Source organism: Pelmatolapia mariae, linkage group LG3_W (genome assembly GCF_036321145.2).
Source record: "Pelmatolapia mariae isolate MD_Pm_ZW linkage group LG3_W, Pm_UMD_F_2, whole genome shotgun sequence".
Taxonomy (NCBI): Eukaryota; Metazoa; Chordata; class Actinopteri; order Cichliformes; family Cichlidae; genus Pelmatolapia; species Pelmatolapia mariae.
The window spans coordinates 61,365,519-61,426,466 of NC_086229.1; the positions used below are offsets into that span (position 1 = coordinate 61,365,519).

At 40.5% G+C, this 60,948-nt stretch overlaps 3 protein-coding genes across 3 annotated transcripts; 1 reads left to right on the forward strand and 2 right to left on the reverse strand.

Annotated features, from left to right (window-relative positions):
* Window positions 1-11,838: 11,838 nt before the first annotated feature.
* LOC134617634 (lysozyme C-like) lies at window positions 11,839-13,774 on the reverse strand. The gene is made up of 4 exons (XM_063462958.1): window positions 13,645-13,774; window positions 12,365-12,523; window positions 12,042-12,117; window positions 11,839-11,963 (listed from the first exon to the last, which is right to left on the reverse strand). Exons 1-4 carry the CDS (start codon window positions 13,772-13,774, stop codon window positions 11,897-11,899), a joined length of 432 nt encoding a protein of 143 aa, XP_063319028.1. The 3' UTR covers window positions 11,839-11,896.
* Window positions 13,775-32,017: 18,243 nt separating this feature from the next.
* On the forward strand, window positions 32,018-54,208 carry LOC134624707 (NLR family CARD domain-containing protein 3-like). Its single transcript, XM_063469728.1, is given in 10 exon segments — window positions 32,018-32,275; window positions 34,130-34,145; window positions 34,652-34,728; window positions 34,882-35,086; window positions 35,234-37,034; window positions 40,503-40,676; window positions 41,409-41,582; window positions 42,368-42,541; window positions 53,442-53,488; window positions 53,664-54,208. Coding segments are annotated over 10 exon segments (3,471 nt in total).
* A 100-nt stretch (window positions 54,209-54,308) lies between these two features.
* On the reverse strand, window positions 54,309-60,514 carry LOC134646992 (uncharacterized). Its single transcript, XM_065470025.1, has 4 exons — window positions 60,433-60,514; window positions 59,638-60,003; window positions 59,299-59,399; window positions 54,309-54,530 (listed from the first exon to the last, which is right to left on the reverse strand). The coding sequence occupies exons 1-4, from the start codon at window positions 60,512-60,514 to the stop codon at window positions 54,309-54,311; spliced, it is 771 nt and encodes a 256-aa protein (XP_065326097.1).
* Window positions 60,515-60,948: the final 434 nt, after the last annotated feature.

Below are 60,948 nucleotides of genomic sequence, written 5' to 3' on the forward strand. Positions count from 1 at the left end.
TGTGTGGCTCTTCAGGGACAAACACAGATGAATGATAGACCCTGTGGAGATTCTTACCCTTTCCTGTGTTACAATGGTAGGAAAAAAAGATTTGTTGCCCTAGTTATCCTATAATTTTATGAGATTTATTATGTGAGTATTTTAAAATTCACCATTTTCATCTTTTACAGCCCAAAATTCAAGTTACATCTTAGTGATGGAGAACCAAACATGGTCAGCGGCTCAGTCGTACTGCAGGACATACCACACAGACCTGACCAGTATAAGAAGCACAGAGGAGAAATCCAACATCACGCTCACTTTGAATGGATCAGGTGTTCAGTATGTGTGGATTGGCCTCTACAGGGATCCCTGGGCCTTCTGGTCTGACAACACCACCTCCACATTCACTAACTGGGGGCCTTCTGACCCTAATAACCTCGATTCACTTCAGTTCTGTGGAGCATTGGATTTAATGACAGGGGAATGGGTTGATAACAATTGTGGCAGAAGATATTATTTTTTCTGTTTCACAGGTGAGGTCCAGAATGCAAACACTGTAACATCCTGTCTTCATGTAAAACACTAATGTTTGTGTTTTTATATGTGGTTAATTTTTAGCAGGGAGAAAGCAAACAGTGGTGAAAATGAAGCTTCAGTCAGAGGCAGACATGCACAGCACAGAGATCCAGCAGCAGGTTTCACAGCAGGTCAGCAGTTCAGTCACTAACACAAACTTGGCACAAGTACAAACTATGCTTCATGTTTTTCATCATCTGCACATTTTGTCCAGCTGTCCATTTTGTTTTGCAGCATCGCTTTCAACACTTTAGACACTGTCCCTCTCTGGACGTCACTGCACAGGCTTTGTCTGTGTGCAGTTTATTAGGATCCATAGTTCTGTTGCATTCTGACAGCATCCTCTGCTGACTTACACATATGGAAATGAAAAAAAAAAGCAGCTGTAGTGGAAACAGGAAGGTTGAGAAAAAGTGAGCTGACTGTTGTTGGGACGTATGTTATACGCAGGTTGCAGCTATGCTTTATAGTAGAATTGTGTTTAATATATAGCTTTTTATCAATGATAGTAAAAGGTTCAATCCCAATGTTCCTGCTCAGACATGAAGGCTGTCCCAGAGTGAAACTGGAGGAGCCTGAGGACTCTCAACAATTCTCTTGAATATTTTTTGTGAGTCTGTATGTCTGCAGATAAACCCACAGTTTATAGTGCTGTGATGTTAACCACAGCTGAACCAGAGCAAGTGTAACCCTGGTAAGATTTACAGCAATCAGAAGTACAGGGTTCTTTGAATGCATCGTACTTCTCGTCTGATAGTTTAATTTCCGGGCTTGCCCTGAAGGCATCACCTGCAGCTCGGTGCGCGTGAAGGTGTGGTGTAGAGGAACAGAGACGGCAAGGAAAAACTCCATGCTGCCGCGAAGCACGGTTTTCCAGTTGAAAGAGAGAAAAGAGGTTCCATTAACATTTGTGAGAGAGCTGCCGTTAGCGGTGAACCACAGACGGGTACCTACCTCGAAGGAGTCGGAGTGTTTCTTCGAACTTTATGAACTATTCTGACTGTTTTTTTTTTTTTTTTTGTTGAGGAACAATTCCATGTGTGCTGCATGAGGAGCTGCCATCGCAGATCTAGGACTCTGTTGCTGCTGTGGAGGCTTCCTGTGTGTCAGGGCGCGACTCATTGATGCCTGCCCTACCAGGAGGGCGGTAGGAAAACAAAACAAAACAAAAGGAGGTCCACCTGAGAGACACTTTATCATTTCTTTTGCCACTTTCTTCTGCGCCTGGAACTCAGGTTGTTTTTTGTTCTCAAACCCAAATAAACTGGTAACTAAATGAAACTGACATTATAAAAACTGACGGTTGACAACCAGTAAAAGTCTAGTGGTACCACATTTTCTTTTCTTTTCCCTTTTCTTTGGGGTGTTGAAATATTGTGTTTTCTTTCTTTTCTTACATCTGTTTTGATTGTTTCAAGTATTGTTGTGATGCAATTGAGACGGTTACTACATTTGAAGGTATCCCTACTGTAGCCGGATGGGCTACTCGCCTTTTTTTTCTCTCTCTCGCTCGCTCGCTCTACTGCTCTCGCTCTCTCCTGCGCTCACTCTTACTGCAAAACTAGGTCAATTGGGAACCCACCTGCATATTGATTGCAGGCTGGCACCAGGTATAAAGCTAAGCCGGTGCTTCTTTGGATTATTCCTCCCATGCATTCAGCGCAAAGCAGCAGTAAATGCTGGCACTCTGCGACGGACTGATCAGCAAGAGTAGATCATATGACAGCCACAGCGCGGCAGTTTATTTTATTCCGGCGTTGCGGAGAGAGGTGCTCCTGTGATCCCCACCAGTGAGAGTATAGCGCCTCCGGTCCTGGGGGTTTGATTGCTGCATTCATCTCTCCGTGGCAAATCGCCCCAACCTAAATCGGAAGAGTGAAACTCCTTCCCAGCCGCTGTTGTGAGGGCTCCTCCTCAGTGGAGCCTGCTGTCTTGTCTTGTCTGGTTTTGAATTGTTTTATTGTGTCTTATGTGGTTGTATTAAGTAGGCCTACCATTTCCTGGTTCGCCTGGTTTTATTTTATTTTATTTCTGGATTGTTGCGTGTGCCCACGCTTCTGTGATCGGGCTGAAGCAATTCTTTGCACGAGTGTCATGCCGGGGATTTTAAATTGCCCCCGTTGCTGGTCTTAGCCTGTGGGGAGCCAGACCAGCTCGCGATTGAGGCTGGGACAATTACTACCAGTACGAGTGGACCCGTGGGGCACAAGCCTTCCAGTGTGTGTGTGTGTGTGTGTGTGTGTGTGTGGTTTCTTTTATTAAAGCTATTAAAGTGTGTTTTAGTTCTTTTTATCATCTGTAGCGAGCCTGACGCTCAGTGTCCTTTTATTCTTTTAACATATTTTTCTGTGTTTTCTTTTAGTGAACGGAGGACGTACCAGTGGCCCTAGGACCTCAGGTGGTGGGTCGTTTTCACACTTTCTTTTGTACAGCACCAGGTGGGCTGCAGTGATTTTCGTTTTGTGTGATTTTCTTTTGGGTCCACGGCTGCTGGTAAGTCCCAGTTCCACGATTGTTTTATTTTCATGTTAAGACACTGTCAACAATGACGCTACATTTTGGTTTCTAATATTTTATTTATTTTTATTATAAATAAACTGTTTTAATATTGGAGCCAACCTGCCTCGGAGTGCATCCTTGAATCTGTGCGGCCTCTTTTTATTCCTTTTATCTATTTTTCTTAAATATATGTCCTAGGGGTGAAAATCCCCTAGGTGGCGTTGTCATTTTATTTCCTTTTATCTACCCCCGCCGACCACTTGGTCACACTACATTGAGGATAAGTAAAGGGAACTGATCCAAAGAGAAAAAAAAAAAAAAAAATATATATATATATATATATATATATATATATATATATATATATATATATATATATATATATATATATATATATATATATATATATATATATATATATATATATAAATATATATATATAAATAAAAAAAAAAAAGCAAACCTTGTTTCACAAACCTGTGGTTGTGCGTGTTATGTGGGTTGGAAGTCTCATTGCTCTTACAGAGTTGCTACCACCAATCTCCTTCCCAAACCTAGATTCAGATATTGCACTTGGGCGAGCTGTATAGATCTTCTCTTTATAGATAGAGGGACACACGTCCAGGTTACACAAGCATGAAAGCACAGGAGAAAAACTAAGCTTAAATATGCACGGAAGAAGAAAAATCTCTTAAATCTGATGGTTGACTTGGGATTGGGCCAAATGCCACACCTGTAGGAAAATAAACTTTAAAAGATTACAAGTAAATGGACCAGTTCTTATACAGCGCTTTTCTACTCTGTCTGAGCACTCAAAGCACTTTACACAACTAATTCATTCACCCAATCACACTGGCACTTGTAAGTTTTTAAGTGCTGAGTATCTAAACATTCATACACATTCACACTCCAATGGATGCATCGGAGAGCAACATGGGGTTAGTATCTTGCCCAAGGATATTTGGCATGCAGGCTGGAGCAGCCTGGGATCGAGCCACCAACCTTCTGGTTAGTGGCTGACCTGCTCTGCCACCCGCGCTACAGTCACGCCAAGTGCATTGCTGTACATGACTGAGAATCAGTAAAATCAGATAAGGAGCTCAAACTGTTCTTTTTTTTAAACTTTGAATCTTTTTATTTAATAGTTCACATAAGAGAAGATAAATGACAGAAAATTGCAGAAACATGTTATTGATACACTTTGGCATGTTGCAATGACATAATGTTTTTACTCACAGACTAACACATTAAAGCTGTCCCCATTTCAAATTCTTGACTTTGAGGAAGATGATCTCTGCACTGTTCCAACAAATAGTAATGTCAAAGTATCTTACTGTATATTTTACAGTTTTGTACTGTTCTCATTAACGTTAAATCACTGTAATGTAATGAAACATAATTTTCATGATTATTAAATGTATCTGTCTGTACATATGCATATTTAGATTGTTAAAATACATTCACAAATGTATCATGGTTTCACAAATATCTGTTCCTTATTTGAAAGCTTGAACTGTTGAATTCAAATGTAATGCTACGATAAAGTATATAACATGATCCCTATGAGCTTGTGTTACATCACATAAGTATTATTATCATTGCTTGTTAGGGTGATCGTGGCTCAAGAGCTGGTAGTTCGCCTTGTGATCAGAAGGGTGCCGTTTCGAGCCACGGCTTGGGCACTCTCCGTCGGTGTTTCCGTGGTCGAGAATCTTTACCTACTGGCGATGGCCAGATGGCAGCCTCGCCTCTATCAGTCTGTCCCAGGGCATGCAATCCATTATAATTTAAACCAACTGTTAACCGTATATTTCTGGACATGTACGTATTATGATTCATATTGCCACATTCATTGACCTTGTTTATAGGTAATTTCATTGTTTGATCACGTTACAATGTTCCTAATTTAATGTCTAAAAGCACTTGGAAAAGGCAGAATCCCATGTAACATTAGCGCAACAAACTATTTTCATTACTGAAAATGACCGTATTTTTATGGGACAGTTATTTTCTGTTATTGTATGGTCGTATCTTGCTGCCCCAGCTGCCGGAATATTACCGTTTTTTAAGATGTTTTTTTTTTCCTATTTATAGATGATTTCACTGTTTAATGACATTAACATGTTCCTAATTTAATGTTTAGCGGCACTTGAAAAAGGCGACATCCCATGTCAAATTAGCACAACTAATTGTATTATCATTACTGGAAATAACCGTATTTTTATGCAGGAGTTATATCACCATTTTTTCAAGATGCTTTTTCTAACAGTGTGGACAGCTGACAAGAGCTGACTAAACAACAACAGCTGGATATAAGTTAACATCATGCTATCATCAGTCATGACAGAAGCTAATATTTCTGTCCCAACATCGTTTAAACAGTAACAGCTTTACTCCAATATAAGCTAAAGTTTACACCGTAACTTTAAGCTAGCACCATAAAGACGGTAAAACACGTAATAATATCCACAAATGCTTCTTAAAGCTGTTATATTAGCACCTGGTGTATTACTAACATAACCACCTGTAAACACTGCTGTATCCACCGGATTGCAGAGTGGATTCTGGAGTCTTCCACGCTCCTGTTAGTAATCCTCCATCTGGATGGATGATAACTGTAATATCTAGGACTAAGGAACCACGGAGACCATGTTTAACTCAGTTACTTCTTTATTGAGAGGAACGGGGCATGCGCCCCACAGACTGAAAACTCTCCAACAACTGTTGCCCCCTGGTGGACAAATCCCTGCCACAACATAACAATAACTTGCTTCACCCCCAGGAACCATACCCCTCCCTCTTTGATCCCCAGATCTCTTCCCCGTCCAAGTACAGAGGAACGCAGGGCTGCAGAATGAAAGGTTCCATGTTGTCTGCGCATAGAAATGTGTACGCCACCCTCTCTGTTTTTATTCTCCTCCCTCCGCAGACCACCTCCCTCTAATGAAGAAAACTTTTTTTTTCACAACAGGTGTCACGCTTATGGATCATATTACACACTTCCGGAGTACTTCCGGTGGGGGTCAAAAGGTCAAGGCTAGGGTCATCAATCAAATTTGAGACACAAGCCGGGGTGTTATTTTTTTCTCCTTACTTGGGAAAAGACCCCAGTCGTCAGAAGGGAGAGAGGCTTGCAGAGAACGTGGTTATGAAACTGATGGAGTCGTTTTTGGATGATGGGAGAAATGTCACAACGGACAATTTCTTTACTTCACTGTTACTGTCGCACAAACTGCTGCAGCACAAAACAATGTCACTGGGCACGGTGAATAGTGAACGGTGAACAGAGGCAGGCTGCTGAAGATGCTCCAGCTGCTGTGCCAGGGACTGTAAAGACAACGCAGTGCCAGGTGCAAGAGAGCTGCAACAGGAATCGCAGCAGGTTTACCTGTGCAACATGTCAGAAATTCACCTGTGCCAAATGCAGGGATGATGAACACTGGGTTTGCAAACACTGTAAAGTTTGATACACTTTGAAATAAAACAGACTTGTGTACCCATATATTGTGAATGTGTTTCTTTTGTATGTAGGTTGTAACACAGAGGTTTGGCCTGTCTTGGATCTGAGTAAACACACACACACACACACACACACACACACACACACTGTCTGTCTGTCTGTATGTATGTATAAAATGTAGTGACAAGGATTGACAAGAACTAATATTGCATATGAGACATATTGCACATAGAAACTACCATGGTGTATTGTACGCTGCAGGTAAGGAAGGAAAGTAGCCTTGCAGGAAAGGAAAGACCTGAATCTCTCATGGTTGGGGGTTGGGGGAGGGGTTGGAGTGTTTGCACAAAAAAAGCAGGAGAACAATGGAGCTGAAGACCTGTGAAAATCTCAGCGGGGTGCCAAGAGCTGTTGGGGTCGGGGGAATTTACGCAAATTCACCTCTCTTTTGAGAGATTTACCATGTTTGCCACATTGTTGAGCTTCATTTCACTCATTTTACAGCATTGAGTTAGTTGAGATCCAGGACAGATAATATAAGAATCATTTTGGGATGTTTTAAGGGTGAAATGGCTGCAGGATCATTAAAACATTAATATTGTTTCCCCAGTTATAACAAGTTCAAACTCTACTCTACTTTGCTAGACCCTCCCCTGCACAGTTACCACTGGTTTCATCTTTGTGGAGCAAAATGGGCGATAAACAAACGAGAGAAAAGCCGATCAGCTGATCACTGATCAGTTTCATGATTTTATTAGCAGAGGGTGGGGAAAGGGGGGCTAGAGAAGAAGAAGCACCTGGAATGTCAGGAAGTCAGTGACAGGTAAACCCACAGGAAGTTTTTCTGAGGCTATCGGCTACAGGATGATGCAAACTATTTCTACGAATATGTAAAACGATCAACGATCAGAAGACAACCAGTTACGTTAAACAAAATTGTTATTTAGGTTCAATACGAAAAGTTTGATGAAAAATCTCAAACTCCTGAGCATTTGTGTTGAGGTTGATCCGTTGAGGTTGAGGTCACTGAGATTCAAACTCGTCTGATATTTTTAGTAGATGCACCTATAGTATATATTTGAAAATCAGCCTATTGTGGCTGAGGGATAAAAAGTAAATGGGAGTTAGGCACCAGAGTGGTGTATGAAGGACGTTCATAACAGTCTGGTGAGGTTAAGGTTACTTTTAAAATGTATTGTTACGAAATCAGTTCTACCCCGGTTCTTTTTCATTCCTCGGGCCTCCAGAGATGCACCCAGTAGTCATTTTTACAAAAACTTTATTCATCTTCATCTTTACTCATTCTTTATTCTTCATTTAAGCATGCACTTCTAGAAGGGAAGATGAGGCCGGTGTCCCTCTGCAAAATCTTCTCCCCTTTGTTAGTCACAGCCAGCTTTATAGAAGCGGCTGCATCATAAATCCCCCCATCGTGTGCTGCAAACTCTGTGTCTGTGTCTATGTGCACGAGCACCTGAGTGCCTGTGTGTGCACGTACCCGTATGCCTATGTGAGTGCACGTGAGTGAGTGTGCATATAGGTGTGGGAGTATATCAGTTAAAACACTGTGGGTGTGTGTCTCTTCCTAGGGGCCATAAATACCATCTCCCCTCCAGACCACAGTTATCCAGTTACAAATCTACTTCTAAGCTCATGACACAATCAGGCCTTTATTACATCCAGGGCAGTGTCTCTACAATAATTCTACATTATATCTAACACATTTCTAAACTCTAAAATAAGCTAAACATTCCTACAGTATTTAACTACAGATTACGGAATCATCTTCAATGACATCCTGCAAATTCTTGATTGTTTTCTGCATCAATTGTTGTTGCTGTTCTTAAATACTGAAATGGCACATAACCCAGGTAGCTACCACAACTCAAACTATTGCTATTCGGATCTGTCCAAATATCAATAGTATTGACACAACACTAGGTTTATTATTGAATCAATACTAGAGCGATAGCGTCGATACTTTAGTTTGTTTCTCTTTCACAAGTTCAGCTACTTTACACCTGCAATTTAAAACATTGCAAAAATAATGTGTATTGGAAGGAAATTCTCTACTCAACACCAACATAAATATATGAAAGACATAGAAAGGCAAAAAAATGCTCAGGTAGCTCATATAGTATGAAAGTAAATGTGTCATGACTAATGTTTGATCTGCAGCATTAGCTATGGTTAAAGTGTTATTAATCATCACATTTGTTACTTTAACAGGCCATAGTTTATCAACTAGAACCTTTTTGCTTTCAAATGAAGTTTCTTACATTAATTACAATTAGACATGAACCTACCCTGATCATAATTTTAACCCAAATTGCAGCTGAACCAGTGAATTCAAGAGGCATAGAACTAAATTTAACCCAGAAAGCAATATTCTTGCATGTCTAAAATGTGTTATTATTAGAATTTTTTTATTTCCAACACAAAAATATACAGGTAGGTTTTATGTAAAGTGAAGCTAGAAATTTTTCTAACCCCAAACACATCATCTTAGTGGATATGAAGTCATTAAGCTCTTTTATGTAAGACCAGGCAGTCTGACAGGCTGACACCATAGTAGCCGTCCCTTCCACTATCCTTCAACTTGGCTACAGCTAACCAGAAGCAATAGCAATAAACTCTTCATGATGATGTCTCTGCTCTTTTGAATTTTTCCAGAGCTGTTGCTGAATTTCCTACTTTTTAACTGACTATGTTCAGATAAGATGACCTGAACAGAGTTACGTAAAAAAAAAAACCTAACACGCAATGATGGGTTCATGGTTACCAAACCCAGACAGGCAAACAAAGCAGATTGATTGGATGGACTCTAAAGTTTTGCAAAGTTTAGTTTTTTGCAAAGCTTTATTATTTACTTTTCATCAGAAGACCATAGTTTATCAAATTACGAAACTAGCACAGGCCAATAAGCCAACTGAGAAAATATTTATGAGGTTATAGATCAGTTTAGCAGTACTATGGTTTTCTCAAATTTGTATTTATTTATTTTATTTTATTTTTGCTCTCAGACAACCCGTGACCTGTTATCCTTCAGAAATCATGCAGGTTTGAGGTGTTTAGAATGAATGTATTTTTTAGACCTGTAGGCTGTCCATCTATATTTTTACTGTGCAACTGTTATCCTTTTAAGAGCCTACTGATAACATTTTCTGCATGACACAAACTGTTAAGTCATCACTGGTCATCCTACCCATTTGAGAACCCATTTTTAACTGTGCCAGTTATAATAATCGCTGCGATCATTTTCTTTTTCTCTGATTGTAAGGACTTATACAACAAAATCACATATTTTAATTCCACAGGTTAAGGTTGGGGTCGTAACTGATGATAACTTTGAGAGTGAATGTCATGGTCCTTCAGTCTGCGTCTCCATGGTGCCTCTCCACCATTTCTTTCTCTCCCCTCCCCCCCTACACCTTTCTCTGTTTATATGCTTGTTGCTCTGTGTGTGGGTGTTAAGACTTCATGTGTGTTTAGACCCCGATGATTACAGTTAACATTTTAGTCAGCATGTGTCATAATAAGACAAGATTCATTTTCTTGCACTAAAGTGAATGCTGCACCGATATGCTATGAGAAATGGAAACCAGACTTATAAATGTCCATCTATTGGTTAATCTATATCCTCTACCTAACCAGTAAATGAATCTGCAACTCGCCACTAATGCCGAACGTGCTAGAATGTAAGATTTTCTGAATAGTGCATTCTTCTTATTTTATTTTAATTTAATTGTTGTTATTGTTCTTGTGACTGCAATTTAAAGTAATCTAGGCAAAGCTGTAAATTTCAAAACAAATAAAATGATCACAAACCAGAAGTGGTTTTCAGACTCGAGGGCCAATAGAATACTGACACAAACATTTCTATCCCCAATGTAGCACATAATGTTTTAAGAGTAGTCATTTGATAATTAGTGAATAATATGCAGCTGCCTCACCTTAAAATGGTAAAAGCAAACTCGCACCTTTTAACTCTAGGCAAGCTGAAAATGTAATATTTGTTTCATTAGATTTCTGAAGTTCTCCTAATCCAAAGACGGTTATGACACACATCACAAACTATTGTTTTGACCCCTAAATTTAATTTTGCTTTTCCTCAAAGTAAAAGGCAAGCATTAGAACCTATGATGATTTAAACCTCACAGGGACTCAGGCCACAAGATGCCCTGAGAGAAAAACCTATTGAGGCGCATTACTGACCACTACAGTTAATGTTGCAACCATTATGCGAGCTGATGATTTAGTCACTGCACCACAAGTAGCTGTTAATTTGAAAGATCCCAAAGTCAGTTGTGTTATAGTTTGACTCCCATTGGGTGAGACAAACCCCTGCAGACAGAGCAGAAGAGATGGATTTATATCCAAACAAAAAGCTAAAGCTCAGGCACTGAAACAAATCCTTGTTATTTCCCCAATCATATATTAATGCTTAGTCAGAATCCCAGACTTGACAGATTTTAAAAGTAAGGGTTTCCCAGTTGAAACACAGATCAATACGTCTGAAGATATGCATTATTGTTACATGGATAACAGTAACCTTACAGTAACATTTCACTGGTAGCATAGTAGAAGTTAATTCTTATCTTGTATTTTCTTAAGCTGACAGTATAATATTCACAGTCAGCGAGGACTCCATAGTAGCCATCTATCCCATTAGCCCTGAGCGTGCAGGCCCATTCACAGTGCTTGAAGTTTTTGGCGTTGGCTGCAGTCAGGAAGAGCAAAACCAACAGGCTCCTCATGATGGTATTTTTGTTTGTCCAAATATGTCTAAAGCTGCTGCTGCTTTCCCCTGTTATTGGCAAAAATGCTCAGCTGAAAATGATGCAGCTGCCCAGGATTGCTTTTGCATCAAAGTGGAAAAGCAAGCAGTATTGAACTTATGGTTAAAAAAATAGAGCTGTACAAACAAAGCATATCGATCCAGCTGAGAAAGTTCCCCAAAGTTTGGAGAAGTTCTACCTAGATAAGAGGACCCAAATACACACAAGGGAAGGGTTAGGTAAGAATAGAAATACAAGCAATCATGAATTTAGAGTTAAAAAAAATACAGCTGAACAAATAAAACACATTGTTTGGGCTGAAATAGATTCCAAAGTTCTGGAAGGTTTCTTGTCTGTTTTTACTTAAGAAAATGTCTAATCAAAGACACAAAGCATGCCATATTTACTGATTTATTTAGAACACACGAGACCACATTTTCTTTCTTCTTTTTTAAATGAGGAATGAAAACCATTGAAAGAGTAGAGATTTTAACTGATTTTAATCATTTGGGTCACCCGATATGTTTTCCTTTAAAAGTAGAAACAGAGGAGGATGGAGACAATTTATTATGTCGATGACACCCTTCTGTTTATGTGTTGATTAAAGACGACATCCGGACAAATAGGGCCTGAGATCCTTGCCCTGACAGCGATTGCGCCAGGCAACCCTAAAACCAGATTCAAAGGTCAGTCCAATGAACACAGAACTATCAGTGTATCCCAATCACATAATGATCTCTTCTTACCAGGCTGTGATGCCTTGTTCCCTAGCAATGCGTTTGGCACAATTGATCGCAGAGGTGACATCATCTGTCAAAAGCACTGTGGCCGAAGGGGGAAAGAAAAAAGCAAATAACAATGGCAAATTAAAAAGGTAACATTGTGGAATAATAAGGACAACATCTGGGAAAAGTGAGTTAAAGTGCTTTTATCAAAAACACTGCAGGTTGAGAAAAGAAAGTAAATAAATCAGTTTTGGAATAAATCAAGAGATGTATTCAGCCACTGAAGATGTAAATTGTTACTTGCAGCATTTTACTGCTGAACATAAACTCAGATCATCACTGACCGTTGCAGTCAATGTTGCATCCATTTGCTGAATTTATGCGACCGTCATTGCACCACCAGCGGCTATTTATCTGAAAGATGCCGAAGTCAGTGGATCCATTAGAGTTACGATTTGTTGCCTTTGTGTTATAGTTTGACTCATGTTTGGTCAGGCAAACCCCTGTAGAAAGAACAGAAGAGATGGAAATGCAGATTACCTGAAAGCCAAAGGTCAAGTGTCCTTTGCACATCCTGAACTAACTACTTCTCACATGCTGACACTTTGTTAGAGACTCTTCACATCATATTTTAATCCTCTGATTTCTTAGGTTCATCTGTGATTAACCCTAATCACAGACAATCAGAGTATGTAATTTTGGTTTTAATCATATTGCTAACTGACATGCATCAAAAATGATTCATTGGTTCAGATCACACAGATGTCAAAAGCAAGAACAAACCACCTTCACCCATGAGCCGCCCCAACTCACTGACTCGCTTACTCTGGAATCTTTTGCACACCATACAAGTGAGCTGTGACACAGACTGCAAGTTTACAGAGTGGAATATTTTGTAATAAAGAAACCTTCCTCTGTCTCAATTCTTGGCTCTACCTGAGCTGTGAGATACATCTATAACGCCGACGTTAACTCTAAAAAGCAGTGGAATACAATTTCACATGAGAATAAAAAAAGGAAATAAATTACATCATGATGGTTAGTGGAGGAAATATTTGTAAAAGGTATTTAAGGATTGATGAAGCTGGTCAGAAAGATGATTTTATGCTCACATTGCTCACATTCAATAACTTTTGCTCATGAAACCATGTACAACTTTTTGCTATGATCATTTAATAAATAAACAAACTTGGATTGCAAAACAGAGACATTTCTCTTCAGGGTCTTACCAAAAACTCAGAAATTGTTACTGTTGTATTTTCATTCAAACTGACTTCATGACAATCAGCACCATACATGACATTAATTGATAGTTCATCGAACTCTTACTGATGCCAGAGAACCACTCTGGGAAAAAGCTACGGTAGCATTTTACCCACCTCCTAAACAAACATAGTTTCAAAAACAAAAAGATTTTTGCTTTTACAGGAGCTCTCTTACATGGTTGGCCTTACAGTTTTTCTGATATATAATCTCTAGTTACTTGTGCCAAATATCCATATAAATGGGTAGAGATGAACCTACTTCTGACTCTTATCCTAGCCAGTTCAATGGGGAACTGCTTATTTTGGTGACCATCCAGAGTTGATCACCTTAGATTGTTTAAGTAAAAGGCTGTACTCACAGTTAGCCAGGCTGACACCACGATAGCCATCCATCCCGTTTTCCTTCAGCTTTTTGGCCCAGTCACAGCGCTCAAAGACTTTAGCACTGGCGACAGTTATCAAAAGCAAGAAAACAAACACACTCCTCATGATGATGTCTGTGCTGTTTCACAGTTGCTGCTGAATCTCCTTATTGCTGAAATAGCTCAGCTGAAAAAGCTGTGACTGTCTGGGTTCAGATCAGAGGATCCAAATGCGGAATAAATGATGGGTTACATAAAAAGGCTGTGTTCATGATTACACAATCCAGAGAGACAAATTAAACACACTGATCGGGATGAAATGTATTCCAAAGTTCGGGAAAGTTAAAAAACAAATAAAACCCATTGATTGCTCCACGGGGCGCACTAATGGCAACTCACTGCGTCAGCAAGAATAGGAAAGGGGTTTATAAGGTGTAGCAGAATTATAACAATGCAATGGCCAGGTATTACATGCTTTTAATTAGGAAACTGATGCCATAGGCCACTTTAAAATCAACAAGTGATGTTAAAAAAAGAAAAAAAAAATGATAAAAACAGGCTCACAGAAAAGGGGGCTCAAGGAATAAGAGGCCAACAGGGTGTGTGCTTTAGCACCACCTGGGGTCTGTCTGTGCATGTGAGGTGATGGTCAACTTGTAATGCTGGCACACTTTGTAAGCAAAATCAAAAAATGTTGTTGGACTTCATCTTTACTCTGTAGGTATAGTGCAACTGAGCTACATCCTTGAAAACAAAAATATGAATGTAGGACTATTGAGGATAGATAGGTGCCTAGTTTATACTTTATGTATTTGGTTTTGGGGTTTAGTGTAAATTTCTAGTAGTAAAGCATAAGCATGGTAAAGATGACCAGACACATTTGTTATTCTCATTAAAAATGAAAATCAGTGTTTGCTTAGAAATCAGTTTTAGATTGCGTTAGCTTTGTTTCTATTTTTGTTAATTTGTGTTATGCCACAAAATGAGCTATATCACTTGTGTTTTGGTCTTACATGGTTTGACCATTTATCAACTGTTTTATGTTGTTTCTATAATTTCTGTTGTGTAATTAGATTGGCATACATTAATGTATTTTATTTTTTTACTTATATTTCAGCACAACTTCATGCCCAGATAATCTAAGGAACTTGAAAAGAAAAACGTCTGAACTTCTCATTTCACCTCTCATCTGAGGAGGTTCCTCAATTCTGAGAACAACTGATGGAGCGTCCCAGATTGAAGCCCTATCGGAGTGTCCCAAACTTTGGTAAAGGCAGAGGGTGATTAGAATCTTTACCTAAACCATATTAGGAAACAGATCCAGGTCAATGTCTCAGCCTCTGTAGCACCTCTCTTTTAAGAGATTTACCATGTTTGCTACATTGTTGAGCTTCATTTCACTCATTTTACAGCATTGAGTTACTTGAGATCTAGGACAGATGATATAAGAATCATTTTGGGATGCTTTAAGGGTGAAATGTCCTGCAGGATAATTAAAACATTAATATTGTTTCCCCAGTTATAGCAAGTTCAAATTTATCTAAAACCTGTTGATCAAAGTTCAGTTACCAAACACACACAGAGACTGGGACGAAACATGTTTCAACATATTTGCTCAAACTGACCCCCACTTAAAATAAACAGCACACTAAATATGATAAACACAAAGTGGCCGCACTCAAATCTGCTGCACTTTCTGCTTAATGGGAATCCATTCTATCTGTGATAAGTATGGTTTATGTTAACTCTTGGTGCTGTGGCACAGAGCAACGGCTGGTCATAAAATCTCAACAGGCCTTTTAGGGCTGGTGGGTAAAAAGGGGATCTTTCATGCCTTATATGACATTCCTCTTTCTGCATACAAAGATTCCTACGAGTGCCACATACTCTACTCTACTCTACTTTGCTAGACCCTGCCCTGCACAGTTACCGCTGGTTTCCTCTTTGTGGAGCAAAGTGGGCAATAAACAAACGAGGGAAAAGCCGATCAGCTGATCACTGATCAGTTTCATGATTTAATTAGCAGGGGGTGGGGAGAGGGGGGCTAGAGAAGAAGAATCCCTGCGATGTCAGGAAATCAGTGACAGGTAAACCCACAGGAAGTTTTTCTGCCTTATCGGCTACAGGATGATGCAATATGTATGTTTCTACCAATACGTAACACGATCAACAATCAGAAGATAACAAGTTACGTTAAACACAATCACTAATTGTGATTTAGGTTCAATACGAAAAGTTTGAGGAAAAATCTCAAAGACGTGCTGTCCTCCTCCACCTAAGTGACTGAACTGGTCAAATTGTCGATATGACATCGAGAGCAGAATGAAGAACATCTCTCTTCTGTGGCTCCTCTGTAAGTACACTGTAATGATTATCTATGAAAATCTGTTGTTTTTTTTTATCACACAACTTCCTGGTTGGTGTGGAATCACGATTTTTTTCAAGGAGACCAAGAAGAACAAAGAGGGTCAACAGGAGTAAGTGTAGAAATTCAGTGCAGATTATAGGTAAATGTGCTCACAGACATCTATGATATGGGAAGCTGCTACAATAAAAGTTAGAATCTTACTTAAGTATTAATAAAAATGTTTTATCATCTACAATGTAAATTTCATGCATTCTTCTGAATCATATCAACGATATTATTGGATTATAATTATTTATTTATGTGTGTATCATTTTGATGTTGCTTGATGTTTGGAATAACCTATATGTTGCTGAGTAACTTTATTTACAATAAAATAAGATCATAAAGTAAATACTAAGTAAGCTTTGCAATAAATGGCAAGGGGCACACATTGTCTAATCTAAACTACAATGGAGCCAAAGAAGAAAACTGCAAAACAAAGAAATATCTTATTGTATTATAAAGTGAGGCAAATTTAAGTCAAGTGCTGTAAATGTACTGTGAGTATCACTGGTGATATTACAAGATTACCAGCACTCTAGCCCAGCACACATGTCTCTGTGTAGGACACAAAAAAAAAAAGTTTCCTCCTCTCTCTGCTCATCAATGCGTAACTCAACCAAATCCATGACGTCTGTGTTCTCCAAAGTCTGGTAGTTTTCTGTTTTCTCTGCTACATCTCACAGATGTAACATTATCTACAGCTACTTTTAGTACCGTTGATTTTCATTTAGACTCTTTTTCTCCGATGGATCTTTCTGAGTTAACTTCAATAATTACTTCCTCTAGTTTCACGTACTGTGCTGCAGTGGTTTGTATCGTATCTATCTAATAGACTCCAGTTTGTACATGTAAATGGAGAGTCCTCTTCACACACTAAGGTCTATTATGGTGTTCCACAGGGTTCAGTGCTAGGACCAATTCTGTTTACATTATACATGCTTCCCCTAGGCAGCATCATTAGAAGACATTACATACATTTTCACTGCTATGCTAATGACACGCAGCTCTATCTATCCATGAAGCCAGATAACACACACCAATCTGCAGCAATGTCTTAAAGACATAAAGACCTGGATGGCCGCTAACTTTCTGTTTCTTAATTCAGATAAAACTGAGGTTATTGTACTCGGCCCTGAAAATCTTAGAAATATGGTGTCTAAGCAGATCCTTACTCTGGATGGCATTACCTTGGCCTCCAGTAATGCTGTGAGGAACCTTGGTGTCATTTTTGAAAAGGACATGTCCTTCAACGCACATCAATCAATCAATCAATCAATCAATCTTTATTTATAAAGCACTTTTCATACAAAGATGTAGCACAGACTGGGGAGCTGACTCAGAGGTTTCTCACACAGGAAACAGCCTCCAGCAGCAGCACAGACAGCAACACACACGGCTACTCACAAGATTTAAAACAAAGTTAAAACCCTCTAAGATTTCTTCATAACCAAATTGAACTCAGTTATTATTAACAATGATGTTCCACTCTCCTGCTGCTCAACCTGTTGTACCTAAGGGCTTCTGGGGGTGGACATAGTAATCAATAATCCAACCATCTTGATCTCAGGGTGGGAATTGTGTTGGATTTACTCACTCACACCTTGGTGGCTGAAATCAGTGTTTAAATGCAAGATCATATAAATGACATGTGCAGTGCATTATTATTATTAGTAGTAGTATTATTAGTATTATTAATAATAATAATACTACTAATACTACTACTACTAATAATAATAATATCCATACATAAATCTTCTTCAGGTTATCTGGGTCCCAGTCGTGGGGGCAGCAACCTAAGCAGAGAAGCTCAGAACTCTTTCTCCAGCCACCTCCTCGTTTGACGTCTGGTTTTGCTGAATCCTGCTGTTGATGGGACGAATTGTGCGTATACAGTTTGGGAAATGAAAAATATGGTAGTGTGCCATTTTAATCCTGCGGCATTTGTTTGATTTTATTTCTCATTTCTCATGTGTATGTAACAGAATCAAAAGGGAGAAGATTCCCTTTAATCAGCTGCAACACAAGCTCAGTTGTGTAAGTATTGGAAAGTGTGGTATCCACACAAACCTCTGAATCTCAGCTAAAAGCACATTTAAACCATTTGTACGACCACCAAACACAGCGAAAACAACAAACAGTTAAAAGTGCTGTTGTTGTTCCATTAAATGCCCATAAACAAACAAAAGGAGCCTCGTTAACACAGAGTCATGGCCAACCAAGGAAGCAATACTTTTTCTAAAAGCTGAGATCTCACAGATTACAAAACTTCAATTTTCTTGACACTCCAACAAAAATTCACCAAACCAGCTGCAAACGCAGTTAACTTTATTCTCTTGGCTCAAATGATTAAAAAGAGGTATCAGTCATGCAAATGCAAATCATTTCTGCTGTTCAATACCTAAGACATTTTAACAGATGGTGCTAAAATGTCCCAAATGGCAAAATGCCTGGCTATCTATTTATTAAAAGTGATGTCAATTTCCACTGTTTCACTTCAGCAGCATCGATATTTGCACAGACAATGTTCATATGTTGATTCCTGGATTTCTGGACTTAAATGTGAAGCAAATCATATTTTCAAAGTGGTTATAAATGAAATAAACAAAACCAAAAATAAATTAGATGAGGAAAAAACTAAGAAACTAAAATGTCCCAGCCTCAGTAACTTTGACACAGTAATATCTGCTGTAATATTTACACCTCTGATGAACTCTCACAAGTGTTACCTTTAGTTTGATACCAAGATTGTTTACACAGAGTTTGTAACTGCAGAGAAATACTCCATTCATTTTGGACATGTGACTTTCGAGCAGGAAGCTCAGAAAGCCCCTTGGTGCTCCTGAGCCTGAGCAGTCAGACGGCATATTTGTAAATCAGTAGATGAAGGTGTGGCGCTCTCACAGTGTTCAGGTGTTATGTTACACCTCCTTCCAGGGAGCAGCTCACCTGTGTGTCCGTGTTTAGTGTCCAGGTGTGGAGTGGAGCTTGTTGTTCGCGTGTGTGTTTGAAGAAACGGTAAGTTTGCTTTGGTTCCTTCTTTAACACTTTGACTGTTTTTCTGCTCTGTGATGTTTGGACCTGATGTTCAGCTATTATATCAAGACAAACTTTAAATCACTCTTGTGTTTGAAGACAAATCCACATGAGTGTAGATTATTGATTGGCCGGAATCAAACAGTTTTAATGAACATTCATTCATGTGACAGCTTCAGCTGCTGCTTACAAATCTGATAACATGGAGAATTTGGTCCCACACTGACGGGCACTGACGAGGAAGATGCTTGCCTTCTAAATCATATGACCATGACTATTTACAGTAAAACTGATGCGATCAGTTTAGCTGCAGGGCAGGTGTGACACAACTATGCTGCAATGCCTCATTTTTCAGGTGTGAGTCAGTGTGAGAGAGAAAATGATGTGTTTGTTCATTAGGTCAGAGTTTTGAGAAGCTGCAGTTAAAATAAAGAAGATTTGTTTTCGTTAAACTGACATTTTTTGTGCTTCAGCTGGAGACACTTTTGTTTTGAAAGTCTTTGGAGTATTTTCTGTTTCTGAAACATGAGTAGTTGGAGTAAATATGATCAGGAATGCTTCTACCCTCCTTTGTCTCTTATTTACATCCTCTGTTTGTGAAAATCTCCCTCCTCTCCTTGCCGCCACTTTTTCCTTCAGAAGTGAAGCGCTGACTTGTTCAAGATAGCAGCTCATTTCTTTTTAAATACAACATACAACAAATTTGGACTCAAATACTTGTCATTAACCAAGCACAATGTGTAAGTTCTACCTTGTGGTACTTTATGTAACAGTGATATCTGCAGTAAGCAGGACTGAGCGTAAAGGGGGCATGGGGTGTTCTTGACTGTATTTATTTCAAGTGTTTAGCTACATTATTTTTAGGGCTGTGAAAGTTAATGCATTAACACAGGTTAATCCTTCATTATGATTAATGCAATTAAAATTTAAAATGCAATTAACCCATCTGGAGCCAGAATGGACAACCTTTGGACAAACTGCTGAAATGTGGGGACGTTTCAGGGATTTTGAGTCATTCTGTGCTCCAATTGGATTAATTGCATTTAAAGTTTCGGTTCAGTTTGGTTGCTCACAGGCGGCAAGAGCTTTCCTTATGAAACACTGCTGTTGGGTCTGCGTTTCCACAGGGCCCGCTAGTTTAGAAACTTATTGTCATTAACGACAGAAACAAGATGAACATCTTTTACTTGCTAGCAAGGTAAGGCTGGTCGGAACCCAAGCTCTTAGAGCTGAACGCTCCTCACTTGTCTCCTAACCAACTTCATCTAAGTGCCTTCCTCACAGCCTTTTATTTCCATAACACAGTTACAAAACAGTTACAGTACACACAAGGATATATAAACAAGGATAGTATTCGGGAAGAAAAAATATTACATATATTTTTTTATTATAGCTCTGGTTTTACATGGCCAAATTTTACACAACTAAAAAACCACGCTCTAGTGTGAACGCTCAAAGCGGCCCGCATGCGCAAAGATGTCACACACAACTCCCTCTGTTTAGACCCAGACAAAACAATATTGTTTGACTGATTGACCTTAATATAAAGACTTCGGACTTTATGTTTCCCCAATCTTTGCATTAAGTTATTTTGTTCTTTACATAATAATGTAGATAACCTAATAATGATCCTTATTGCTGTTTTAGAGGAGCGATGCTTCAAAGGATATTTCAGATTTCTGTCAGAATCTGCAGAAAATACAGTAAAAATAAAATGTTCACGTTTCTCCAACGTTGTCTTCCCAACAGTTTCACCGGATGGCCAGGAATCGTTCGTGATGTCTTATCGGGCGCTGATAATTGGCGTCTGTCGTGCTTTAGTGGCGTAAAAGATGGATTTAATGCGACTTGAGAGTTTAAACTGCAGTCGCTTTCTAAAACATCAGATATGTATCGGATTCAGTACCACATATGAAAGTGACCCAGATCGGATTTGTGCCGTTCACACTGTAATACCATGATTGGATATGGGTCGCATAGGGTCAAAAAAATTTGATTTAATGCACTTTCGCCTGCAGTGTGAACGTAGCCTTACTGACTCACACTACAAAATAGCACAAAATGAATTGTTATGTATTTATTTTAATTTCAATTCAGGTTGGATTTTTTGTTGTTGTTGTGTGCAATGCAGATTTTCTGTGCGTGTACACCGTGTCAGCAGTGCGCGATTGTGCACGCGCACAGCTTAGAGGGAACATTGCTGCTAGGCGTTCCAACACTACCCTGATCAACATCACAACAAAAAGCTTGAATCTTTGCCTTTTGCACACTAACTGTGAAACTCAAAAAAATTATTTTATTTGTTATGTATCATGCACCCAGCTCAGTTTTTAATCTGTTTCAAATATCTTTTATTAGGAGCAAATATCATGGTTGTTACAAATTAACAAAACTTATGCCCCTTTTTTCTCTAAACTAACAAAACAGACAATTAAACAACAACAACAAAAAACAAACAAACAAACAAACAAAAAAAAAAACACAACCGCCCATTATGGGTCCCGATCCCCCGACTGCCAGAAAAGAAAAGTTTATATTTTCCCAAGGTATGTAAGTAAAGGGTGCCAGATTAATTCAAAATCTTTTACATTGTCATTCATAATATATCTTATTTTTTCAAGATAAAGAGTATTTGTAAGTTCTGTAAGCCACATCTTTAATACAGGAATCTCGTTGCCTTTCCAAAGCTGCAGGATCAGTTTCTTTGCAATAATCAATGCATATGACATGAACCTTTTTTGAGAGTGTTGTAAATTTTGTGTTTCTTTGGAGATCCCAAAGATAATTACTATCGGATTTGGCTCAATCTTACTCTTAAAAATATTAGACAAGTAGGTAAAAATGTCACACCAAAAACCCTGAAGCCTTGGACAAAGTGCAAAACAATGTAACAGATTTCCATAATGTATCATGCATTTTTCACAGAGGGGGGAGCAGTCTGGGTACATTTTGTGAAGTCTTTCCCTTGAGTAGTGTAATCTGTGTATAATTTTGTACTGAATTAAACAGTGACGGGAATTAATAAAAGGCGTGTTTATGTTGCGTAAGACCTCCTGCCAAAAATCTTCTGATAGGGGGATCCCAAATTCCTTTACCCACTCCTCTTTAATTGAGAAAGTTGAGGGTATACTCATCTCCTGTATTGAGTTATAGAGTAATGAAATTCTCTGTTCAGACCCCCTTCTATCACTAAGGCATCTATCCAGAAAGTCAGATGGCATGTTTTCAAACTGCGGCAGATATGTACGGATATAGTTTCGTAATTGAAGATATCTAAAAAAGTGGCTATGCGGTAATCCAAATCTATCTTTTAATTGTTGAAATGACATGAAGGTGTCGTTTAAGTATAAGTCTTTTAGTTTACAAATTCCCAATTCCTGCCACACGTAGAAAGCTCTGTCTGCACATGATGGAAGGAAAGAGGGGTTAGCTGTAACAGGTGTACACATTGATAGTGTTTTCAATTTAAAGTGCTTAATTATTTGTCTCCAGATTTGCAAGGTGGTGTGAATCACTGGGTTCGAATTATAATGTGCATTTGTCAAGGGAGTAGGAGAGAGTAATATTCCACCAACACAATAAGGAAGGCAATCCTCCCGCTCCATTTGCAGGCCATGAGGGAGTAGCACTGTATCTTCCAATAGGAGGGAAATTATTCTTAAATTTGGTGCCCAATAGTAATGCATGAAATTGGGTAGTGTAAGTCCTCCAAGGGATCCGTGTTTACATAGGTGGTCTTTTTTTATTCTATGTGTTTTATAGTTCCATATAAACGGCATAATGATGGCGTCCAACTTTTTGAAAAAAGATTTGGGCAAGAAAATTGGAATATTTTGGACCAAATACAAATACTGTGGGAGAAATACCATTCTTATTGAGTTCACTCTCCCTATCAATGAGATAGGGAGTGTCCTCCAATACTGGATGTAAGTTTCTTTACTTAGTTGTTATTGTGATGCCCAAATATGTAATTTTTTCATAAGTTATTTTAAATGGGAGGGATGTAAGCCATTCTTTGTTTTCTAATTTGATGGGCAATATTTCACTTTTTCCCCAGTTGATCTTGTAGCCAGCGAAGGTACTAAATTTGTCAATAACGGAGAGGATTGCTGGAAGGGAAGTTAGGGGTTTTGTTATGTATAGTAAAATGTCGTCAGCATAAAGCGATATAGTATTAGAAGTGTATACTGTGTCATAACCATGTATATCAGTATGAGTTCGAATTGTCTGTGCCAGGGGTTCCAGAGCCAGAGCAAATAATAATGGACTAAGAACACATCCCTGTCTTGTCCCTCTGCTGAGCTTAAACTGAGTTGATAATGTTTGATTTGTAAGAATTCTGGCTGTGGGGTTCTTGTAGAGTAGTTTTATCCAAGAAATGAAATCTTGTCCCAGTTGAAATTTCTCTAAAACTGCAAAGAGATAGGACCACTCCACATGATCAAATGCCTTTTCGGCATCTAAGCTAAGTACAAGTAGGTCCTGTTGCACCTTGGGGGAATAGATTTTATTAAATAAACGTCTGAGATTATTAAAAGAACTCCTATTTGGTATGAAGCCTGTTTGATCTGGATGTACCAGTTTATCTATTACTGTATTAAGTCTACTCGCTAGTATTTTAGCCAGGATTTTTTGATCTGAGTTTAGTAAAGAAATAGGTCTGTATGATCCCACTTCCTCCAAGACTTTACCTTTTTTTGGGAGTACTGTAATAATTGCTTCATTCAATGTTGGTGGTAGGGTGCCCATTTTGTATGCATGGTTGTATAGTTTAGATAGATATGGACCAAGTTTAATCTTGACGTGTTTGTAGAACTCATTCCCTAACCCATCTGGGCCTGGACTCTTGTTATTTTTTAATAAACCAATAGACTTAGTAATTTCTTCAGTTGTAATCTTGGCATTCAAAATATTGCGATTCGCCTGATCTAAAACAGGAAGATCACACTTATCTAAAAAATCCTGCATATCATTAGGCCCTGCAGTGGGATGAGAAGTATAAAGAGATTCATAAAACTGTCTAAAGTTATCATTAATATCTTTATGCGATGTGACCAGGTTTCCATTACGTGATCTAATTTTATGAATCGTTCTGTCATTTTCTAACTTCTTTAGTTGTCGAGCTAACAACTTGTGTGGTTTATCCCCAAATTCAAAATACTTCTGTCTTACAAAAATGAACGTTCTATTAATATTGCTAGTTAATATCTGGTTTAGTTTATATTTTAATGCGCAAATAGTGTTATACTTATCTAAAGAGGGAGCCTTTTCATTGTTAGCGTCCAAGTCATGGATTATTTTTTCTAATTTTAATTGTTCTAGTTTATTATTTTTATTCCGTGAAGCTTGATATGATATTATGGACCCCCTAATATAAGCTTTAAACGTTTCCCATAATATGTCCGGTGAGGTCTCGGCATTATCGTTTATATCGAAGAATAAAGACGTCTGAGAACTTACATACTGTTTAAATTTTAAGTCGTTCAGTAATTGTGGGTCAAATCTCCAATTCCTGTATGCTTTAGTGAGATTACTAAGTGCGAAGGAGCAGGTGACAGGGCAATGATCAGAAATAATAATATTGTGGTAGGTTACATTACGAACTAGGGAAAGCATTTTTCCATCCACCAAAAAATAGTCAATCCTTGAATAACTGTTATGTACAGGAGAATGGAAGTAGTACTCTCTACCTGATGGATTTAAAGTTCTCCACACATCACAGATGTTCATATTGCTCATGTATGTTTTAATAAAGTTGCTACCTTTACACGATGTAGTTTTTTTGGACAGGGATTTATCTAAGTATGGATCTAACTCTAAGTTGAAATCACCTCCAATTATTAAATTACCATTAGGTATATCCGGAATTAAACTGAAAACCTTTCTGTAGAATTCTGGATCATGGTTAGGCCCATAAATGTTCAGTAGGGTAATCGGAGTAGCGTGCAGCTCCCCGGTCACTAATACATATCTACCATTCTTGTCAGCTATGGTGGAAGTATGCTTGAACGGGGTATCTTTCATGATTAATATAGCTACCCCTCTAGTTTTAGCGGAAAATGTTGAATAATACACCTGTTTAATCCATCTACACCTAAGTTTATTGTGAGCCGCATTTTTCAGATGAGTTTCTTGTAAAAAAATAATATCCGCTTTAAGAGATTTCAAGTGTGATAACACTTTGCCTCTCTTAACAGGCTCATTTACACCTTTCACATTCCATGTACAAAAAGTTAAGTCCACATTCTTTACAATTCCATTGTCTTGCATTTGAATAACTTAAGGCAGCTTAATTCTAGTACTTTCCATACTTATGCAGTCAAGATATGGGCCCCAACCCTCACCCCCCACCGCCCTACCCATGTATAACCGTAACAAAATAAGACAAATATGTAAGCGATGCATCCCCTTCCATGCATTCCCAAATAAAAATAAGAACAAAAACGAAAACAAAAAATCTAAAGGGATGCTATAACAAAAACTGAGCTTACCAAAATACTCTATCTCAAAACTTCCGCTATCCAACGTAGCTCCATAACAAATTATAGTCTCTTACATCAAAGTAAATACGTGTCACTGGGCCAGAGGCTGAGCTCTGATTTATCTACCTTATGCCGTCCTTATTAAGATCCAAATTTTTCTTGTGCGTAGCGGCGTGCTTCGTTAGGATCCGTAAAAACCAGCTCCGTACCGTTGTATGTCACCCTAAGTTTAGCAGGGTATAGAAGTCCATATTTGACTCCGGGTTGGTTTCGAAGCAGGTTTCTTGCTGGAGTAAACGCTGCACGTCGTTTTACCACTGCCTGAGGTAGATCGCGGAAAATCTGAACGCGAATATCTCCAAGCTTCAAATTCTTCCTGGTAGAAACTTTTCGTAGTATTTCTTCCATGGTGTGGCAATAATGTATCCTCACGATCAAGTGTCGTGGCGGGGCTTCATCTTCTGGGGTCGCTCGCAGGGCTCTGTGTGCTCGGTCCACCAGCGGGGTTTCATCCAATCAATCAATCAATCAATCAATCAATCAATCAATCAATCAATCAATCAATCAATCAATCTTTATTTATAAAGCACTTTTCATACAGAACAAACTGCAGCACAAAGTGCTTTACATGGTTAAAAGCAGCCCACCCCACCCCACCCTCCCACTCATTCCCCGCACTCTCAGATACACCCCCCCCCCCTCACACACACACACACACACACACACATGTCTGGTTTGCTATCCTCGTGGGGACATCCCATTGACATAATGCTTTCCCTAGCCCCTTACCCTAACCCTAACCATTAAAAATGAATGCCTAACCCTAACCCTTACCCTAAACCTAACCATAACCTAATTGTAACCCTGACAGTAAAACCGCATTTTGAGTGTGAAAATTGCTTTCAACCCCAAGGGGACCTGGATTTTGGTCCCCACGGTGCAGAAAGTCCCCACCAGGATAGTAAAAGTCAGATTTTGGTCCCCACCAGGATAGTACGAACCCGTACACACACACACACACACACACACACACACACACACACACACACAACTAAAGAGTAAAATTGGGCTGGGTACGCATTAGCCAAGTGAGGAAACACTATCACAGGGAGCTGTCTGCACCGGGAGCCGGTCACAGACCGCAGCCTCCAGGCTGGGCACACAGCAGGAGGGAGGCAGAGAAGCCCCCCAGCCAGGCTCAGAGGACCCACAGGGCCCCAGCAGCCACAGTCGATCACAGCCCCGGTGCAGAGAACCCCCTCCGAGGAAACACTGGAGATATGACCTAATAAGAATATAAACAGGATAAAAAGATAAAATAAATAAGAATGGTATATAATATAAATATATGTATAACAGAGTAAGAAGATAAAAAAAATGAATAAGAATGCAATCAATAGATATTAGGTAAAACTAAATTATTGATATAAATAGAATAACAGGATAGAATAAATAAGCATAAAATAAATAAGCGTTAGTTAAAAGCTAAGTTAAAAAGGTGGGTCTTGAGCCTGTTTTTAAAAACATGAACATTCTCTGCGGCCCTGAGCTCCTCCGGCAGGCTGTTCCACAGTCGAGGACCATACCACTGAAAAGCTGCCTCTCCGTGAGTATGTGTGCTGACTTTAGGGACTATCAAAAGGCCAGTACCAGAGGACCTCAGGGTCCGCGAGGGTTCATATGGTAAAAGTAGATCTGAAAGATAAGAAGGCCCAAGACCATTAAGACATTTAAAAACCAATAAAAGAACTTTAAAATCGATCCTGAAACACACGGGGAGCCAGTGCAGCGATTGTAAAACCGGTGTAATGTGGGCCCGCCCTCTGGTCTTCATCAGCACACGAGCTGCAGAGTTTTGCAAAAGTTGCAAAGGTGAAATATTCTTTTTGGGGAGACCAGAGAGCAGGGCATTACAGTAATCAATGCGACTGGTAATAAAAGCATGCATCAGCATCTCCGTGTTGGCCCGAGAGAGAATAGGGCGGACTCTGGCTATATTTTTTAGATGATAAAATCCAATTTTGGTTACATGTTTAATATGTGGGATAAAACCAAGCTCAGAGTCAAGAATAACACCCAGGTTTTTCACTCGTAGTGAAGGGCATAGTGAAAATGCCTGTAATTTAGACAAGAGTTTCTCTCTCTGAGCCTCAGGACCGATGATTAAAACTTCAGTTTTGTCCTGGTTAAGCTGTAAAACGTTTTCTGCCATCCAAGATTTTATATCTAGAATACAGTTAAAAAGGGCATCCATTGGTCTGGTGTCATCAGGAGACACGGAGATGTACAGCTGCGTGTCATCAGCGTAACTGTGGAAGTTCACTCCATGCCTCCTGATGACGCCGCCAAGAGGGAGCATATACAAATTAAAAAGTACAGGGCCTAAATCCGACCCTTGGGGCACACCCCATACTCACCATAAAAGTTCTGTCTGAGAGATAGGAAGTGAACCAGTTGTGTACAGCACCAGAGAGGCCCACCATGTGTTTCAATCTGTTTAAAAGTATAGCGTGGTCTACTGTATCAAAGGCTGCGCTTAGATCCAGTAGCACCAGGACTGAGAGCTTTTGGGAGTCCCAGTTACATCTAAGATCATTTAAAACCTTTAGGAGAGCGGTCTCTGTGCTGTGGTTCACCGGAAATCCAGACTGAAATATTTCTAGGATCTGTTTATCATTCAGAAAATCATTAATCTGAGTAAAAACAAGTTTTTCTAAAATTTTACTTAAAAATGGTAAGTTGGATACAGGTCTGTAGTTATTAAAATCATTGCAATCCAAATTGCTCTTCTTCAGAAGGGGCCTCACCACCGCCGTTTTAAAGGCAGCAGGGAAGACACCCAACTGAAGAGAGCAATTCATCATGTATAAAAGCTCAGCTTCAAAAAATCCATAAAGTGTTTTAAAAAGTGGAGAGGGGATTGGATCTAAAAGACATGTGGTGGGTCTCACTGTGGAGAAAACTTTCTTAAGGTTCTCAGCATTAACCAGGACAAAGCTGTCCAGTGTCTCCTCAGGTACAGTCGAGCCCTCAGATGTGTTTAAAATCATGTCACGAGAAGATAAAATATCACATCTGATGGTGTTGATTTTTCCCCTGAAGTGGTCTGCAAACTGCTCACAGAGTGAGTCTGTGGGGGGTCTTTGGGAGCTGTTAAAATCAGGGTTAAATAATTGATCTATGGTGGAGAAGAGGACCTTGGGATTATTTTTGTTATTACTGATTATTTTGGCGAAGTATGAATTTCTTGAATTCCTTAGTGTATTATTGTAAATTTTAAGTTGCTTGCAAAGTATTTGATAGTTGATTTCATTTTTATTTTTCCTCCATCTCCTTTCTGCTGCCCTGCAATTTCTTTTGAGTTTTTTGACTTCTTCGTTTCTCCAGGGTGATACACGTTTTACGTTAATCTTTTTGGTGGTGAGTGGAGCAACGGAGTCAAGGCTTTTCTTCAGTTTGAGGTTAAAATGATTAAAAATAAAATCACAGGGTGCAGGTAAAATCACAGGAGGGCATTCGTCTAAAACCCTGGTAAAATTTGCAGCCACTTCAGAGGTTAGATAGCGCCTCCTCACAGTTCACACCGAGGTCTCCCGCTGAATAAAACCGGTGATGTTAAAAAACACACAGTAGTGGTCAGAGACAGCCAAGTCAACAACAGAGGACACACTGGTGGACAGCTCATGGGTGATGACCAGGTCCAGAGTGTGTCCTCTGTTGTGAGTCGGCTGCGTGACGTGCTGGGTAAAATCCATACAGTGAAGAATGTTTAAGAATTCTTTTGATGTAGGGTCAGAAGGATTATCTATGTGCAGGTTAAAATCACCGGTTAGAATTATCATTTTATATTTTGAATGTATGTTTGTTAAAAATTCTGAGAATTCCTTGATAAAAGCAGCACTGTCTTTAGGTGGTCTATAAATTGTGACAGATAAAACTGGAGGGCTGCTAAAAACAATAGCGTGGAATTCGAAAGTGGTAAAATGATCAAATAGAATTTGTTTGGTGGTGAGTGTGTTGTTGGTTAAAGATGCAGTCCCACCACCTCTCTTACCACTTCTAAAGGAAAAAGAGAAATTAAAATCTGGTGGGGAGGCCTCAGTGAGAACAACTGGTGCATCCGAACCCAGCCATGTTTCAGTTAAAAATAAACAATCAAGTTTATTATCTAAAATTAAATCATTAATAATAAAAGTCTTATTCAACAAAGAGCGGACATTTAAAAGTGCCATACTAATTGAGACTGGTGGATTTTTGACAGTAGAGTTCAATGAAGTCTGAGATTTTTGAAGAGGCCGGAGGTTATTAATGTTTTTGGAGTTACTGGATTTATGATAATTGTGTTGCTCTCTGTTTGTGATTATGACGGGTATTGTGTTGACTGTGGGAGAGAGAGGTCCGAGTCCAGAGTTTTGTGTATTACTGTTAAAAGTGGAACAAATATAGGAGCTGGGACCAGGGGGACATCAGTCAGTGGAGGACAGATCAGCGGGTAGTGTCGGTTTGGGGTAATGACAGGGCCATGTGCGGGAGTGCTGTATGCCAAATACCAAATTGGCGGACAGCAAACGGCGTCCCCAGGCGTTGAGGTGGAGCCCGTCTGCCCCCAAAAGATGTCTCCTCTCCCAGAAGGCATCAAAATTGTTAATAAAACCCACGCCGTGGGAGACACAGGCGGAGGAGAGCCAAGTGTTAAGGCTGAGCAGCCGGCTAAAACGGCCTATCCCTCTGCCGCAGGTGGGGGTGGGCCTGGAGATAAAAGCACTCACCTGCAACTGACCAAGGAGGCTGAAGAGTTTGAGGAAGTCCAGCTTCAGCAGCTCAGATTGCTGTTTGGGAATGTCATTGGTGCCGATGTGGATGATGAGCCGGTTGGCCTGTGGGTGGGACGCCAGGATGTTGGGAATTCTGTCCACGATGTCGACAACGGTGGCTCCCGGGAACGACAGCGTGAGCGCCCCCCTCATCCGCACGTTCCTGACGATGGAATCTCCGAGGACCAGCGTGGAGAGAGGAGATGCCACCGGGGACTGCTGGCCATCTGAGACGCCTGCGCCACGGCACTGGGGGTGTTCAGATGGAGATGCACCAGCCGGACCGCGTGAGTGACTCCCAGGTAGCCGCGCTGTGGGTCCTCTTCTCCGAGGAGCCGGGTTCTCCACGGCGAGTTTGTGCCACAGCGCCGGGCTGCCCGCCACGGCTCCGGGGACGTAGTGGTGGAGATGGTGCAGACTTCAGCGACACAGCGGGGTGGCGAGGGCTGGCGGCCGGAGGAGGAAAGTCCACAGGATCCAGGATACTGAATTTGTTCTCCAGCACTACCGCACCGGAGGGGTGAGGGTGCGAGATCCTCCTGGCCCCTCTGCAGCCACCGCGCGTCCCAACCATGGTCCATGGCGCTGGTTGGAGTGGAGTGGAGCTGACCAGAGCCTTGGGTCTGGCCCCTAGTTGAAACCAGCAGTTCTCGTCCGTGGCAGAAACACCAGCGACACAAGTTTGGAGTCTGGGTTGACTGTTGGCGGGATCTTGGGTCACAACAGCTGAGTGGTGCACTGTGTCGGCTAGCTCAGCGCTAGTAGCGGTGGCTTGAGCTTTGCCAAGGAGGATCGTGTCAAGATCGCGTTCAGCCCCCTGGATTTGATATAGCGTGGATATCCTTTGCTCCAGCTCGATCACTTTTTGGCTCAGGTTGACGCAGCTTTCACAACTGGATGTTGAGGTAAGTGGTGCCATTCCGAAATCTCGTACCGGTGACAGCGTCAACAACGAAAAACTGCCACTTTAGCTTACGTTTAGCTAGTTGTGGCAGTTGTGTCCAGGTCCAATAGATCTTGTAACAGCTTTGCCACAAAATCTCTAACACGTTGTCCATTTTCTCTACCTTCAGGTACCCCGGCTATCCTTATATTGTTCCTCTTTGAACGCCCTTCCAGATCAATGCATTTTTCGGACAATTGTTCCACTTTGTTAGAAAGTTGTTTTACTTTTTCTTCTAATTTCACCACGGAGTTTGAAGTAATTGTCGCTGATTCTGATAGATTTTTCAGCTGGACATTATGGTTTTCCATTACGGTTTTCAATGCTGAGATGGCCTCATCTGGCTCAGTTTTTAATCTGATTTAGTGGTGAGTTCAGATAGAATAATCATACTAGGTGATGTTAACATCCATGTAGATGCTAGAAATGACAGCCTAAACACTGCAATTAATTTATTATTGAAATCAATTGACTTCTGCCAAAATGAGCGAGCCCACCACTTTAATTTAACTATGAGTTTTACACCCGATTCCTTTCCTTACACTAAATCCAAAGGTGAGTTTCCAAACATATCAAATGTGCACTACACAGTGGAGTCACCTGATCTTGACAGTTGATATGCACATGAATGATTTGTGTTTCCTCTGCAGGTGAAGGTAGAAAGTGTGTGAGTAGTGAATTCAGCAGCATGGATCAGTGTGAGGACAGAGAGGAGGGAGGCCCTCCCTCTAAAACTGCTCTGTGTGGGGAACATGAGAAGCAGACCAAAGCTCAGAGGTGAGATGACCACCTCTAACTGTCCATGACTTTTCTCCATGTCACAGCTCAGCACTCACATCACTGCTCCATCATTCTACACAGGAACCAACCTGGACCTCCACCCAGCTGTGTGTCCTTAAAGAGTGACCAGTCTAAAGATCGCCTGATTCATTTTACAGACCAGCAGGTGTCTGCTGCAGAGAGGTGAGCTGTTAGTGACATGAACTGCTTGATGTCAGTTTGGTGTCTGATTTGATGTTGTTTCCTGGTGTCTAAACTGCATCTCAAAGCAGGTCACTGAGTGAGGAATTCCTTTATTCAATAAAAACATCCAACATGTACTCCTAATGCTCATTGGACCATCAATAGTCCTGCACAGTGTAAATCGCTGTGTTTACCTCTGGGTGGCGCTCTGTTTTTACACTACCATCACTAGTTTGGAGTTTATGTATGCTCATGCTCAGCCTGCAAATCAGTTTCTCTTTGGCATGATGAAGGTATTCTAAGTCTTCATCAGCTTCTGTGACTGTAAATGAAAAACACTTCACTAACAGGATCAATGGGAGACCTGAATCTGGGCCGCCACCCAGCTGTATGAACACCGTGTTGAATCATGTCATTAATAGATTTCAACAAAAACAGTCATCAAGAAAGATGTAAGTTAAAGTCACGATTATAATGTCTAAAATTCTGTCAGCATTTTGTATTATGTGATGAGTCCTTGATTAAAGATTTGTGCTTCAATTGTCAGGATCCTTCAGAAACTCAAAACTAAACCTGGACCCAGCTGTGTGTCTTTAGGGAGTGACCGGTCTAGAAGTCAACCCATTAATTTTGAACTCCAGCAGGAATCTGCTGCAGAGAGGTGAGTTGTTAGTAACATGAACTCTTTGAGAACAGATTTGACTCCTTGATGTTGCTGGATATAAACTGCAGTGCAAACATGTCATTCCCTCAATCCCATTTAAACAGTCTCTTAAAAACAAGCCTTTAGTTTCTAAGCTACTGAAAATTGACTTCAGCAAACAGGAAGTGATGCTCGTGCTTATGTTTTATTCCATCAGTCATGCTGTGCTGTATGTTGTAGCACGTTAGAGGAGGTAACACTAACTTTGCTGCACAGATTTTACTTTTACTCATAATACTCAGAGCATCATAATGACTCAAATACTGGTTATTATTTTAACTTTTAAAAAATAAAGTCAATCTCCACTTTTTGCCACATTTCTTAAAATCCATCAAATAAAAATCAAATTGTAATCTGCAAAAAAAAAAAAAAAGGAAAAGCTAAAACGAAAGTTTCCTCTCTTCCATTGTGGCTTTTGAAGATCAGGTCATTTTCTGCTCACTGAACTTTTGACAAAAACAGAAATATGAAGTTTTTTGTTGTAAATGTTTGGAGACTTCCAGCATCCATCTGTCCACACAGACTTTGCTGTTTGACTTGCTGAGTTACGTTAGCTGGTGGCTGCTGCAGAGTCCACTGCAGATAAACAGCTTAAAGTTAGACAAACTTTTAAGGTGGGCAGGAAACTGAGAAAGCTCTAGAGTAAGATGGCCGACGTGCCAAACAGCTGTCAAGGGCAGCATGTGGTAGTAATGACGACCTCTGTAAAGCTGCTTTGTGTATATGAGCTTTAGTTAAAAGAATTTGGGGATTTTAATGTTGTGCATTCAGATCAGAGTCATGTTCAGTTGTTGACCCTTGTAGCTCTAAATGCGGCTCGCCAGCAGCTAATGTAGCTCATAATCACTGTTGTTGTTTGAGTCTGTAACCGTGCAGCTCTGCTTTTGCAGCCTGTGGGGTTTGTGGTACCTGAAGGGTTCAGTTGTACTGATTGTGTTTCAATTTGTGTGCCAGTTTTGATTTCTACTTGGTGTTGTTAGCTGTAGTCGTTCTGAGGCCTACTCCTGCTACAACTGCAGCTCCACATTATTCAGTGTGACACAGTTTCATACTGACCTTAGATGCTGCATCATTTAGGCTCGTATACAACCAGCTGCAAGTTTCTGATCAGGAGGAAATGAGGGTGTGCATAAGGCATTAACAAGCATTGGTCTGACACTGGCATTTTTTTCTAATCTTTATGAAGAAAGACTGAACTAGAGTTGGTTGAATTTCAGATGCTAGATCATGTTCAGATTTCTATCAGACTGCTCTAGGTTGGTTGGGATTTCTCCAACATGTAAGATGATACAGCTTAAGATATAATTACAATCAAACACAAGGATTTAAAATTCAGTGGTATCTAAAACAAACTTGAAGACATTTAAAAAGAACATACTGTCATTAATCATGATATGAATGGTAGGACACTTGAATCTGATTTGTATATTTGATTTTCTGTTCAGAATTTTATTTTCTGAAAGGGAAACTCATACAAGTACAAATGCAAATAAGGTCAGTTGCAGAAATGACTATGCCCACAGCTTCCATCCACAAATTTCAACAACCAACAGATGATCTAGTTCATGTCAAGATGTGTGTGGTTTTTGTTTGTTTGCTTGCTTTTATGGTGGGGGCTTTTTTTGTGGATTAAATCTCCATGGCTCCTCCACAGAGTTGACCAGGAGAGCTCTGAGGTTCCCAGTGGTCAGTCTGCCCAGCAGCATCAAACACACCTGGACTCCATATTTAAGGTCTGTAAATGTACTTTTACATCTATTTTGTTCACAGTCATCTCCATGCTGCTCTTTGTAGTTCAGTGGGTTGTCAGTGTGTCCAACACAGATTTGATGTGTGGCTCCATGATTTCAGTCCAATTGGGTCATTCATAAATTATTCTGTTCCAGCTGCTGGAGGACAACATCATCATTTTTGTGAGAAACGAGCTGCAGAAGATCCAGAAAGTTCTGAGTCCAGATGGCCCAGAATGCTTAGAGAGTCAGAGGGAGGATGATGAACAGAGGAGGAGCAGCAGAGAGGCATTTGTGAAGATCACAGTGGACATTCTGAGGAGAATGAAGCAGGAGGAGCTGGCTGACCATCTGCAGAGAAGTAAAAGGATTTCTCTAAAGATTTAAGCTGCTGGTTATAACATTAACATTAACTAAAATTTCAAGAGATGAAACAACATGTATTTAAAAAGACCATGTTTTGATATGGACTATGTAAAAGATGAAGTGATATTCTTTCTTTATTCAGAAAGCCTTGCTGAAGTTTGTCATTGTAAACTTAAATCTGAGCTGAAGAAGAAGTTCCAGTGTGTGTTTGAGGGGATCGCTAAAGCAGGAAACCCAACCCTTCTGAATCAGATCTACACAGAGCTCTACATCACAGAGGGAGGAACTGCAGAGGTCAATGATGAACATGAGGTCAGACAGATTGAAACAGCATCCAGGAAACCAGACAGACCAGAAAGAACAATCAGACAAGAAGACATCTTTAAAGCCTCACCTGGAAGAGATGAACCAATCAGAACAGTGCTGACAAAGGGAGTGGCTGGCATTGGGAAAACGGTATTAACACAGAAATACACCCTGGACTGGGCTGAAAACAAAGCCAACCAGGACATCCACTTCATATTTCCATTCACTTTCAGAGAGCTGAATGTGCTGAAAGAGGAAAAGTTCAGCTTGGTGGAACTTGTTCATTACTTCTTTACTGAAACCAAAGAAGCAGGAATCTGCAGCTTTGAAGACTTCCAAGTTGTGTTCATCTTTGATGGTCTGGATGAGTGTCGACTTCCTCTGGACTTCCACAAAACTACAATCCTAACTGACCCTAGAAAGTCCACCTCAGTGGATGTGCTGCTGATAAACCTCATCAGGGGGAAACTGCTTCCATCTGCTCATCTCTGGATAACCACACGACCTGCAGCAGCAAATCAGATCCCTCCTGAATGTGTTGGCATGGTGACAGAGGTCAGAGGTTTCACTGACCCACAGAAGGAGGAGTACTTCAGGAAGAGATTCAGAGATGAGGAGCAGGCCAGCAGGATCATCTCCCACATCAAGACATCACGAAGCCTCCACATCATGTGTCACATCCCAGTCTTCTGCTGGATCACTGCTACAGTTCTGGAGGATGTGCTAAAAACCAGAGAGGGAGGACAGCTGCCCAAGACCCTGACTGAGATGTACATCCACTTCCTGGTTGTTCAGGCCAAAGTGAAGAAGGGCAAGTATGATGGAGGAGCTGAGACAGATCCACACTGGAGTCCAGAGAGCAGGAAGATGATTAAGTGTCTGGGAAAACTGGCTTTTGATCAGCTGCAGAAAGGAAACCTGATCTTCTATGAATCAGACCTGACAGAGTGTGGCATCGATATCAGAGCAGCCTCAGTGTACTCAGGAGTGTTCACACAGATCTTTAAAGAGGAGAGAGGACTCTACCAGGACAAGGTGTTCTGCTTTGTCCATCTGAGTGTTCACGAGTTTCTGGCTGCTCTTCATGTCCATCTGACCTTCATCAAATCTGGACTCAATTTGCTGGAAGAACAAACAACCTCCAAGAAGTCTGATTCATTTAGAAAAAAAAGAAATTTTAAATCTTTCTACCGGAGTGCTGTGGACAAGGCCATACAGAGTCCAAATGGACACCTGGATTTGTTCCTCCGCTTCCTCCTGGGTCTTTGTCTTAAGACCAATCAGACTCTCCTACGCGGCCTGCTGACAAAGACAGGAAGTAACTCACGGACCAATCAGAAAACACTCCAGTACATCAAGAAGAAGCTCAGCGAGAAACTGAGTGCAGAGAAGACCATCAATTTGTTCCACTGTCTGAATGAACTGAATGATCGTTCTCTAGTGGAGGAGATCCAACAGTTCCTAAGATCAGGAAGTCTCTCCACAGATGAACTGTCTCCTGCTCAGTGGTCAGCTCTGGTCTTCATCTTACTGTCATCAGAAAAAGATCTGGATGTGTTTGACCTGAAGAAATACTCTGCTTCAGAGGAGACTCTTCTGAGGCTGCTGCCAGTGGTCAAAGCCTCCAACAAAGCTCTGTGAGTCATGTGCTTTGTTTTGTTTTTCCCTTCATCCCTTAAATTAATCTTGAAAAGAAAAAAGAACATCATGTGCAACCTTACCCTTAAAAAGGAATTTAATGATTGTCAACAGTTGCAGACAAATTTCTTTCTTTTTTGGTTTGTTTTTTTGTATGTTTTTCACACTTAAATGTTTTAACTTAAATGCTATATTAGACAAAAATAACTCAAGTAAATACAAATGCATTTTTTAAATTATGATGGCTTTTATTTCCTAATAAAATATATCAAAACCTAGTTGGCCCTATATGCAAAAAGTAATCCAACATGCACTCTTGAAAACTGGCAATGGCGCTTTCACATTACTGTGGAGGAATTTTAAATCAATCTTCTTTGCAGAGTTTTTTTTTTCTTTTTCTTTTTTAAGCCATTAATTGTTTAAGGACACATCCAAATAAAAAGTGAGGTAAGTGACGGAAGTGATGGAAAGGAAAATGCTGTAGTTGACGTCAGACACCAGAGAGTTTGCCGGAAACAAAACAAAATTTTAGCTCAGAATTAAACACTTTCCAAGATTACATCGACCAATGCTTCATAGAGATAGTTATGAAGAAGGGTGAATGATGAAGAACTCCACCAAGTCTCTAACTGAGAATGAAGAAAATGAAAAAAAAAGAGAGACTGTCATAGATATCCAGCCCATAGTATGAGAGACAACCTTGTGTTTTCATGTATCTGCACACCATAGGACAACTGTTAAAAACTGTATTAAGACCCATCTGAAGCTTCCGAAGGACACTGTGGAGAACATCAGCTTTAATTGTCTAGGAACCAGGAAAACTGGTGGCCAGAGACCTGCCCTATTGCAGCGAAATACTGTAACTTTAAACAAGACCAGGTGAGGAGTCACAACAGGGAGCTGAAGGAACAGATTTCAGCATGAGGTGGTGCAGCGGGCTCAAGGGCCAGTACCAAGGAAACTGAGGTCCAGTCCATGTGCAAGTTAAATAAACTGAAACGAAAGAGTCACCTGATCATTGTTTGGGGTCCAAATCATTCACATACAAAGACACACAAGCCACTGTTCTATTGAAATGTAAAATGAATGTTCTCCTATGTGGATATCAGGATTTGTAGAGCAAAATCAGGTAAAAAGATCATTCTAAAGCTTTGGTGCCACAATAGAGAATATTCGGTCTCTTCTAAGGTTCAGCCATGATTTAGGAACTGAGAGCAACAGCTGCTCAGTTGACCGGAGTGAACGAGGGGGGACATAGGGCTTCAGCAGATCGGACAAATATACAGGCTCCACACCAATTAAGGATTTAAAAACCAGTAAAAGGATTTTCAAATAGATTCTAAATTCAACTAGAAGCCAGTCTAAGGAGGCCAGAACCAGAATAATATGCTCAAATTTTGTTTTACCAATTAAAAAACCATGCCGCAGCATTCTCCTCCAGTTCAGACATGACAGAGTGCCCTGGCCAATATAAAAAGGGAATTGCAGTAATCCAAGTGTGAGGTTATAAAAGCATGGATGAGAGTTTCCAAGTCACTTTACTAAACCCTAAGGACTCCAAAGCACTTTACACATTCAGTCATCCACACATTCACACACTGGTGATGGCAAGCTACATTGTAGCCACAGCCACCCTGGGACGCACTGACAGAGGCGAGGCTGCCAGACACTGGCATCACCGGACCCTCTGACCACCACCAGGCAACGGGTGAAGTGTCTTGCCCAAGGACACAACGACTGAGACTGTCGGAGCCAGGGCTCGAACTGGCAACCTTCCGATTACAAGACGAACTGCCAACTCGTACTGCCACGATCGCCCCATGACAGATGTCTGAATCTGTCCACAGGACAACTGTTAGTCGTGTACTGCACAAATCTGGCGAAGAAAAATGGCAAGAGGAAAGCCATTGTTGACAGAAAGACATGAAAGGTCCTGTTTGCAGTTTGCCAGGATCGATGTAGGGGACACAACAAACATGTGGATAAAGAAGGCGCTCTGGTCAGACGAGGCCAAAGTTGAACTTTGGGCCTAAATGCACACCATCCCCACTGTGAAACATGGTGGTGGCAGCATGATGCTTTGGGGATGTTTTTATTCAGCAGGAACAGGAAGCTGGTCAGAGTTGATAGGGAGATTGATGGAGATAAATACAATAAAACCTGTTGTACGCTCTAAAGGACTTGAGACTGGCGAGTAGATTCACTATCAAGCAAGACAATGACCCTAAACAATACAAATGTATCCCTGAATGCAAATGTATTGTTTAGGGTCAGATTTTTTATTTGCTTAAAATTTTGAAAACCTGGTATCATTTTCGTACCACTTCACAATTATGTGCAACTTTGTGTTGGCCTATCAGAAAATCTTAATAAAAAACATAAGTTTGTGGTTTTAAGGTGACAAAATGTGTAAAAGTTCAAGGAGTATAAATATTTTTCAAGTCACTGTATAACATAAAAATGTAGTTACGTTTATGTGAGGGATACATTCCTGACGTTGCTGGATAAACAGACACTCAAGAACGAGATCGCACAGCGCTCTTTGTTGCACTTGCCGCAAGGGAAGTGGCTGCCTCAGAACTACTTCAACTAGCTTCCCTTTGCAGGCTGCTTTTATTGGTTAGACTCATGAATATGCATTTTACAAATACATGTGACATTACTGAGCAGGCATATCTAGACAACATCAGTGTCTGTATTGTGTGGGTATGTGTGTGTGTGTTTGTGGGTGCGTTTGTATGACCTCCTGCCCACAAAAGGGTCAGCTCCCCTCACCGAGTTTATGGCTTTATTCCTGTAACAGTCAAATATACACAAACACAGGGCAGGGCAGGAAGTTAAAGGGCAGGAAGTTAAACATCCTCACTATACCATCCGACAGGCTGGGGAGGGGAACAGAAACAAAGGAATGTTTATGATCATGTTGTTTAGGACAAGGTTCACAACTTGAAGCACAACAATGACAACATTTAATAAAATCACTCCAACAGTTTATTATGTTTAAATTCTATCAGAAAATAAAGAATATTTTAATTAAAATGAACCTCATTATGTAGTACTAAAAAGGAACATTTCAGTTAGAAAGAAATCAAATACATAATTTCTAAGCCTAGAAGTTCTGACAGTCCCTCAGACAGAGAATGATCTGGGTTCTGCACCAGAGTCCAGTATATTAAATAAATGATGACTTTGAACTGTATCTGGTGCAATGATCAAGATCAGATGTTAGATGAAGGAAAGTAAACAGCAGTACATTGTGTCTGTGCGAGCAGGTACTTAACTAGCATCACAAAATATACCAGCTACTTGCTGGTTTCCATTGAGAGCATTATCATCTGAGCAATTTTTCTATTTGTTCCTGACTTAGATTAACTATGAATTGCACTACATAATAGATTTTGTTTGTGTTATTTAGGCTAGACATTAAAATTGTTTGAAGTTTTTTTTTTTATTTGTTTGTTTTCCAGGCTCAGTGAATGTTTCCTCTCAGAGAGAAGCTGTGAAGCTCTGTCCTCAGTCCTCAGCTCCCAGTTGTCTAGTCTGAGAGAGCTGGATGCAAGCAACAACAACCTGCAAGATTCTGGGGTGAAGCTTCTATCTTTTGGACTACAGAGTCCACATTGTACACTGGAAACTCTGAGGTCAGATTAAAGGATAGTTATTTTTCATCAAATTATAATGAAACAATTAAAACTCAGCTAATAAAGGTCAAAATAATCTATTTGGTTTTGTAATTCAGTAATTTGTATTATTTCTCTTTCAAGTAAATTGCCAAATTTCTAATGTGTAAAATTAGATGATCACAATTCTAGCTGCCTCTGAAACAACAATGAATATGGCTAAATGTACTAATTTTTTCACTTAACTATTGGTACATTTTGCATCCAGTCTTTTTGTTTTCTTTATTTTTCAAGACTGGGTGGCTGTTCCCTCTCAGAGAGAAGCTGTGAATATCTGTCCTCGGGTCTTAGCTCTCCGTTCTCTGGGATGAGAGTGCTGGACCTGAATAACAACAACCTCCAGGATTCAGGAGTGAAGCTTCTGTCAGCTGCACTGACAAATCCAAGTTGTATGCTGCAAACTCTGAGGTCAGATCAAAGAATGTTTTATTTTTCATCAAATTATATAATTTGCAGTTTTATAAAGTGCACAGCAAATAATGGTCACCATCAGCCATCTGTTGGTGTAGTTTAGTATTTTTCATGAGTTCTAAATAATTCTAAATTAACACATTTCTGATGTGTTTAAAATAAAGCAGTAATAATTCAAGCCTGCCCTGAAATAATAGTAACTATTGTCAAATCTAATAAGTCGTCATTGCACCACCAATACACTTTAATTTCAGTGTTTTTCTTTATGCATTCATTTTACAGACTGAGTGCTTGTAGCCTCTCAGAGACAAGCTGTGAAGCTCTGTCCTCAGCCCTCAGCTCCCAATCGTCTACTTTGAGAGAGCTGGATGCAAGCAACAACAACCTGCAGGATTCAGGAGTGAAGCTTCTTTCTGTTGGACTACAGAGTCAACATTGTACACTGGAAACTTTGAGGTCAAATCAAGGACTGTTTATTTTTTATCAAATGAAATTATTTACAGTAAAAAAAAATCATAGCTACTAATGATCAGTTTCGTCATTTGTATTTTAGTATTTGTCTTTATTTATTAATAATATTAAATTGCCACAGCTCTGATTTGTTTGAAACGAGGCAATAACAATTCCAGCTAGATATGAAACATTATTATTATTATTATTATTATTATTATTATTATTATTATTATTATTATTATGATAATAAAATTCCCAACTCTATCAATTCACTTTAAACCCATTTTTGGTCTTTTGCTCTTTATTTCTAGACTGAGTGGCTGTAACCTCACAAAGAAAAGCTGTGAAAGTCTGTCTTCAATTCTTAGCTCCCAGCTCTGCAGTCTAAGAAAGCTGGATCTGAGTGATAACAACCTGCAAGACTCAGGAGTGGAGATTCTGTCTGCTGGAGTGAGAAGTCCATACTGTAGACTAGAAACTCTCAGGTCAGGATTAAATCGCTCCCACTCAGTATCATTTAGCATGTATATGACATTACTGAATGAATTACTAACTCTTATAGAATTGTCAGATATTTTAGTTTCCCTTGGTTGGATTATTAGACTCTGAACTGTCTGTAAAGTTTCACCAAGCCAAGCAAAAACAGCAGCGTGCTCCAGCAGATGTAACATCAGCTGCCACGTGACAGGACATTCTGGACATTATGGTTCCCTTAGTTTTAGTCTTCATCTTTCACATCCTTCACTCCATTGAAGTGTTCAAAGATGGATTGTTTTGTGTGTCTGCAGTCTTTCAGGCTGCCTGATCACAGAGGAAGGCTGTACTTCTCTGGCCACAGCTCTGAGCTCCAACCCCTCCTATCTGAGAGAGCTGGACCTGAGCTACAATCATCCAGGAAACTTGGGAATGAAGCAGTTGTCAGTTGGACTGAAGGCTCCACACTGGAGACTGGACACTCTGAGGTATTGAGAGAATGTCTGATAGAGGAGGAAGAGCTGTTAACATTTGCTGTGTCCTTCACTCTTTGTTTGTTTTTATATGGATGTGAAATGAATAATAACACTGAAGAAATATTTTCAGGAACAGAAACACTAATCTATCTGAATGATTAATATCTTAATGTAGGGGAGTTTCCAGGGAGACATTTTTCAACAACAATAACTCTCTTTTGCTCTTCAGACATTCACAATTTGCATAGATATCTGTATGTTTACTAGTTCAGTCATTTTTTAAGAAGAATCATCTTCTGTTTGGCCTGATTCAAATTAGATTAATCTCTCTACAGAAACATGCTGCTGACAAGGTCAGCCTAGCTTCGTAAAATGACTGGAAGCAGGGGAAGTTGTTTACCTAGCTTGACCACAATTGAAAAATGAATCATTTTTAAAGTCTTAATAAAGCTAACTCTAGTAGAACCTAACAAGAACAGCATAATGCTAAGTGATTTAAGTAAATTTAATTAAGATAACTGACTAGTTTGATGACCTTATGCAGGTTTGTGAAACACAGAGTGAGGTAAAGAGTGATGGTGGAGATGGACTACATACACAGGAGACTGATTGTGAAATGCTCTGAATTAAATGCTGAGGATTTAAAAATTAATTCTAGGTGAGGAAGTGATGAAAAGAAGCCTTAAACAGCCAAAAGGAAAAACTACAAAATCAGGAAACACAAGGTGGGAACAAAATTCAACTCAATTTTATTTATATAGCACCAAATCACAACAACAGTTGCCTCAAGGTGCTTTATATTGTAAGGCAGACACTACAATAATACAAAATACAAAACCCAACAAACATATGACCCCCTATGAGCAAGCATAGTGACAGTGACAGTGGGAAGGAAAAACTCCCTTTTAACAGGAAGAAACCTCCAGCAGAACCAGGCTCAGGGAGGGGCGGCCATCTGCTGTGTTGGGGTGAGAGAAAGAAAATAGGATAAAGACATGCTGTGGAAGAGAGACAGAGATTAATAACAGATATGATTCGATGCAGAGAGGTCTATTAACACATAGTGAGTGAGAAAGGGGACTGGAAAGGAAAAACTCAATGCATCATGGGAATCCCCGGCAGCCTACGTCTATTGCAGCATAACTAAGGGAGGATTCAGGGTCACCTGGTCCAGTCCTAACTATATGCTTTAGCAAAGAGGAAAGTTTTAAGCCTAATCTTGAAAGTAGAGATAGTGTCTGTCTCCCGAATCCAAACTGGAAGCTGGTTCCACAGAGGAGGGGCCTGAAAACTGAAGGCTCTCCCTCCCATTCTACTTTTAAATACTCTAGGAACAGCAAGTAGGCCTGCAGAGCGAGAGCGAAGTGCTCTAATAGGGTGATATGGTACTACAAGGTCATTAAGATAAGATGGGGCCTGATTATTTAAGACCTTGTATGTGAGGAGCAGGATTTTGAATTCAATCCAGGATTTAACAGGAAGCCACTGAAGGGAAGCCAGAACAGGAGAAATATGCTCTCTCTTTCTAGTCCCTGTCAGGACTCTTGCTGCAGCATTTTGGATTAACTGAAGACTTTTCAGGGAGTTTTTAGGACATCCTGATAATAACGAATTGGAAGTAATGAATGCATGAACTAGTTTTTCAGCGTCACTCTGAGAGATATTTCTAACTTTAGAGATGTTGCACAAATGGAAGAAAGCAGTCTTACATATTTGTTTAATATGTGCATTGAATAGTGATGTGCGTTATCACTGATTTTCTTTCCGATCCGATACCAAGTAATATTCAGGGTGGTATCGATGATAATGATCCAATACCGATACTTTGTACAAAAACTTATTTTATTTATGTTATGTTGTATCTCAAATTATAGCATCATAATGATTACAGGACATCAGATTACTTGTTCTTATCACTTAATAATGCAGAGTTCATCATATAGAAATAAAAAAAACTGAAGTTGTGCGCTATTTGAACACCTTGCCTGCCTGCAGCACTAAAGGACTCTGTGAGAGATGTCTGTCTCGCCCTAGCAGCACCTGTCCCTGTCCTCCTCTTCAGTTCACCTCAACATAAGCTCGTCATATTCTGTGATATGATTTACTTTGAGGTGTTTGACAAGGTTAGTGATGTTGCCACAACCATACATGCCGGGAGAATCCCGAATTTCAGTGGCCCTCCCGAAAATCTCCCGGAGCCACCATTCTCCCGAATTTCTCACGATTTTAAACCCGGACTACAAAATTGAAAAACCATTTCGCAGAATTCATAGCACGGCACAGCCAATTCCAGTTTCCAACAATGGCGGCAGCGACTTAGTTTTAATATTACTCTTATTTCTCTTTCTGGGTCTTAAAAAAACTTTTAACATATTTTCAGGTGAGAATGTAGCTGTGTAAACCTCAAATATCTGAGCCGATCAACACATCGTCTTCAAACCCCCGCAGTCTTTCACTACTCCGGTTAAACATGTTATATAACTAACTTTGATAACTTAAAAATGTTATTGTTTGGCTTTTTCAGTGTTTTATTTGTTCGTGAGTGAATCGGTTTGGCTGAGATTAAAGTTATTAGATTAGATTAAATACAATTTAACTTTATAAATCCGTCGGGAGGGTTCCTCCGGAGGTTTTTTACACAGCTGAATAAACGTTAAACAGAAAACTAATTAAACAAAGTGTGAGACGGTCGAGAATTAACGTCAGCGCCTGGTTATATTTTAGATAGCAAGGAGCAGACGGTAGAGTTTCACTCCACCGAGGGAGCTCGTGACGTACTACCCGCCTTTCTTTAGACCGCGAAGGCCAGGTCCTCAGTAGGAAGCAGCCTCTGAATTTGGACACCCCCGCTGTTTCCGGGCCGGCCAATAATAATGGTGACATTTAACGTATTTTATCCCATAAATAAACCGTGTAAAATGTATTTATAGAATCAATATTTCAGGATCAATCTGCACATCACTAGCATTGAAAGACATATCCTGGTAAAAAATGACTCCAAGGTTCCTCACAGCATTACTGGAGGCCAAGGTAATGCCATCCAGAGTAAGAATCTGGTTAGATACCATATTTCTAAGATTTTCGGGGCCGAGTACAATAACCTCAGTTTTATCTGAATTAAGGAGCAGAAAGTTAGTGGCCATCCAGGTCTTTATGTCTTTAAGACATTCCTGCAGTTTAACTAATTGGTGTGTGTTACCTGGCTTCATGGATAGATAGAGCTGGGTGCCATCAGCATATCAGTGAACATTTATTCTATGTCTTCTAATGATGCTGCCTAGGGGAAGCATGTATAATGTAAATAGAATTGGTCCTAGCACTGAACCCTGTGGAACACCATAATTGACCTTAGTGTGTGAAGAGGACTCTCCATTTACATGTACACCATGAAGTCTATTAGATAAATATGATACAAACCACTGCAGCACAGTACCTGTAATACCTACAGCGTGCTCTAATCGCTCTAATAGGATATTATGATCAACAGTATCGAACGCTGCACTGAGGTCATGCAGGACAAGCACAGAGATGAGTCCACTGTCAGAGGCCATAAGAAAATCATTTGTAACCTTCACTAAAGCTGTTTCTGTGCTGTGATGAGCTCTGAAACCTGAATGAAACTCTTCAAATAAGCCATTCCTCTGCAGATGATCTCTTAGCTGTTTGACAACTACTCTTTCAAGGATTTTTGATATGAAAGGAAGGTTGGAGATTGGCCTAAAATTAGCTAAGACTGCTGGGTCTAGAGATTTTTTAAGTAAAGGTTTAACTACAACCAGCTTGAAGGCCTGTGGTACATAGCCAATTATTAGACATAGGTTGATCATATTTAAGATTGAAGCATTAATTCATAGCAGGACTTCTTTGAGCAGTTTGTAGGAATCAGTGTTGGGAAGGTTACTTTAAAAATGTATTCCACTACTGAATGCATGCCCCCAAATGTCTTTTGCAATGTATTCCGTTACATTGCTTAATGAGAGTAACATATTCTGAATACTTTGGATTACTTAATATATTATCATGCTTTTTACAACTACGTGAATGTACTATTGCTGTGTTATTAATAACTATCAGTGAAGGTAATATTCATTTGTGTTACGACCCCCTCTGCTAGGCGTCAGGGGAGGAGTAGCATACACAGGCCCCGAACACAAAACTGAGTAAAGAAAGGTTTTAATTACAAACTTTAAACAGAAAACCGACAGGGCTGTTCAACAGACCGCTGGGCAAACAATTACTATATAAAGACAAAAGAAAAGACAAGAGTAAAAGCTAAAGGTTAACTAAGGCAAGCTGGCGGCACACAAAATAAATGCTAAGAGTAAACTAAGGCGAGCCAGCATCACAAAATTCTACTCACAGCCAGCTAGCAGCTCAAAGCTCTAGTCAGGCTAAGTTCAAGCATGCACCAAGGTTTAACAAAGTTCAGAAATATGAACAAGTTCAACAAAGTTTGACGAGAGAGGCACGAAGGGCAAACTGCATGTTCAGTCCTAAGCAGCAGCCACTGAGGGAAGGACCTCCAGCCTTTTGTATTCCCCGGTAAATGCAGGCAGCTGTGTCATTGGTCCGTTGTATTCAAGGCTCCTGCAGCAGCCAATGGTGTGAGTGGTCTGGCACACTCTGATCTGCATGAAGTTGAGGCGGGCACAGATCCGGGGCCAGCCAATCCCCTGTGAGTCCTGGAACACTGATTTCCATGGAGGAAGGCGGGGCCACCTGAGGCCAGAGGCCGTAACACCCCTCCCCTTAAAATACCAACTCTGTTGGGCAGAAGCAGACACTACAGAGTGTGAACAAAAAACAAAAAACAAACACAGCAACACATGTTTACAACCAGGACAGACCATCAGCTAAAACATTTTCAGACCCCTTTTTGTGGTGAATGCTTAAGTTGTATTCCTGCAACAACAGAGCCCAGCGCATAAGGCGCTGGTTATGATTAAACATGCGAGCCAGGAACACGAGTGGGTTGTGGTCTGTGTACACAACAAGAGGTAACATGCTGGACCCCAGGTATACGTGAAAGTGCTGAAGAGCCAACAACAAAGCCAGGGTCTCCTTTTCAATGGTGGAGTAGTTTAACTGATTTTTATTGAACTTGCGGGAAAAGTAACAAACGGGGTGGTCCAAACCCTGCAAGTCTGCTTGCAACAGCACTGCCCCAGCCCCGACAGCACTAGCATCAACCTCAAGTTTGAATGGTCGCGTCAAATCAGGTGCAGTTAACACAGAAGTGTGGCATAGGAGGGATTTTGTACTTTCAAGGTACCCAAGTATAAATACATAAGTGAGTAAAATAAGTAAGACAAGTACTTTATCACTTACACTGAGGTGTCTTTTGGGAGAAGCCTTATCATAAGTGCGTTTCATTTTTCTTTGTGAAACGGCAATGAGCTGCTCAGCCGGAGCATTGGCCTGACCCCAGTCCACACTTCCTGCACCAGGTGGGTACCACTGACGCATTAGAACATCATGTTCTACAAAATAGACTTGTTGCCCTTTATTGACTTGCTCAGCACTTACCGTATGTTTGAAACAGCTCTGCAGTGTTTCATCAGCTAATTGAGCTGCTGACAGTTGATCTCCAGTCAAAGGTAGCGAAGAGACCTTTGGAAATTGATCAGGCTCCTCAAGTTTCACTGAGTCCGGGGGTGACAGAACATTGTTTCTGTTAGTTGGCACATCATTCTCCTCTGAAAATGAGGACATCAACAACACCGAATCAGAGAGGTCAACATCAGTACCTTTACGAGCTTGTGCTCGAGTAATCGCACAGGCTGGATACAGCCCAGGGTGCATGGAAACATAAGAGGTTTTCTGATTTAGGGGGTTGTCTAAAACCTCCAGACGAGGGAGCACTAACCCTCCTGCAACATCATTGCCCAACAAAATGGCCACACCCTCTATTGGCAAGGCCGGGCAAACAGCAACAGGGAAAAATCCTGTTACAAGTTTTGATTTTATAAAAACTCTGTGAACAGGTCTGGGAGCGCAACCCATCTCTATCCCCCGTAGAACAGAATTAAAACCACATTCACTTTCAGCAGAAAAAGGTAAAACACTCGAGAGGATGACAGTTTGAGAACCTCCAGTGTCCCTTAAAATACGCACAGGTTTTAAATCAGATGGATTGCCTGTTAGCGATACTGAGCCATCAAAAATGAATGGTTCGAAACAGGGGTCCGGCACCTTACCAGGGACCTCATGACGGGCCCCAGCTGATACAAAACCCACCCCTTTGGGTTGCTGAGCATTTGACGTTTTGCGTTTTAAGGCTAAACAGTCCGCAATCACATGTCCAGTTTTATGACAGTAAAAACATTCACGGTTTTCCCTGGAACCAGACACTTTAGCCGTGTGGGGCTGTTGCACAGTGCTAACCCGTGGCTTCTCACTGCCAGTAAACGAGGCTTTATGAGTGAGCACGAACTCATCAGCAAGAACCGCAGCAGATGCGAGTGACGTCACTTTCTGTTCATTTAAATATAGCACAATACGCTCAGGAATGCATTTCTTAAAATCCTCTAACAAAACTAATTCGCGCAGAGCGTCATAGTCACTCGCTTTTGAAGCAACACACCACTTGTCAAAGAGAATCCCCTTTTCTCTAGCAAACTCCACATAAGTTTGGGTTGGCATTTTCTTTTGCTGGCGAAACCTCTGCCTATAGGCTTCGGGGACTGACTCATATGCTTGCAAAACAGCTGTTTTAACACACGAGTAATCTAAACTGTCCTGTAAAGAAAGCGCAGCCACCACCTCTTGGGCTTTGCCGGACAGTTTGCATTGTAACAAAAGAGGCCAAATATCACTAGGCCACTGCAACGCCCCAGCGATACGTTTAAATGCTGCAAAGTATGTATCAACCTCAGTTTCTCTAAAAGTGGGCACTAAAGAAATGCACTTATCGATTTTAAAAGCAGAAGCGGACGAGGAGATGGGACTGGAATTGCCAGCAGAGACAGATGAGGCTTGAGACTGAGACTCCAGCTCAAGCTTTCGGAGTCTAACGGCTTTGTCTGCCTCTATCTCCAGCCTTCTTATTTCGAGCTGAACCCGCCTGTTCTGAGCCTTCTCCTCAGCCTCCAATTGGAGACGTGCCAGCCGCACCTTTAGCCGAGCTCCTTCTCTGCCTTCTGAACTCCCAGAGGAGAGTGGATCATAGCGAGGAAGCGTGCGCGGCGTTTTCCCCCGCTCATCCCCCTCACCATCCCCACAAGAACCATTTTGGCCTTCTTCAACTACGGCAGCTTGGCTTGGCACACCAGAGACCACAGGCAAAACAGGCACTTGAAGCACACCAGCTCCCACCAATTTGTCCACCACCAAAGCTTTTAAATCATGCTTACGAAGGGTTTTTGAAACCTGCAGCTGAAAGTGATCCACAATTTGCAGCAAATCAATCTTGCGACAACTATCAATAATCTCAATAGATGGGGCATCTATGAAGTGCTGTAAACAGAACACAGCCGACATAGCGCCTAAAGTGATAGAGATACTCTAAAACAAACACTTCCCCTTTTTTCTTTCTCTCTCTCTTTTTTTTTTAACCCCCCTCCCAGGAACAAAGACCCCCCTATGAGGGAGATCCTGGACGAGCCCCCACTACGACCCCCTCTGCTAGGCGTCAGGGGAGGAGTAGCATACACAGGCCCCGAACACAAAACTGAGTAAAGAAAGGTTTTAATTACAAACTTTAAACAGAAAACCGACAGGGCTGTTCAACAGACCGCTGGGCAAACAATTACTATATAAAGACAAAAGAAAAGACAAGAGTAAAAGCTAAAGGTTAACTAAGGCAAGCTGGCGGCACACAAAATAAATGCTAAGAGTAAACTAAGGCGAGCCAGCATCACAAAATTCTACTCACAGCCAGCTAGCAGCTCAAAGCTCTAGTCAGGCTAAGTTCAAGCATGCACCAAGGTTTAACAAAGTTCAGAAATATGAACAAGTTCAACAAAGGTTGACGAGAGAGGCACGAAGGGCAAACCGCATGTTCAGTCCTAAGCAGCAGCCACTGAGTGAAGGACCTCCAGCCTTTTGTATTCCCCGGTAAATGCAGGCAGCTGTGTCATTGGTCCGTTGTATTCAAGGCTCCTGCAGCAGCCAATGGTGTGAGTGGTCTGGCACACTCTGATCTGCATGAAGTTGAGGCGGGCACAGATCCGGGGCCAGCCAATCCCCTGTGAGTCCTGGAACACTGATTTCCATGGAGGAAGGCGGGGCCACCTGAGGCCAGAGGCCGTAACAATTTGCAATTCACAAAGTAATACCACCTGATTTTTAAATCTTAATGTAAAATGAGTAACAGTAGGGTGGACATTAGGTAAGGCTGCACTTACTTCCAGCGATCTCATATAAAAAACTATTCTGCGTGTATATAAAACAGGTCCGCGGCTCCGAACCATAGTAAACGGACCTTTGGCTAATATGTAGGGTTCTGTGTCGGGGTTGTAGCCGAAAACTAGCTTTACTTTTTTGTCCAGAGAGAGGCGTTGAAAGGCTGCTCCAACGGGACTTATTGTTTCGGAGGAAAACACGAAAAAAGTGTGAGGGATGGGTACCGGTATCCGGTGCCGTGATGGCACCGGTTCTGACATAAACGGTAGTAACCAGACCGAAAAGCAGCGCACATTTTGGTGCTTTATTTCGGTGCTTTTTTTTTTTCTTGAGATGTCATATGCTTTGGATTCTAGCCAATCATTTTACCTTTACAAGGATAGTAGGCGGGCCCAGGTACGTACGTTCTTTTAGAGCAGAGCTACAGATTAAAAATGCCCAAGGCGAAGCGGTCAAAAGTCTGGCTGTACTTCACAGCAAAAGATGCAAACTCAGCAGCCTGCAACAAGTGCTTTAAGCCCCACGGCCCGGTACCGCGAGCAAAAAGGAGGAGATCACGTTTAATCGGTTATAACACGGGGTGAGAAATATAAGTCCAGACATGTGTTGTATCCACAGAAACCTCTGAATCTCAACTAAAATGTCATATAAACCATTTCTACAACCACAAAACAACGAAAACAAGCCATGATTAAACAAGCAGTTAGGTAAATGCGCACAAGTCCGCTGAACAAACAAGGCGAACCAGAAATTCTCCAGACTTCATGTAACTGGTTAAAGAAAGGCTGGTTATCTTCCAGAGCTATCACCAATTCCACACACCAGGTTTCACCACACTCTGACCAAAATTCACTGAATGAGCCGCAAAAGAAGACCACAAAAACACACAGCGGCGCAAATGCGCTAAGACAGAAATTGGCTTACTGTCCAGATTTCCTCTGTTATTTTCGCCGGTAGCCGGTAACCACGTGATTGCCGGTAGTTACCATGCCTACCTAGCCGCATCAGAGCCGTTTTCCGTCAACAACCTCCATTTTAGACCCACCTATAGACACGTGACTGGACAGACGTCACATGCAGTAAATTTGGGCCCACGTGGGTTTTGGCATTACAACGTCTGATTGGTTGAAGTGACGTGAGCGTGGCATCATTACTTTGACTCTATTGGCTCAAACAATTAAAAAGAGGTGTCAATCATGCAAAGTGACCAAAAGAAACCAAAGTTACAGCCCCTCAGAGTTTAAAGGGCCAGAGGCCAATTAAACGCTCCATGGCAGAAAAGGCCCATTACCATGTAAATGTATGGTTAATTCTTCAAAAAACGCTTTTTTTGTTTTTTTTTTAAAAAAAAGCATTTTTATGCATGTTAATAAAATTAATTAATGACTGCTCTTAAATACCTAAAAAAAATCAACTGGCATGGTGTCCAATTGTGTGCAAGAATTGGACATTTTTGTACAACGTCTGGATATTCATGTATTGACAGTGCTGTAATTTTTCACTGTTTCACTTTAAAAACATAAATCTTTGCACAGATGATGTTTATATGTTGTTACGGTTATAATCATTTTGCAGAAAAAAAGAGACTGCTAAAAATAAAAACATGAGAGGCTTTTGGACAAAGTTTGTGTTCTCCATTCTTTAAGCACCGGTTCGAGCACCGTTTAAGCACCGGCACCGTTTCAAAAGTACCGATTTGGCACCGGTATCGGATAAAACCTAAACGATATCCATCCCTACAGTCGAGTCTTAATAGCTTACTTACAACTGGGCTCATCAGGAACTCTTTTTGGCTGCAGTGGTTACTGTTACTTATTACTGTTACTGAAGGTTACTCGCCATACCAATACCAACTAGATGTTTAAATCGTCATATAAAATTAGTAACAGCGGGGTGGACATTAGGTAAGGCTGCACTTTTTGCAGCAATCTCGCATTGAAAACTATTCCGCGCCTTCAAAAAACAGGTCCATGTCTCCGAACCGTAGTAAAGGGACCTCTGGCTAATACGTTGGGTTTTGTTTCGGGCTCGTAGCCGAAAACTAGCTTTACTTTGTTGTCTGGGTCAACTTTGCTAGCGAGAGAAAGAGAGAGGCGTTGAAAGGCTGCTCCAACAGAATTTATTGTTTCAGAGGAAAACACAAACAGAGCGTACAGTCGAGTCTTAATAGCTTACTTACAACTGGGCTCGTCAGGCACTCTTTGTGGCTGCTGTGGTTATTATTATTTTGACATGCTTCATATATGCTATGCTATGTAGTGTTAATAATAATTTTTGAATAATAATTTTAAAAAATGTTTCTTCAAGTCATTATGCAAGCTGCAAGTAGAGGTGACATGGGCCACGAGATTGAGACACAGACATTAGAGCCTCTTAATGTGTGTTTTGTTTGGGTTTCCACCGGCGTGGAATTACCAAAAATAGAGCGGACATAGCCTAACATATGAACAGGAGAAGACCACAACTGCTCCTTTATCACTATCTAACAGTATGTGTATGAGAGCCATGTAATGTCCATGTGTTCATGCTGAAAGAGACTGTGCTGGTCTGATCCTCCTCTTCCTTTCAGGGTGGAGCCTGCTGGAGTCCGATGGTTGACACCAGGTCTGAGGAAGTGTAAGTCTGTTTTTAATGTGATTCAAGAAAACAAAGCAGCAAACATTCAGCCATCTTCAAACTGTCACATCACTCATTTACATCTCTGATGTCAGGAGTCATCATCAAAGTGTCAATTAATGAACAGATGATGGATCAATAACTGCAGCTGGATTGTGTTTGTTCTCTCCATCAGATTTCTGTCAACTCACAATCAACACAAACACAGTACACACAAACCTCAAACTGTCTGACAACAACAGGAAGGTGACACATGCTGAGGAGGTTCAATCATATCCTGATCATCCAGACAGATTTGATGTTTATGAACAGCTGCTGTGTAGAGATGGTCTGACTGGTCGATGTTACTGGGAGGTCGAGTGCAGAGGAGACGTTGAGATATCAGTGAGTTCCAGAAAAATCAGAAGGAAAGGAGACAGTACTGACTGTTTGTTTGGATGGAATGATCAGTCCTGGAGTCTCATCTGCTCTAATGATCGTCCTCGTTCTGTCAGGCAAAATAAGACAGAAAAATCCATCTCCTCCTCCTCCTCCTCTTCCTCCTACTCTGTCTCTAACAGAGTAGCAGTGTATGTGAACTGTCCTGCTGGCACTCTGTCCTTTTACAGAGTCTCCTCTGACACTCTGATCCACCTCCACACCTTCAACACCACAATTACTGAAACTCTTTATCCTGGGTTTTGGTTCAGGTCTCCTGGTTCGTCAGTGTGTCTGTGCTGAGTTGAGTGTAAAGAAAGGCCTCCTGTTGGAGAAACACTGACTGTTCAGTAGTAAAGAGCGTGTTTAAAAAGGGTGTAAGTATTGCAGTGTTTACAGTGTGTTAGATGGAGGAGTTGTACAGGGAGATGGCCACGGGCAGGAATGATTTCCTGTGTCGTTCAGTGCTGCTTTTCTCACTGACCATGCTCCTGTGAGTAGCCAGCATGTCATGGAGTGGGTGGGAGGTATTATCCAACATTGTCTTTATCTTGGACAACATCTGCCTCTCAGACACCAATCTAAGGGAGTCCAGCTCCATCCCCACAACATTACTGGCCTCAACCTGGTGTCCCAGCATGCAACAGCATAGAAGATAGCACTGACCACAACAGAGATACAACAAGATAAGTGTTTTTAGGAGTTATGATAACAGGGACAATTTAGACATGTGTGACAATACTGAATATGTCACATGACACACCTTAGACATCATGTGATCCACTCTCACTCTGCACTTTCATTCATGACTTCAACATATTGAAATGAGCTTTGAAGGAACATTCAGTGAAGTAAAGTTTCCATCACAGGATTCATGTGAGCACCAGATGAACTTTACAAAGAATCAGTGGATTAATCTTCTGTTTTAGATCAACTTTTATCACTTTTTTCACTTCTCACTCATTAACATCTCATATGATTTCAGATCCCTGCTGTCCCCCACCTGCCCTGTAGGTGGCCTAAATTTGTTTCCAGTGTAAAAAACAAATTAAACAAACAAACAACAACAACGAACAAAATGAAAAGACCTGAAATCACTTCAATCTGATGTTTAATGAAAACAGTTCAAAGTCAGCAGGAAAAATGTTCAAATCGGAAATTTCTCTGATTGTTGAAAAGTTATTTTTTGATTTTTGATGCCAGCAACATGTTTCAAATATTTGGCTCAGGGCTAACAAAAGGCTGCATCCTCATTGGCCGACCTGCCCATGAACCTTTAATGTAACCCAGACACTACCATATGCATGTTTGGATATTAACCCACATAGCAGACAGGTCTGGCCTGGATCTGGTGTCAAGCCAGCACTGCTGGCTGACTTCTGGCATGGTAAGTGGTATGTCATCCAGATATAGGCCAGACCTGGCATAGATGGCACTGTTTATGTGATGGCATGCCACATCTGGCCCGATTGTGGTTTGGTTTATGTGGCCAAGGCTGATAGAAAAAAGGTCTGGACCTGGCACTTCTGACTGACTGGTGTCATGGCAGAGTGTATGTCAACCAGATGCGGGCCACGTCTGGCAATGATGGCACTATTTATGTTCCTATTTTCCTATTTTATTTAGATGTGCCAGATGTGTACCAAATGCCATGTTGCAATACCATATTGCTTTTTTGAGAAGAGATTTATTACCAGATATAAACCAGAGTGGATCCACTCACAGCTCGTGGCGTATCATTGGTGTTTTGTGTATTTGATAGTGACAGAGATTTGAAATTTAATGAATTGCTTCTTCATCCATGCGGCCTGGCATAAAAGGTAGGTTTCCATCTCTATGGGAACATTTTGACATGATCACTCCCAACAAAACTGTCAGTGATGTTACTTATGTTTTATGTTTGCAATGTGATGTACTGTAATAATAAGCGATGATGAATAAGGAAGATGTGTTTGGTGATAATCTATGACAGATGTATTACATTTTAGCAAAATTCAATCTGTGATCAACAAATATTTATATATTGTGAGACTAACAAGACAAATACATGTACAGAAAATATATTAAATAGCTGTTTATCATTTCCTCAACCTGCATTTTATAGTTATATAGTTTTATAGTTATCTCTGTGTTGCAGCGCCACTCTGTGGAATGAGATGGACTTTATTTAAAGCTTACTTTAGATCTCAGAGGTTGATATTGGACTGCAACAGGAAATTAAATCGTCTATAAAATATGTTCATGTGATTAAACTAAGACTTCTCCGATTGCCTAATCATATTTGACTCAGAGTTTTGTTTCTGTGTTGTTTTTTCGGTCACCATCAGCTTACAGTGAACCAGATCAAAAGTAGACACAAGCACCAACATGTGTGTTTGTCCCACAAAATAAGAGAGCAAAACACACACACACAGTGTGTGTGTGTTTTGCCATAAGGTCATGTATTCACTGTCTTACCATTAGTGGTAGTTGAATATGGTACTTGCAAATGAATCCAACCATAGAGGTGCCGGGCTCTTTATTATAAATTAAAATGCTTAAATACATATTAGTACATAGATGTGTGCTTGTGTCTCACAGTGTTGTATGCATGTCTAACATCTCATTTTAAACTAGAAGAACTGCTGCTGCTCCCATCATCAGGCACTTCCCCCCTCAGCAGTCTCCACCTTTGCTGCTGTATTTTGCTGTAATGCTCACATTTAGAGGCGATCAAGTCAGACAAAGCAGAGTGCTGCACTACCCAATAAGGAGTCAATCTTCTTGATCAGTGTTTATATCACTGGCAGCACTAGCTGCCATGTTTTTGGTTTTGCCATTCAATAAATTTTTTTTTTCTCCTAAAGGTGTCCTGAGGAGTTTGGGAAGAAAAGCTACTTTTTATGGTTTTTAGATTACCATGACTTGTATGACTGACAACCTACACAGACATATTTCTCCTAAAGCCTTTTGTCTTTGTGGCTTTTGAGTGTTTTTTTTTTTTTTTTTTCAATTATTGTATGGTGTGAGCTAGTCATTCATTCACAAATCGACTGCTGATAATATTGTGATCAGTTTACAGAAACATATTCTATTTTATAAATCATATACTTGCTGGTCCTGTGAGCAACACAAAACTCTGAAAAATATATATTATGAGCTCAGACAGGCCTAAATCTTGATTTTTAAAAGGTAAAAAACAAATAAAACTGAGTGGTTCAAAAGTGCTGAGCATTTTAAATTTCTGAAACCAACTGTTATTTTACACTCTGTGCACAATGACAGCTAAAACAAACCCCGTAATGAGCGGAGAGGACAAATGATTTAATCTGAAGCTCAGCCATCAAAGAGTCATTGTTGAACTTCTTTCTCAAACACTAAAGTCAGGCTCCATTTCTTTCTGTATATTTGAGAGTAAAAATAAGTTTGATGGTGAAATGACTCATCACAGTTCTCACCACAAACTCAAGTTTGATTTAACAGAGGGGTCTTTGTTTTTATCACGCGTTCATTCAAACAGAGCACAGTGTCAGAGGTCAGGGATTAAAGGTTTGAAGGAGGAGAGTGAGGAAAGGGTCAGGATTAAGCTTAAAAGTGGCATGGAGACTACTTCAGCTAGGCAGAGCAGGAACATGTATAAACCTGCAAACGAATTTAGCTTGAATGCTAATGTTAATGTCCCTTAGTGAGGTTTTCCAAGTGATTACTGTCCTTTGAGCGCCTGAATAGGAACTGAGAGGGAAGTTATCTGTAAAACACGAGAACATGGTGCCTCACACTTTCTTTGATCATTCTTTTGAAATATCTAAAAATGATATAGTATGTTTTTTTAACTGTTTAATCCTTAATGTGTTTTGATGAAAATAAGTCACCGTTTCCACTGGATTCATGACGAAAAGGCAAGACAGTTATACTGGGTAAACATTTACACAGAAGGACTGTTGCTTATGAGAATGGCATGTCTTTGTAGTGTTTGTAGGTTGTCATTGATGCCATCATTCAAATTTCAGTGTCAATGACCTGGAGTAACCCTCTTTTGAGGTGAGGCCATACCTCTCAGCCAATCAGAGTGTGAATCAGAAACCCAGCCTCCACTTCCTCAGTCAGGTTCTCTGGCTCTTTTTTCATTCAGTGTTTTATGCCTTGGCTTTATTTATTCTGGTTGTCTGGTTTCTTAATCCCTGGTGCATTAACTAAAATGAGCCTTGTTCTGATATAAAAATATGAATATATATATTTGCACTAATCTAATAATAATAATAATGATAATATTAAACTTGCAATGACACAGATATGAATTCAAATTAAATTCAGACACTTTATGAGCACAAAAACAGAAAAGTTGGAGATTGATTTTCTTTAATTTATAGGCTTTATTATATAGGTTTATATATAACAACAATAACAGTCATATCAAGGCATGTGATTTTTGTGGTATAAAAACACTTGTGGAGTAAAAACAGGGACGTGAAGGGGGAGAGCTTGGGTAGAAATAGCATCAACAGATCAGATCAGGAGGCTCATGAGTACAGAAAACAAATCCCAGTCATCTTCATCATTGCTAAGATTACATTCAAAGTGGACATTTGCAGGAGAGGGAATGGGAATATACTGGGCCAAAGATGCTGAATATGGAGCTGCCAGACAGGAGGAAAAGACCTCAGAGAAGATTCATGGATGTAGTGAAGGAGGATGTGCAGAGGGGTGGTGTTCCAGAGGAGGATGCTGGAGACAGAGTGAAATGGAGGTAGGTGATCCGCTGTGGTGAACGGGAGCAGCTTAAAGAAGAAGGAGATGCTGATGTGCTCTTTAACAGTGCAGGTAGTGATTAGAATACATAAATAAATAATAGCTTCATACAATAAACTTTGAATACTCTGAATTTGAACTATTTAAACCATAAGTACAGCTCCACCGCACAGAATTCTTTTTATAATATGAGGATTTCCAGCTGGTGTTCATGAAGCTCATCGAGTAGACAGTGAAGAGCACAGCTTTCACTTTGGACCGTTTTTCAGATATTTTACAAATAATGCTGTTATGGAATGTTCAAACTTTAAACCTGAAAATGTTCGCTGGACAGATCGTTGATGTTTTGCACCAAAGAAAAAAAGAAAAGTTAAGCAATTATTTAAATTTTCTTTTGGGATGAATAAATCTTTAGTTTAAGTTCTTTAGCGTGCCTTAAAGGACAGGTTCAAGTCTTTCACAAAGATAATGAACACCAAATACACAATGTGATGGATAATTTCAGTCAACACTGAGAGGTTGAAACACCATTAAGGTGTAAAAAACTCTCAGGCATTTCAAACATGCTACAATTTATTACGATCATTTCTCTGTTGCCGTCTTCTGTACATCAAAAAAACAACAAGAGCAGTACAAAGAAGCACAGCAGAAACTGACAGACCAACTTTCAGTCCAACAGATCCATCCTCCTCTCCATCCTTCTTCCCTCCATCCTTCTCCCCTTCATCCTCCTTCCCTCCATCCTCTGTTTGTCCTCCTGTGTGACCTGCAGGTGAGAAACAGGTGTGAGGTGTCAGCTGTCAGGTAGGTGATGAGTGAAGAACAGAACAGAATCCATTTCCTCTTCAAACTGCTGTCAGACATTATCTACTGCACTCTGATCACATCACTCAGACCAGCTGCTTTCTACAAAGTCTCATCAACAACATCTTTAGAAACAAACATCAACAACCAGGAAGCAGCTTCACCTCTGATCACACACACACTCAACTCTACTCACTCACCTGGAGGATCAACAACACTCAGAGTGATGATGCTGATGGGGGGAGTCTTCAGATGAGCTCTCTTCCTGCGGCTTGTTCTTCTCTGAACAACACGACATTCGTATGTTCCAGTGTCATTAATCGTCACATCCTTCAGAATCAAAGAAACGTCTCCATCCTTCATCTGTCTGTCCTGCAGATCCACCCGGTTCTTAAAAGATGGATGCTGGTCCTCAGGATCAAACTGCCCATCCCGGTAGGAAAGGACATAATCATCTTCCAGGTCAGCTCTGCTCCACTCTACAACTATGATGGGAATGTCCTTATCTGGAGCTCGACATGGCAGAGTGACATTCCCTCCAGACTCAGCTGGGATGACTTTCTGGTCTGAAAGCGGGAACACCATACAAGCAGAGAGGTTAAAGGGGTCAAGTGTTCACTTCTACAGCAGAAAATCACAGTGAGGATCAGAGAGAGAGAGAGAGAGCACTAGTCTCTGGTTTATAGTGGTTGAATCCTTTAAACCTGACCATCAGACCTGATGCTGACCAAAATCTCATATACTAAGTACAGAACACAGATGAATGAAACTGAGCTCCAAAATAGCTCCTAAAGTCTGCAGTAAAACTAATGTAAAAAATACATAATTCAGGCCAAACGAAGTAGCTTCATGAACCTTAATGACTTTTTTAGTATGCACTCTAGATATAAGAGTGTGTAAAAACAATACAGACAGGAAAGTGTTACAAAGTTTCCTGTCTTTAAACACCTTTGTGAAAATGTCTTAGAAATATATATTTTTAAAAAAGGTATTACCTTTGTTTTCAGCTGTTGCGCGTGAAAAGAGTTGATAAGCACACAGCAGGAAAATCCACACTTGAAATGATCTTCGAGTCATTGTGTGAATGGATTAAAAGCCTCTTGAGGAGTCTTTGTAATGCTGATGCAAGGAGGTAGAAGTGAGAGTGCGACTCTATGTTTTGATACTGTAACGTTATTAAAGTTCACACACGGGGATCATCAGATGATGTCCTGATTGGTCAAGCCCCATTTGCCGAAAGCTGCTGATGTTAGTGGGCGTGGCTTACATTTTTTGTACGTGTGGTGGGTTTGTGTGTGATACACTGTGGGTCCCGGGTTGCATCACACACGTTCACGTTTTATCGCTTGTCTGGACGTCGAGTAAACACCGGCGGTGCACGCGCGGAAATAGCGGAAGTAGGAAATTGATGAAGAGTGCGGCTAGGCTAAAGAATACAGCCACTCCACACCAATGACTGTGGGAAACACACACACAGGATCACAGGTAAACTCGAAGGACTGGAGCTGCTG

Excerpts from the sequence above, each read along its gene's own strand:
- LOC134617634 (XM_063462958.1), bottom strand. The coding sequence starts at position 13,774 with ATGAGGAGTGTGTTTGTTTTCTTGCTTTTGATAACTGTCGCCAGTGCT. Across the intron at positions 12,524-13,644 it reads TGGTGTCAGCCTGGCTAACT|GGGTTTGCCTGACCAAACAT; the intron begins GTGAGTACAGCC and ends TTCTTTCTACAG. Across the intron at positions 12,118-12,364 it reads ATGCAACATTGACTGCAACG|TGCTTTTGACAGATGATGTC; the intron begins GTCAGTGATGAT and ends CTTCGGCCACAG.
- LOC134646992 (XM_065470025.1), bottom strand. The coding sequence starts at position 60,514 with ATGACTCGAAGATCATTTCAAGTGTGGATTTTCCTGCTGTGTGCTTAT. Across the intron at positions 60,004-60,432 it reads CGCAACAGCTGAAAACAAAG|ACCAGAAAGTCATCCCAGCT; the intron begins GTAATACCTTTT and ends TCCCGCTTTCAG. Across the intron at positions 59,400-59,637 it reads GAGTGTTGTTGATCCTCCAG|GTCACACAGGAGGACAAACA; the intron begins GTGAGTGAGTAG and ends TCTCACCTGCAG.